Raw genomic sequence first — 72,089 nt, forward strand, 5'->3', positions numbered from 1 at the left:
ATGTGTCTTGGTTCTTTTTTTGTTTGTTTGTTTCTATACAATGTTTTCCTTATAAAAATCTCCAGGTTCTCTAACCCCACTTCTCTCAAATGGCATCTAGGCATTTACCTTGAGGATTGATAAATGTAGTTTTAGGGGTCTGTAGTTACCCTGAAAAGGAAAATAACATTCAGCTCTTAGTCTGTGCCATTCATTAAATTATCAAAGATATTCACAATTGGAAAAGGCTAAGATCTGCCAGAAACAAAGAAGATACACTTTTTAGAAGAAAAAAGGAAAGTCTCTGAACCTGGGAAAACTTGTATAATGGCCAGAAGGTATAATAAATACTAACTTAATGGAAATAGACAACAGAAATGAAAGAGAACACCACTCAAGGAGCCCAGGGAGAAACAGGGCTGAAATATATTTTCCATAATTGTCTCTTCTTCCTCCCTTCATGTGTCCAAATCTAATGACAGCAGCCATTAACTCATGCCATGCTAAGGGAAGACACCAATGGAATCACAATTTCACCTCCTATTTAAATATTTGAGGAAGATATCTCTTCCTATATTCTTATTCACTGAAAACAATGGAATTGAGAAATGGCCTATACCAAATAGCAATAAATGTTCATAGGAACCTGATTTATCAGCTATAATTTTAGATTAAATGATATGAAAAATTTTGTGTGACTACATGTCATGAAATTCAAAAACTTGTTGAACTAGCGATTGGTGGGCAAGGTAAGCCACTGAGATGCTGGCCTGAAGCATTTGACTGTTGCTGCCATACGTTCATCTGGTTTTTTGGATTGTATGTTTTTCAGGGGCTCTGCCCATCAGTATCACCAGCCTTCCAAGAAGAGAATGGTGGTGTAACCAGATGGCAAATATTCCAGGTAAGAATACTTTGATTTTTTTTTTCTTTTTATGGCCATACCTGTGGCATACGGAATTTCCCAGGCCAGGGATCTGCAGCTGAGGGCTATACCACAGCCACGGCAACATCAGATCCCAACCGCATCTGTGACCTATAATGCAGCTTATGGCTCCTTAACCCATTGAGGGAGGCCATGGATCGAACCCACAACCTCAGAGATAATGTTGGGTCCTTAACTCACTGAGCTATAATAGGAAGTCCTGTTATGGTATGTTTTAAAAGAAACTCTCACCAATGTTGATTGACTTAAAGATACTCTTAAAAAAAAATGGTTCCTTATAAACCTCTTCAATATCAAGAGGCAGGATATAACGATTTGTATATTTTATTTTGACTTTACATGCTGTGTTAAAAACCCAAAGTACATATTATTTACACATCCACAATACAAGTTTACAAGATATCTATACATGTTAAAGTACTCTATAAAACAGTATAGAGCCACTTCACTTTAGGGTTACTTTTTATGCCGTACCATTAAAAAAGATACAATCTGTGTTTACCTTTGCACAAATGGATAAAGCATTTAAAAATTAAATTAACAGGATAGAGACTAGATTTTATGTTAGAAATTTCAACATAAATACTGATAGAACTCACATTACAAACTACAAGGCAGCACAATGTTACAAAATGTTATCCGGGTTCACATAGAGTTACTGTTCCATTTTCCGCACGCCGGGATTAATATTGGTAAGGTGAATTCAAACACGTTTGTCGGCAGTGGGACTGGGTAGTGTTTATCACTGGTTGGTTTAATTTATTATTAATCTGTCATGTTTTAGTTTCAGAGCTGAAGTGTTTCAAGAACAGGAGTCTGAGCTTTTGAGCTTCCAGAGACCTCAGGGAATCACGTTCTTTATAAGACAATATTCTCAAAGGAAAAGAATAACTGCATCAGTATTCTACCTTCTGTGTGAAAATGCTCTGGTCTTCTGCAACCCATCCTCCCCCAGGTAATAGATATCATCAGCGTTATCACAGGAAATCAGTTGAACTTATTTGTCTGACTAAGTCAGGAGCATTCCTCTGCCTTGATACTTTCTAGATGAGGTTCAATAAACCGTGGTGTGCAGCATATTAACTGAAACAGTCATCAGGGTTCCACATCATCAACTGTAAGTGATTTCTGCAAAACTACAAATAGAGGACTCTATACGGTTTCCACAGGTGTCACATTACCTGGGAAACCTCATCTGACTTCACATTATCACTGTTTCATCCTTAGGAAAGCGGGAGTGGAATGTTTATCATGGCAAAAGGATGTAATGCAGCTATCTGGGTGGATTTGTTTTACAATGAATGGTTCTAGGTTGTTTTTACGGTTTTTGAAAAGTCTTTTCAGGTGCTGGTTGAAAAACATTTACAACTGGCACTCAGGAAATGATGTGCTATACCGAAAACACTTGACATATTTGAGTACTTCGATCATTCTCATGAATAAGGCACAAAATGCACAGATTCAGGTAAACTCACATGTAATATTTACAGTATACTGTCATAACCTGCATGACTTAGGAGGAAATCCTCACATCACACAACACAGACAACATGATTGCACCACTGTTCCGTTTCCATAGACTGTTTCTGTTAAGCCAATTACAATCCTCTCACAGTTCCCTTCTTTTGTCTTCTGTCTTTTGTGTGTGTGTATGTTTTTTTGTTTTTTGTTTTTGTTTTTTTTGTTTTTTGTTTTTTTTATCTTGGGGGTAGGAGGAGTAAAGGAAGAGGAATTTTACTACACGGGAGAAACCAAACAGTCAAAATAAAACCTTGTTCATGTGTCCAAGGTTAAATAGAGTGATTCAGGCTTGGATTCACAGTGGACAGGTAGATTTTACTACTGAATACTGGTGGATAAATCAAGGATACCTCTTAACATCTCTATCTTCTTAAGCTGGCAAGACTGTAATAAAAGTTTGAATGAATAGCAGCACAATGGTACTTAGAACGCTTACATTCTGGCATTGGGTAACACGTAAGTCAAGTTAATCATTTTGACAGTCAAATCAGCCTCGATTTTCTTTCCTTCTCAAAGCTGGACCCAACAAACTGCTGTGGGAAGAAGTTACTGTCTCTTGTTCAGTCATGCTCAATGTAAACAATTCCACAGCACAAAAAAAGATGCAATGGGCACCTAAACAAATCCTAATGGGGACAGAACACACGCATACATGCACGCACACGTGCGCGCGCACACACACACACACGTACACACGCAACACAGATCATTGGTGGCATGAAAAAAATGCCACACATGAAAAAAATGCTACAGTTTGGGTCAAAGACTAAAATTTTTAGCAAATCGTTTGGTAATCTACAAGTTCATTTCTTTGAGACATTACCTTTTTTTTTTTGACATTTGTGCAAGAGGCAAGGTGAATGCATACATATTAAAATGTTCACATTTAATGGGAAGACCACGCAGAATGGCAGTCTAAGTTGAACCCATTTTCAAGTATTTGCTCACAGATTCTTCTGAGCACTGTATCAGCTCTTTAAACTGGTGACAGGTGGCCCCTGGGAGCCACACATCTCTTTAGCTTCAAACAAAAGAAATGGAATGACCAGCACCTTCCTTTGTTTTCAAGCAAGTACACAGAAGCCTTGCTGCAGTAGCTACATATGGCAAGTTCTGATGTTGCCAAAGTTAGGTAGAGTTTCTTTGGCCACTTGGTTCTCTTACTATATGAGTGAGTCTCTTGTTTTAAGGTACCCTTACAATGTCATCCTCTCAACAACATGGACAGGATAAAAGCCACTCGAGGAAGGGCACATTTGAGACCTAGTACGTGTATTTGTTCAGTGGTCTGACAGATGTGGTCTGAGGAACAAATGAAGGCTTTGGTGGCACATCAGGTTTTAAGGACGGTGTCCTCTTTAGTCCCGTCCTGGGAAGGGTGCCATTACTGGTGTAGCTGCTCTGTCTGGAGAGGGAAGGCTGCAGATGAACACTCACCGGTGTTCCCTGAACATAGTCCACCTTTGCCCCCGTGGGGGTGGCCATGTACCCCCCACGGTTCACACTAGGCTGTCTAGATAACAAAACCCCATTTGGTGAGCTTAAGTTTTTAGGCATAGCAGATATAGAGTGCCTCTGGGAGGAGTTTTTATGATAACCCCTTTGTCTTTCCAGAGAAGTCATCGGGACTCCTGGAGTGGTGGGGACGTCCACTCGCTTAGTTGGGCTATTCCTGGGGAGCGTTGAGGGAGGAGAGTAGAGCGAAGCCTCACGGTTAGGGACTTTGGGTGGGACCTCGGACATAGGTCCCACAGGATCCAGCATTAGGGTCTGGTGGGCCATTTGGATGTCTCCCATGATGGCTTTGGGGTTACTGTTTGGGTCATTTAGATGCTTCAGGAGATCATTAAGGGTATTTCTGGAATCCACAGAACGCCGGTGATCTCTTTTACTGGATGACTTTGTAAGAGGGTGGTCAATGTTTTGAAGCTTCTTTTCAGCTTTGTGAGCATTGGAGTTTGAGAAAGATGTGTTGTAGTCATGGGTAGCATTAGGGAGAACAATGGCGCTGGGGATGTGCCCATGACTTAGTGGGGAGTGGGGGGGAGGACTAGAAGGAAAAAACTGGGAAGTTTCTTTCCTCGAAGCCCCATGGCCATGGGCCTTGTCTGAGTGGCTCTTCATGGCCTGCAGGGTCTTCTGGTGAAGCACAGGTGTAGACTCAGGTGTAGGGAGAGCAGCCAACTCAGGAGGTTGGCCTCGATGGTCCACGACCATGGATTTTGTTTCTCCATTGGGTGGCAGCTCTTTCCGACTGGTCAGCAGGTTACTGTACAATTTGGGAGAATCAATATTCTGTTGATATTCCTTGACTGGGCTGTCAAAGAGACCATTCAGCTTGGCAAAGCTTCCACTGGAGTCTGTGCACGACTGGGCAGATTCTGCATCTTTATGGATCTTTCTGTTCTTCCGAACAAACATGTCCCGATAGCAGTATACTGCCACACCTGCAATGAATGCACCCAAAACAAAAGCCGCAAAGACACAGGTGATGAGGACATTCATGTGGACCATCTGGTTGGAGTCTCCAGATTGGACTTCCCATCGTACACCTGCAACAGACACACAGGAAAAGAGTCTGAGTGGTGTGCTTCTTTAAAGCAATGTTAGCCAGCAAATGGCTTCCACTGAGCCATTACTACTTTCACATGGTCCATATGCTTAGCTTGGAGGGTGAGGTGGACTCCAAAATTCTGTATTTTTTTCTTTAATCACAAAGGGATCCCCAGAGACATTTATGATTGCTGCAAAAGCCAGGAAAACTCTAATCTTCCACTGATCTGTATTTGTCTTCTCCAATCTCTCTTAAATAATTGTTAGATAACATTCAAAATTTTATGTGTTTTTAACCTAAAAATTAGTGTTAGAAAATGTATATTTTCTAAGTGGCCCGTTTTCAACACATAAAAATTTTTTCTCATTATTTTCTCTTAATTAATAAATCAGGATTAAAGGACAGCTGCTGGGATTAGGGAGATATATGAATTGGCATAAATGTATATTTTTCTAAAATAATTATGCTAATACAATTATGCTATCTTAATTAGAATGAAAACACAAAATTTGTTCTCAAATGGAAAGCATCGGCTTGGTCACTGTTAGCTACAAATATAGACTTTCATGTTTGCTTTGATTTTCTTTTCATTCCATCTTGGAGTGAAGCACTCTTGAATTGCCTGCTATGAAAGAAATTCCAGACAGTCTAAGGAAATGTATTATATACTAGAGTTAAGTAATATGTCCAATTGTCAAGATATTTAAGCAATATTTAAATTAGACTAGAAGAAGAAGAGTGAATTAGTTTGTAATTATTGGGATTTTTAATGCAACCACAGACATCTAGAAATGTTAGTTTAAGAGGTATCCAAGTCTGTTACATGCTATAAACACAGCTATCCCAGAATAAGGTAAGTCAGAGCAACCTGAAGATTCCATTGCTTTAGGTTAGTACTAAGGCCTTCGAACATTAGTTGTTTTTAATCAATGTTGAGGGCTATGGAATTCCATGACATGGTGAAAGACAGGGAAAGAGGAGTAGAGAGAAATGAAATTGCTAAAGAAAATAAAAGAGAAAGAATGATTATAATATTGTTTACAATGAAAAACATATAAAACCAAAATCAACAGATGTAAATCATAAATGACAATGCACTGCTATAAAAACTGATTGGAAACCTGATACCACAGTTTAGTAAGAACTGAAGAATGGATTTTTTTTTTCCAGAGTAATATATCTAATAAGCCAGCTCAACAGGCAGCTATTTGATAACTGCTTCTATTATGGGCCGAAAATGATAGGTACGGACAAGTACTCTGTTATGCTTTATAGTTGGTGGCATTCAAACAACTTAGCGCCTCATATACACTTTTCAGATTGTGTTGTAAATTGCAGCTAAACAAAAGGCTGGGAAAGGCTCCCAGACAAAACATCCAATATCAAGATATTTGCAATTAGTTTTTTTGGGGGGGATGTTGCTGGAGTGACCCTCAAAATTCTCTGACCCAGCAGAGTCCAGCTTCTTCAGACAGAAGTCAACACAGATTAGACTGTCTGAGTGGCTGTTTCACCAACCCTCTCTTTAATAGCTTTCTGCCTCTCTGGTAAGGAATGCACTCCAGGTAACCACAGCACAGTGTTGTTAACACAGTGGAGCCAGAGTTAACACCAGAGGCAGCTCAGTCTGGCTTCACTGCTGGAGAACCCTAAGCCCATACTCTCCTCAGAGGGAGTAGGAATCAGGTTTCCACTCAGTGAGAGATGAGTTCCCTGGTGAGGCCTTACCCTTTGGGATACCTGATAAAGGATCAGTAAAATCAGAAGTGTTTGGGTCATCTTGAACTACAAATTTCCGGGAGCTGGTCAGTTTAGGTCTCCAGGTATCAATCACTTTAGGTGTAATTTCTGGGATACTTGCCATTGTGGTAACAGAAGATGAAGATACCTCCATGTCTGTGGTGGCAAACAGATTTTTATTAACGTGGGTCATGTCAGCAAGTTGTTTCTGACTGGTCTGCTGTATTTTCAAGTAAAGTTTAAGCAAATTTTATGAGAAAGTCTGTTCTAGGATTTCATAAAAAACACATACGGAGAGATTACAACAAATCCCTCTCTAGCAAGGGAAAAACTAAAAACTAAAAATTAACAATAAAGACATATTAAGTGGATTTCACTTAGAGACACTCAAAACACTCCTCTACAAAGCCTCTGTGGTGGTACCTGACACACGGACAACGCAATATCAATCTCAAAGGCTAATGGCTATTTTTTCATCCTTTTGTGAGACAAACATCATTTCGTTTCTTTTGGTGCATGTTTTTAAAAGCATTTTCATAGATGCAAACCATATATCCTTCACTGGGGAACCTACTGTGTAACTTCATCAGGAAAACCTGGTTAAGTCTGAGTAGACACTTGATTTTGGACCTGTCAAAGGGGCTGTCCTGCTTTACCATGGACCATCGCACCCCCACCCCCCCGCCCATCCATTTGTAGATAACTGACTGCACTGAGGGCTCACCATCCATGGTAAAGCACTGGAACAGGGCTGAACCTTGTCCGTGCCTCCCAAAATGCTCTGGGGAGTTTCTTCCAAAGAATTAGCAGCAACTCATGCAAAAGAAATGGCATTTACAAGCTGAGTAAGGATGTTTCTGAGACACAAGATGTGCCATGCTTTTCTCCCCTCTGAGGCGTGAAACTGCTGGTGAGTTTTAGAACCAGTGATAGGATTGGGAGTAACTTAACCTCATAGCGTGTCTATTACTGATTTCCAAGAGTCAATTTTCCCTCAAAATGTAAGCATATGATTTTAGGTTAAAACTTCGGAGACCCCAATTCAGACGGGTGCAACAGTCACAGATGAAAACTCCAAAACAGATGTAGACAAGAGGGACACAGAAAGCCCAGTGAACATCTTCATACATCAGAAACCAGCTACATTTGACAGGAACCTTTTTCACACCACTGAGACCACAACCAACATTCACAGGTTCCCGGAATTACTGCAAACCATTCAAAAAGATCTCTAAAAGTTATAAATACACATTTTGGGGAAATGTGTATTTGTTGACTAGGTCTTAGGAAAGGTGGGGGGAGAAGGGGAAAATAATGAAATTCTGCCATCCATTAAGTACAGATGGCTAGAGGGAACATTCACAATGCACAGGGGTGAGAGAGAAGAAAGCTCAGGGGATGGGCGTGCAGCTGGAATGCAGCCTATGTTAATCCATTTGATTTTTCTTAAAGGATGTGCCTTGGTCAATGATAAACTGTTTACATGCTACACAGGAGTGAAGTGCTGAGTAAGAAAAAGTCTCTGGGACTGTCAGTGGGATCATGAGTCAAAGCAGAAAAATGAAGGGCTGCCAAACTGCGCAAAAGGAGGGGAGAAGGGGCTGAAAATGCTGAACTGAAGGAAAGAAAAGGTTGTTAATTCAAAAAAATGAAAAAAAACTAACCAGATGTTGGACCGCCAAATATTTTGTAATCTGGTGTAGTTGAAGTAGGCAAAATTTCTAAAAGAATTAAAGGAACAAGGAATCAGTAAAAAAGTAACCAAAAGAAAGCAAAAAAATTTACGAATTCCAATTAACTCAAAAAGTCAAAAGAAAGGACTGTAAATAAAAAGACTAACCTACTGGTTAGATGACCTGTCTCTAGAGTCCTACAAAATTGTAACAGGTGAAGGGAAAAAAAAAAAAAAAAAAAAAAAAGGCCAGATTCTTTTCTAACGTATCCCCATGACCAAATAGCTCAGCTTTTGCAAAGTTTAATTAAATGCTAGGTGGTATGTGTCCTGAGTCATTATAAAAGGCTGATTGTAAAATAATGTTCCCGTGCAATTGGGGTCAAAAAGCAGGGGCAGGAGGGGAAGGAAGGTCCCCGTCTTACCGTGGCAGTCCCCTAGATGGGCCGTGTTGCCGAATTCTGTGTCCTGCTCAAATCCTCCAGCGCTGTGGTTATGGAAAGCAAAGAAGTCTTCGGTTAACAGCCTTCATAGGAACACAAGTGACAACCAGAGCAGAACCAAGAACACAGACGGATTAGTAAGGATGAGCAGACAGAGGAAAAATGGACATTACAACAAAGCTCGCGGAAACGGGTACTTCTCTTAAATTTAGTAATCAGAATATCTAAGAGAGCAGAAGAGAATTTATTTATTTTTTCCTCTCTCTATCCATTTCCCTTAGGAATTACACTGTCTACAATCCCCTTTCCCTCTCACAGCTCCAGATTTTCTTTCTCCCCCACTCCACCCATACCAAAAAACAACAAAGAAAGAGATAAAGCAAGCAAAGCAAAGCAGTGTCATTGAAAGTTTTCTAAAATGTCTAGCTTTGGAGCCCCCAGAGATGATCTCAACTAAGGTGACAAAATGTACTTACAGCATCCCCGGCATCACTCGACCACAGGCCCCCTGGCTTAACCAGCCACAGTATGGGTCTCGAGATGCAATACAAGACCTGTATAAAACCAAACAGAATGTAACTTGGATTTTCCCATCATCAGAGGTCAAGATGCTGTGAGACCCAGGGTAAGGGAAGAGACATCAGCTTACTTTTTACAGGATCCATACCGCTCGCAGCGACTGAGGGGGATGCGGATGACACAGCTAGAGAAGGCCACGTACAGAGCATGATGATCTTTATCCAACTGTAAGGACAGGACCTTTCGGTCCTCCTCATTCTCAGCACTGCATCTGTATTGAGGGAGACATGTGGAAGATATATGTTTAGTAAGTCAAAAGCTATAGGAACTAGGTGAGGCAATGAGGTTTGGTGTTTGCAATTACCGAGAGCTGAGGAGGTGTTAAGGAATAGTTTCTGTTAGCAAACTGGCAAGTAAGTAGTGTAGGAAGTCATAATTATGTGATTCATTTGATTCATCTTTTACTGCTCTGCATGGCTGGTTAAATCTCAGGCTGGACACAAGGGTTTTTAAAAATTGGTTTGCCATCCTGATGATCTAAGGGAATTGCATTCGTGAAGAGCATTTACACTATAAGGAACAAAAAGGATAATGTTTTAATGCATTTAAATCTTTCGTGCTAGATATTTCTGGATCTCTCCTTAGTCTCCTTTGCTCCATTTCTCTCATCTATTTCTTGTTTGTTTTAATGGTCCAAATAATTTTTTATATCAGAGGCTGATGAATTACGTGTGTGTGTGCATGCACGCGCATGCTTGTAACCAACTGTCTGCTGCATGTAGCAGCCTGAAATATATCTGCAAAGTAAGAAGGCTGGTGGGAACATATTCTCATTTTCCTTATGTGACAAATAAGGGATGGATTATTTTTAAACTCATCACTGTTCACCCTCTTAAACCCTGCCGGACCCAGGAAAACAATAAACCCAGGTTTTATTTCAGTGAAAAAAACAAAACAAAAAACCCCAAAGTACTACTATGCCAGACCACCGCTAATTTAGGGGGACCGAAGGGAAATGACTAGAAACACACACTGGAAGTACCGAGAAATGTTCTTATAAAAATGCACCTACTTTGCATGGTTGTATGCCTCAATCTCTTCCAGTAACACGCTGTCATTCAAAGAGAATGGACTGGTCTTTGCCAAAACTTTAAGTACCACGCCAGCTTCTGAGCCAACAAAGATGACTGTGTAGTTCTGGTGGGGTCCGGCAGAATGGTCCACGGCAATGGCCGTCAGTCTGTACCTGCCAGAGGAGGAAAGCCAGGTCAGGGGGCCCCAACAGGAAGGGAAGGTACAGGAGGGGAGAGGGCCCTTGTTTCCTCAGTCTTACCTGATCCGAGTCTTTGTGAACCAGGGTTCATCTGCAATGGGTGGGACAGCAGAGTCCATTAGGGGGTGGGATTTGATGAACGACAGGGTTTCATCCGGGAAATCGATGGAGGTTTTATAAGCTTCAGCAAGACCATGCTTTGCACAACAGCCAGGCCTGAAAGGAAAATAATGTGTTTTTCCCCTTCCCACAAGCTGTACCTAAGGAGAAAGTGCTTATTCTGGAAGAAGAGGTCATGAACGAAAGAAGAGTGAGCCAAACCAGAGGAGCAAGGCTATTCCCTTAACCTAGTGGGCTCTCCACATACAGGTTCTCAGGGTTATGTTCACTGACTTTTGTCTGCCCTGCTGCACAGAGACCCCTTCCTGGTGGGGAGGTTGGCGAGGCTGCTCCCTGGGGATGGATGCCTCCAGTGACAGAGAGTTTGGTTAAAGACAAAAATCCTTCTTGTCTTTTTCCTACCTTGGCTTTGGTACTTTGTCTTCAGGGACTGCTGTCCAAACAGAATCCGGAGTTTTCTGCTCTTTAAACCGTCCTTTGAATACCTTTTCTATGTCATCCATGCTAAATGCACACACTGCCGAACCAGGGATGCTGAAAAAGAGAACCAGCATCAGGCAACCATGGGCCTGCTCCTGGTTCCCCCAAGCAGGGCACAGGATGTCTTCTGAAGTGCTAGGGATCTGTTCTCACCTGTTGAGTTGTGTAGTAAACACCCCGACCACAGTGGGGATGCCATTGATTTGTATTATGTCTGTAATAGACTGCAGAACATCAAAGTAGAAAAATGAATCTCCGGGGACAGAACAGTTAAGTCGAGCCTTCAGAAATGAAGTCCAGTGTTTCTCCAGGACCCGCTGGGAGCCACCCATGTCGTTTTTACATATGCGGGCCACACGGGAATACACAGCCTGCCCACGGGACAAAAGCAAAGAAACAGGGTTATGAGCATGGGGGAGGAATGGGAACAACAAGCTCCCGCTGGTTCAGGGAGGGACAAAAGCCACTAAAGATGCACGGGGCTCAAAAGACTCACAGAGCCTTCTCTCTGGGGATTTGATGGTAGGACTGTAAACCAGATTCACCTGTGAGAAAAAAGGGCCATTTTCCTGTTCTGCCAAACAAGCTCCCTAAGAAGAAAGCTATTGAACTGCATGGCTGAACAGAAACCATTTCCATTCTGTGTCTCCTACTTTGCCTTTTATACTCAAGAAAATACACCATCATCAAACATGGCATCAAAGGGGCTGCAATATTTTAGAATCATATGTGCTTTTACGGAAATACTCAACATTGAACAAGGGGCCCTACCCTCCCCATCCTGCCTTTTGACACTGAGAAAGAATAAGCTATCAATAGATTTCTAAAGAGTTAAAGAAGCATCCATAACTCAAGGGTACCTGCAGAACATTCTCTGTAGTAATAGGGGAAAAAAAGAAACCTTCTCAGGGCCCAAGGCCGCTCTTTCCACTCTGGCCATTGTTCAGGTATTCTCCAGCAACTTTTCTCATGACAAGCAACTCACCTCTCTGCACTTGGCCCTAAATGCATTGAGTGCTGGAAAACATGCAAAGACTCTACCAAAGTGGGCTCGATTCTATGCAGTACATGTACACAAGTCAAGCCTGTATACTTGCCTTGCCTAAATTATTATGTTCCACAGCGATTTCTCGAAAGAAGAAATACACGTAGTTTCCATATTCTATGGCATGAAGAAAGTGTGGCTCTGAAAGACAAATTGAAGACAAACTGGTTCCTAAAGGATCACTCAATTCATATCAGACCCCAACTGCTAGGCATGACTGATAGATGTCACATAGCTACACTCACGCCAAGGAGAACTCCCATTTGCCAAGGAATCTGAAGAGTTGTGGTATGGGTGTGAAGCTTCAGGGAACCCAGAGTCTTTAATGTTAGCTAATGGGCTGGAAAACGCCTACAGGGAACTGCACTACAGCAAAGGTCTTTGTTTCAACAGAGTTATTTATTAACCTATTTAACTAGGGAAGAAAATCTCTTATGCCTAATATAAAAAATCTTGATTTCTAGTTGCCCAAGAACAAAATGACTCTGCAGATATGAACTCATGCTTCCCAGGGTTAACTTTCTAAGGTAGGGGGATGGGAGTGGACAACAAGTATTACATGCCTTTACAGTTAAGCAGACTGGCAGAAAGAGTTGAGATCATTGTTTTTGAGGTCACCTATGATAAAAGCCTGGATAGATGTACTTTTCTGACAGGGCCACTGGTCTCCTTATCTGCCGTTTGTGACCCCAGTCACGACCAAGGCAGCTGGTACTTGGCTCTCAATAAACAATATCAAGTCAGGCACTGAACATCCTGATGCCCAGGGCTCCTGTTTCCACTTGGCCATCTCATGACCCTTGGTGATCCCACAGCACTGCTCTTTGAAGGTACCTTTGATCCATTTGGAATCATATTTTATTGTACGAAGGGCAGATCCATCACCCATGCTTCGATAAATAACAGCATCGCTGGCCAGGAAGTCAGCCACTGTGGCAGAATACAGCTTCCCATCTGAAACCAAAGTTATAATTCAGGTAAAATAACCACGATTATCCTAAGTATGTCATCCTAGGTAGTGTGTCATACCCTCTGGAGTGATCTCACCCATGTTATCACTATATATACAAATACATCTAAACTCGATGTACATAATCAGCCTGTGACAGGTCAGCCTGTGAAATTACCTAATTTTACAGATGAGGGATTGAAGCATCAAAAAGTTAAGCAACTTATTTAGGGTCACTGGCCTACTTAACAACAGAGCTGAGTATCAGAAGACTTATGATAGGCTTACTTTTTAAGTCCTCTTTTTTGAAAATTTGTTCACAGCTCTCAGTCTCTGAAATACCCATATTAATGTAGCTATCCTAGTTATGAGCTCTTTTCTCCTTTAAATTCCTTTTGCACCTTCAATGTCATTAATCATTTATATTCATTACACTATAGAATCTTACCAGCAAAAAGGGCAACATTGGTTTGTCTGGCATCAAATGGGCATCTTGCCAAGCCACTAATTTCTTCCCCATCATACTCTAAGGTATTCAACTACAAAAGAAAAATAAATAGCTCATGTCACATCTGTTCAATGTACCTGTTTGAAAGCAATACTGCTTTATTTGTACTGAAATTCTATGGGAAGAATTCTGTCTTTCTTCTTCCATAGCATTTGAGATAAAATAAATGACTGGGCTTATAGCAGGAAGGATTCAATGCTAACAGCATACCAGTAAAGGAAGAAATTTGATTTAAAACAACAACAAAAAAAAGCTCATTATATAAAATATACTTACCCTATAGTATCTACACATGGGATTAAATGCATTGGTGCCACAAACAAAAACCATCTCATCGTTTCTTGGAACAAATACTTTAATAAAATTGTGGCATTCATCCTAAAGAGAGGAACAATTACATTAACATTAGACGTTCCATTCACTTACATTGCGGGCTTAAGCCCCCATAAAGACTCAGTCTGGCAGGCACATGTTCATGCACTTACTTTATGCTTGCCTTTCATAGCGCAGTTTTCTCGATCCTGTTGCCTTGACCGCCATGTCAGTTTCTGTATCAATCAAGCAAAACCCAAGTTCAATATTTTAAATATCGAGGGGAGAGGGACATAACACAAGTTCTGAGGGATGGCAAATAAATTTGCCAACTGCACTTGCTCACCTTGTTTGGTACGACTTCTGTTTTGGGGATTTCATTTAAGTTTACTGTATAAACTTGATCCCTGGTGGAAACAAGGCAGGGAGTCATATCATGTGAATCCATAAAAATGTGAAGCTGCTGCTTATTTTATTTTTACAGATCTGCTTTTATTGTGTTTTGGAGATCATTTTGGCTTTTCTCTGTCTCCAACAAAGTCAACAAAGAGTACTTTTTCATTAGTGAGACGCTTTTATATATCACTGTGGTAAGGGAGCAAAAAAAAGCTCTTCTCTTCAGGAATGGGTCAAACTGCTACTGGGTATTAGCATAGACATACTTCTAATATTTGCTTGAATAATTCCAAGTTAAAAAAGAATAAAAGATTTTTTTTTCTCCTGCTGCTTTAGAATGGTGTGTGATTTCTTGATGGCAGTAATAAAATAGGACCGCTGAAGGCTTTTGCTGTATTTTGTTCCTGGTACACAACACTGGCTCTACTGGGTGAATGTTTTTGGCTACTTGCAATTTTTGATCACAATCACATATTAGTTTTTCATGAACTAGACACATTAATGCAAGCGCCACAAGAGAAAAGAATTTTAATCTAATAAACCAACGAGAGGAAAATTACCTGCCAGCAATATAAAGTGTGTCTCGAATTTTCAACATCAGCTGAAAGTCCAGCCTGTGCTGTGATTCATTGCCTGAAGGGCGTCCTCTAAAAACCGGATATTGCCTTGAATCTGCAAGTAAAAATGGGCTAAACCATCAGTCAGGATTACGAAGCTGAAGAATCGATATACAGCATTGATTAGCTGTATATACTAGTTGTAGAAGGGTTTTAACTAAATTCCCCTCTTAAGGTCTTGAATATGAATGAATAAAAGACAGTGAATGTCAGCAAATGGTCTTTTTCTTTTAATTGAAAACATATAGCTTATACATGGGTTGCTTTAGAAAAGCACCTAACTAAACTGTCTCATTTTCTCCAAACATGGGGAAACCATCATGGATAAATTAGTATGCAAAACATTTTAAAGAGTACAATTCTCTTTCTTTCTAAAAATGAATATGCTTAGAAAACCAAGACCAAAACAGCTTCCTTCTTTAAAAAGGAGAATGTTCTTTAGATTACTTACAGTGATAGTCAACAGTATTAAGGGGTTCATCATCTTCAGGAAAGCTGACTGCCCTCAACTGAGGGATCATCAGCAGGAGCATGTAGGCACAAAGCAGGAAGAACCTCATCGTGGATGGTGGGCCAAGATGAAGTCAGAGCAGGCCCTCCTCAGAAATCCCACTTAGCTACCTGGAAAACACAAACAGTTTGAGAAGATCTCTATGCTGTGATGAAACCATTTGGTCATTTAACAAAATTTTTTTTTTCAGACACACCCATAGCACATGGAAGTTCCCAGGCTAGGGGTTGAATAGAAGCTGCAGCTTCCTGCCTACACCACAGCCACAGCAACTCTAGATCTGAGCTGCATCTGCAACCTACACCGCAGGTTTGGTAACACCATATCCTTAACCCACTGAGCGAGGCCAGGGATCAAACCCGCATCCTCACAGATGCCATATCAGGTTCTTAACCTTCTGAACCACAACAGGAACTCCCTGTCTTGTCATTTGTGATCAGTTTAGTTTTTACCACCAGCCTTCGCCAAAGCCCGCCTCCCACCTGGAAGATGGCGATGGTGGTGAGAAAGGCGATGTCTCTGGAAACACAGGCAAAAGATGGCACAGTGCCAGGTCTGATGACAGCATCTGGTCAGCATCCTGAGAGTTTCAGGCCCATTCACAAGCATGTTTGAGGTAACTATGTATGTCATCACAGCAAACTCACCAGAACCAAAAACAGAAATGCCGGCTGCTGACTTGGCAAGAAATGAGCAAAGTTGGGATTAGAATTTTAATTGAACTCCATTCTGCTACCTTTCCCCTATCTCTGAAATACATCCAGTACAGCCTGACTCTACTCCCCCACCTCTTCCCTCTGATAAAATGCCCACACTGCCTTTTGAATATCCAGGGAGCTGATGGTCCTGTTGCCTTCACTGCCCCTGAAGGCACTACCAAATTTCATTCATTACTCAAGTCCTCGCCCTAAATTCTTCAGTAAAACAGTTCCCTAAGCTTAGAAAGAACAACATGGAAGTAAGGCATGAATGACCTTGAATCAAGGTGAAAGAGATTTAAAAGAAATGATGGGAGTTCCCGTGGTGGCGCAGTGGTTAACGAATCCGACTAGGATCCGTGAGGTTGCGGGTTCAATCCCTGCCCTTGCTCAGTGGGTTAAGGATCTGGCGTTGCCGTGAGCTGTGGTGTAGGTCGCAGACGCTGCTCGGATCCCGTGTTGCTGTGGCTCTGGCGTAGGCTGGTGGCTACAGCTCCGATTAGACCCCTAGCCTGGGAACCTCCATATGCCTCAGGAGCAGCCCAAGAAATGGCAAAAAGACAAAAAAAAAAAAAAGACAAAAAAAAGAAATGATTTCACAATCAATCAATCAAGTAAAGCAGGGCAGGGATGAAGAGGCAAAGCTGATTAGAGACCACTGGGGAAGTTTATATTTTTTACATAAAACTTTCTGGACACAAACCAATACCCTAAGTATGCCTGTCCTCTTAGTTTTATTAAGCTTTAGAGCCACATGGGACCTTAGGGACCATCTAGTCCAACCCCCTCATTTTCCAGATGAGAAAACTAAGGGCTGGAAAAATTAAGGGACTCACTGAATTGCATGGAGCTATTCAGGGCAAGAGCAGAGTCCAGACTCACATCACCTGAGTCCCCATCCAGGCCTTTTTCATCAAATTAGATAATGAAATTAAATGACTGTTTTTTTTTTTTTTTCCTTAGAAAATAGAGCATTACAAAAAATCTTTGTGGGGTAATGAATATACTCATTAACTTTACTGAAGTGATGTTTCACAGGTGTAGGCATATGTTAAATTTTACCAATTTCTATAATGACATATGAGCAACATTTATATGTCAATATTATATGTCAATATATCAACCAAGCTAATAGCATTAACTATACACTATCCGTTGAGAATTTTTTTTGTAAAATCTTTAAATGTTATTTATTTTTTTAAAAAATTAATTACGGCCTTGCTGGGTCAATGGGTATTTTTGTGAAACTATAAAAGCTCTACTTTGCAAGAGTATCCACCCCTTCCTCAACCAAAACTATCCCTTATAGCTACTGTACAGAACAGTTAAACATTTAACTTTAGCCTCAGTCTCATATATCTAAGAACTTTAGGGGCGATCACGAGAATCATTTCAAATTCTGGGGGAGTCCAACCATTCAACCAAGTACTTACTATGCCTCTTAAGGTCAAAGACACAGATGCACACACGTGGATTATATGCAACACTCTCAGCAGTAGAAGCCAAGTACATATATGTGAAATTTAGAATCCTAGTTTTTCAAAAAGAAAAATATTGCAATACAATTTTCCTCAAGGGACAATCTAGCAGTAAGTTAACACACTTAAAATGTTCTGCAAAAAAGCCTGTGGGACAGGGACTTGTGGTAGCATCATTTTGTATTCTAGTTGGAAGAGTGGGGACTTTGGCAGCAATGAGACTTGAATGGAACCCCCCCCCCAATTTCTAGCTAATTGACCTAGGAAAGCTTCTGCAATCTCTCTTAGCATTCATTTCTTTATGTATAATATGTGGATAATACCACCTTTTCCACAGGGTGAGAAAGAACTAAATGCCTGGCACCCACAACTTCTGAGTAAAGCTAATCCTTCTTTCCCATTTCCTCCTGGACACCATGCATATGACCAAAAGAATATGACCAAAGTATTGGGAAAAGATGTCCTAAAGTATTAAAGCTATTTGGCCAGTTTTTTTCCCCCACAAGTGGATAGGTAGTTTAAAATACCAAATAACTGTTTTTAGAATAAAAGTTATAACTTGGGCCTGTCAAATCTGGAAAAGAAAGCAAAAAACAATAACCAACAATCCTACCATCCTAACCCAACCACTATGAGGATTTGGTTCTCATCTTCTTGACACATGCACATATTTTCAGTCATGACAAGATGACCTCTTTCAATCTACCACTTCTCCTGAAGCAGTATCTCCTGTCTTGCTTTTCCACAGTGTGTTGCCATTTATAAAGACCCTAGAACATTGAAGCAGTATAAACACATGATATGTTGCCCTAAGGATTTGATTCTGCTATGACATCAATCCCAAACTGGATGTTTCCACTGGATATCAGGGGAGAAAAATAAGAAACACCAATTAATCCTAAAGAAACACTGAAATATCTGCATGAAAACAAAAAGACAGCTCTGAGAATCTCTCTCCGCTGGGACAGGTAACTGAATGGTTCAGATAGTATGGCAGAGCCTACAGGCCCCAGACAGCAAGGCAGGGAGGGGCCCTCCCCAGGAGGAGTGTCTTTTACAGCTGTAATTCCAGCCTTGAGACTGAGGATGGAGTCACTGCTGACTCACTGGCAAACACCAAGCTGCTGGCTGAGCCATCATTTCCTATAACTCATTCATCTGACACTGCAGAAAGTAATTTCTCCCTACACCCCACCCCCACCAATCTCATCTGCCAAAAATAAAACCCCACTGCTAATTACTTCCTGTCCTTGCATAAATCGTTATTTTAAAAAAGTACTTTCAGATTTGCCATTGAAAATATAAATGGAAGTGTTTAATGTAAAATATCTATCAAAGTAAAGCTAAGTGGGGGAGGGAAGAATCTGGACATACCGGGGAAAAATGTATCAGGAAGGAGATTTACTTGCATGTAAACCTCTCGGGTTACTTTATTCTCACCTTATTTAAGGAAGTATCTCAGGATTCCAGGCTGAGTTAAATCATCAAACCAGTTATGTGGAATGAAGGCAAGAGGCAGGACACAATATTGGAAAAGACCCAGACTCTGAGTTTAGAAAGATCTGAGTTCACACTTGTGCCATTTACTTTTGCCTCTGGGACCTTGTTTAGAGTGACTTAACCTCTTTAAGCCTCAGTTTCCTCATGTGTAAATCAGAAACAATTACCTTTACTATCTGATAGGTTCTTCTGGGGATTAAATGAGATAATCTATATAAAACGGCTAACACAGAACCTGACCCATAGTAAATCTCTAGTAAATTTTAGGGAATATTATCATGACTATTACTGTTATATCTCACTGGGCAAAAGGGCAAAAAATATGTTTACTCTTTCATTTGGTAAAACTATTTATGCACAGCTATTTATGTACATCATCACAATCATAGAGGTTCTTAGAAGATGAGGTACAGTTCCATAGACATAGATGCCCATGGAGAAGGAAGGAACCACCTTCCTACTGTGTAAGCTTATACCTATATGAAATAAGGTATTTCAATAAAAGAGCAGGGGTAACCGAATAAATACATTTTTGAACTTTTTTTGTATGGGATTCTCCCATACATTCCTGATTTTAAGCCTAAATACAATGAGGAAAGCTCTTAAAAGGATTTCATAGCTGCCAAGATAGTCAGGGTTTGAGTGATAAGATTTAGGAAGAAAGGGAGGCACAAGGAAATGAGCTTCATGCTCAGCACTTGATTTCCCTTTATGGGGCCTGATAGTTTTTCTTATATTCTTGATTTCCCATTATGGGATTTGCTGTATAAAGATGAGAATGTAGCTAGATAGAAAAGCCAAATTTTGGGCAGTCTCAACTGAGGACCCACCAACTAGGAGGGTCCTAGTGAGTATCCAAAGCCTCTCATCTGGACTTTAAGGTATAGGTCCTTAGAGGTCTATCTAACCTTATAAAAACTCCAACTTGATCTCCAATTAATTAAATCTAGACTGAATGGATGTAGTTTACTCCTATTCTTCTTAGCTACTTATAGAAAAGATAAAGTGAATCCTCTCTAGAGAAAAATAGCCATCTAGGAACTATAATTTTTATACAAAATGCTCAACATTCAAATAATAATTACTAGACATTCTAAGAACTAAGAGAGAAAAAAGACAACGGAAATAAGCCCGTGGGTACCCAGATGTTCTCAGATACAGGTTTAACAACAACAACAAAAAAAACCCTATATTGATTTTGTCCAAGAAAAAAAAAAAAAGATGACAAGATGGAGGACTTCACCACAGACCCAGAATTTATAAAAAAAAGAATTAAATGGAAATTTTACATCTAAAAATCAGAAAAGTAAGGCTTTTTAACAGAGGTAGTTAGCCAACATATTTCTTATACCTGAAGAAAAGAGTACTGAACTAAAAGATGAGTTAATAGAAAATTTCAGGCAGAAATATGCATAGCAAAAAGGTTGGGAAAAAACAGACAAAAGAGTAAGAGACACATAGGATCTTGTGAAAAGATATAATATATGGAAATCCCTGAAAATGAAGAGAGAGAAAAACACAGAAGCAATATTTCACAAAATAATGCCTACACTCTCTTTCAAAACTGATGAAAGACCATAAGACACCATTAAAGGAACTCTAATAACTTCGAAATACAAAGGAAAAACACACTTAAATACATCATAGCAAAGATGCTAAAAATAAAAAAAAAATTAAATGATAAGAGTTAAGATATTTAACCTTCAAAGAAGCAAGAATACTGACAGCTGACTTACCAATAGAAACAATGGAATCCAGTAGACCACAGAATTACATTTTTAAAGTATTGAAGGAAAATACATTTCTAGCCCAGAATTCTACAACCAGTGAAAATATTCTCCAAAAAATGAAGAAAAATAAGATGTTTTAGAAAAACAAAAACTGATTTATTGTTAATAGACCCACACTAAAAAAAAATTTAAAGGAGGTCTTTAAGCTAGAGTGTACAGGGTTGGTTAATACAAATTCTCTTTATGGTCGAATTTGAAATTAATAAATCCCAGATACAGATATTGATATTGGTATATAGTCTGTCTCCTTGAAAGCTATATTAGTTCAAAGTAAATGAGAATTCAGAGATGGAGTAGGCCTTAATTTTATCCCCAGTTCAAAGAACCCAGAAAGAACTATGCTGATTTAATTAATTAATTAATTAATCAATCATAGGACCGCACATGTAGCATATGGAAATTCCTGAGCTAGGGGTCGAATCAGAGATGTAGCTGCTGGCCTATGCACAGGCACAGCAATGCTTGATATGAGCTGCATCTGTGACCTACACCACAGCTCACAGCAATGCCCGATCCTTTAACCCAATGATCAAGGCAATGGATCAAACCTGAATCCTCATGGATACTAGTTGGGTTCTTAACCCACTGAGCCATGATGGGAACTCTGAACCATGCTTATTTTAGATAACTGTCTGTTTCCTGGAAATGCTACTTCTCAAAGAGCAGTTGTTTAGACTCTCATACTCCATTTACCACAGGATCTGAAAGTGGAGGTGCTTCTTTCAAGTTTATCAGTGACTTTTCGGGACCTTGGGCCTTCATGAGCTTACAAAAAAAAAAAAAATCTTGTTTTTACTTGAGGTTCTGTCCCTCCTCCTCTCTTTTAGCCAATAACTTACCAGTTACTTTCTCTAAGAAAGATGTTTTTAAAACTTTAGCAGACTTGGACTGAAGTCCACTGCTGAACTTGTTATCAGCTATAGTTTCTTCACCTCAAAAATCATAAGGTCAATCACTTCATGTTTTGATTCCAAACATCTGTCCTTTGAGCTTGCTTGTTTAACTGTTCTCACCATGACTACTCTTCCTTCTCATGAGGGCCTTTAGTCTCCTAACTGCTCTTTTTTCCCCTTCCTTCCTTTCTTTCTTCCCTCCTTCTCTCCCTCCCTCCCTCTTTCTTTTCTTTCTTTCTTTTTCTTTTTTTTTTTTTTTTTTATAATGGCCACATCTGTGGCATATGGAGTTCCTGGGCCAGGGACTGAATCTGAGCTGCAACCTATACTGCAGCTGAGGCAATATTGATACTTTTAACCTACTGCATATAGCTGGAGATTGAACCCACACCTCCATAGAGACTCCAGCCATTGTAGTTGAATTCTTAACCCTCAGCATCACTGCAGGAACTCCTCTTCTTCTTTCTTCTAATCCATTATCCATCCTTAGTCTTGACATACTACTTTATCCATCTTAGATATAATAATCAGTTGTCAATCATTTCAATAATACTTTTATCTGTACTCTAGACTCCTTCATCCTTTTTTTCTGTGTCAGACTTTCCTGCAAAACTTCTGCCTTAGTTGATCTCAACTTCTGCACCTGCCCCAGAGCAGCTGAGCACTGGTGAAGACAACATGGTCCGGGGTAGTATGGTGCTAATCTTGATCACCAACCACAACTCCCACTACAAAACAGTGGGGATCCTCTATGAGATCTGCCCACTCCTCAGAGCAGTAAGTTTAAACTTTCCCCATTCTCCTCAAGGTCCTCACCTCTTCTCCCTCCTCATTCTACTAAGTTCTTCCCTCCTACATGGCTACTTTACAAAGAAAATAAAGTCATAAGATAGGCACTTCCTCAATCCCTCCCCCTTCCCATTACCAATAACAACAACCAATGTGCATCTTTTTCCCCCCTCTCTCCAGATTTAAGACGATTTCACTCCACAACTCCTCTCCTTGTGCTTTAAACACAACCCTTTTCTGTTTTTCCTGGAACAGAAAACCAACCAACCAACCCATGGATTGTATTTTTCTCTTCTGGCATAGTCTAGAAATTTTTATCGCTTAATTAATATCCATTAGCACTTAAATTTGTCCAAACCACTCTCATTTCAAAAAAAAGAGAGAGAGAAAGCTCCTGTGATTCCATGTCCTCCTCCTGCAATCACCGAGCTCTTTCCTTCCACTCACAGACACTGAAAAAAAAGTTTTTTGTTCTCACTGCTGTCATTTCTTCACCTCCCACTCATTCTTCTACTTCCTCTGTTCTGGTTCCTCTCTCAATAGCATCTTTCAGTAAAAATGCTAATGACCTCCAGGTAGTTCAATGTAATGGCTACTTTCCAGTTCTGTTTCATGTGATCACTCAGTAGCTTTAGACACAGTTGACTGTTCACACATCTTAAAAGCACTGTGATTCCTTGCCTTCACTCCTACCACTTTCTTCTGGTCTTTGACCTACCTTTCTGTCTGCCTCTTGTTTGTCTCCCATTCATTTTCTAGATGAAGCAAGAATGAACTTTTCAGAATATAAACCCCATCATAGAACCTCAAAATCCTTCAGAAACTTGCTATTACTTTTAGGGGAAAGCCCAGGTCTTTGCAATGAGGCTTTAAAACTCTCCCTGTTCTGAGTCCTGCTTATCTTGAGCCCCTTTCCCTCTTTACGTGTGCTTCTGCCACCCTGGCTCTGGCTCTGGCCCTGCAATATGTCAAGGTACATACTTCTACCACCAAGCCTTTGCCCCTCCTTTCCCTCTGGATGGCCTTCTTGCCTCTCATCTTTGGCCTAGTTAAGTCCTCCTAATTTTTCAGAGCCTGAAGAAGATTCTTCTCAGTCCCTTGGGACAAGCATGTCTCACAATTGTCAATACTTGACACAACTATGAAAAATTATAAATGAAGGAAGAAACAAAAGAACTAATCATGGGCCATGACTCACCACAAGCTCTGCTAAATCTCTCAGGGCAAGATTAGCATTTTGGATTCCTGTCTGCTTTAGATTTAATACTGTTAATGAAAACAATAACAGAGGGCAGCAGACCCAAGGAGGGTGGGCAGCCTTGGTTCTGCTCCCAAATAGCATTCATTCTTTTAGTGGAGAGTGCTGTGAACTACAGGAGAGAATGGGGATGGGTCTGGAGCTGCAGCACAAGGGGCACCATCATTCACTCTATGGTCTATGAAATTCCAGGGGGCCCTATTCACACTGCGATGAGAAAGATGGCCCATGGAGTTACACGGGCCTGAGAGCCCCATGTGACAAAACGGAAAAGGAACAATGGGTGCAAGTAGATTGAAAAAGAGCAAAGAGAAGAAAGTTAATTGCTATTCCTTGGAGCCTACCAACACACAGAGGGTTGTAATTGAAGGTCAATTACGAAAGTGAAGTTTATGTTTATGTAGCATTTATGTATCTAGATTCTGGGCAGTGCATTTTGCGCTCAACATCAGTATTTCATCAGAAGGGTATGACAACCAGGCTGATGGCATAAACTTTATAATAGAAGAAGGTAAGAAGAAGATGAATCACCATGAGATACATACAGATTCGAGAAGACCTCTAAATAGAGTTGGGGCAGGGTGTGGTGGGCCCTTCTGAGAAGTGTGGGTAGCTGCTTACATGCAGGCTCACCAAGTGACTCGTGACTGATGGATTTTCTTTGTGAGCATCAGCTCTCTCTCACCTAAGGAGTCTCTACAGCTGATGCCCCTGTCCCCCACCCAATCCTCTCCAGTGCCCAGGCTTGGGGACCAGGGACCATATATGAACAATCAATCATATCCTCCCTGACTCTCGGTCAGGAAGAGGTGTCTGAAAGGCCCTTGACTTCAAGACCCTTGCTTCCTCTGGGAACCTGGGTGCCCAGGTAAGAGGAAGAGGCTTCTAGCATTTTTCTGTTAATGGCACTTTATAATTAACCACTTAATACACTACCCTGTGGCAGGCTGAGGAAGTGACAAAGCAGCTCTCTGACTCACCCCCACATAGCAGAAGTGCTGCTGGTGCATTAGAACCTGGAAGGATATGCATTCTGATGGAGCAAGGAAGGGCCAGACCAGAAGACTGGGAGCTGGGAACCACAAGGGACACAGGGATCCTTCTTCTCTCACTGACACTGTCAGAGAAGAGGAAAGGGACCAAGCACCAGTAGTTAAGGGGTAATGGACTCGCGGTGTGACCATAAACAGGTTACTTCACTTTGGGTTAAAAGGGAGGTAACTGAAAGTGTAGGAGCACATGTCTCAGAGTCTCTGAACTCCCTGAAGGCTGGAGGGCAGATTCCGACTTCCCTCCTGGTCGGGTAGCACCCACTGCTCCATACATTCTTCCCTCCATGTACCAACATCTTGGCTCCCACCACAACCAGTATTTCCCCTCATCCTGAGGCTGCCTGTTACCTCCCTGTCTCTCACCCCCTTCTCATCCAAACTTCTTCGAAAAGAAGTCCAAGCTCACTTCTTATTACATTTTTTTTTTTTTAAGGCTGCACCCACGGCATAAGGAAATTCCCAGGCTAGGGTTCTAATCAGAGCTGCAGCTGCCAGTCTACACCACAGCCACAGCAATGCCAGATCCCAGCCGCATCTACAACCTACACCACAGCCCACAACAATGCCAGATCCTTTAACCCACTGAGTGAGGGCAGGGATCGAAACTGCTTCCTCATGGATACTAGTCAGGTTCATTACTGCTGAGCCACGATGGGAACCCCCCAACTCAATCCTCATTTTAAATCTCCTTTCAGGAGTTCCTGATGTGGCTCAATGGGTTAAGAACCTGACTGGTATCCATGAGGATGTGGGTTGTATCCCAGGCCTCCCTCAGGTGGTTAAGGGTCCAGTGTTGTCACAAACCTGAATTTCAGATACTTTGCCTTGACTTGTATTCCTGCTAAGTTCCCTACTGGGGGTAGGCTCTGAGCTCCAAGTGCCTGGGTTCAAATTTACATGCTATCACTTGGCAGCCATGGGGCCCTCGTAGGCTACTTCACCTCTCAAAGTCTAGGTTTTCATGTCTAAAATGAAGATAATTTAATCATGAAGATTAATTACAATGATTCAATGAAATAATTTATGTAAAGCATGCAGTCAAACCTTTTGCACCTAGTAAGGCTCCAACAATTACAACTATTATTGTTATTGATATATTTGTTTATTTTTTATTTATTTATTGGCCTCAAGGCATGTTAAAAGGGATTGAACCCAAGCCATGGCATAAACCCAAGCTGCGGCAGTGACAATGCCAGAGCCTTAACCTACGGAGCCATCAGGGAACTCTCAATATTTTTAATATCCTACTCAGTCACTCAAGCCTTAAACCTGGGAGCCACACTGGATCTCTCCCTCTCCATCATCCTGTTTCCAACCTGTCAGTACATTCTGATCATTCTCTCTTTTCATTGTTCTCAAATTCACTCTAAACTAGTTTCTGCCCTCCTAGACTTCTAGTCTATTCTCCACAAATCCACCAGAATAATCTTTTCAAAGCACAAATAGCGTCATGTTACTTCTTTGTCCGAGAACAATTTTATGGCTCCCAAAGGTCTATATGATAAAGTCCTGATTCATTTCCAAGGTTTACAAGGTCCTCCACAATCTAATTCCCACCAGCTTCTCTGTTTTAGCTACTGATACTCCCCGACCTTGATCCCAAAGCAGTGTCTTCTACACACACTATTCTCTCTCAAATGGCCTTCCTGGAAACCATCTACTTACCACGCAGTGACTTTGTTCTCTGCCCCTTTCCCATTCTTCCCACTGCTCCAAATCCCTCTCCCCTGGCCACTCTGTTCCCCTAGGATGACTAATCTCACTATGACACTATGTAAATACTTCCCCAGAACTGACCACTTCATCATAATGATGCTTTTTTTCACATTTCCCTATTAAACTGTTCTGCCTGAGAAAAAGTGCACTGTACTCATCTTCTTTATCCTTTGTGTCAGACACAAGGCCTGGCATGCAGGAGGTCCTCAGTCAGGATGTAATGAATAGAGGAAGAAATAAATAGATGGAGGTTGTACATGTGACTGACTCAGCCATGGCACAGGTACCACATCTTGAACACCTCCCCACCTCCCCAACATTGCCCCAAACCCTTAGAATCTCAGGTCTACCATTTTCCTCTGACAGCATTTGTACACAACTCTCATCTGCCCCATGAGTTTCCAGGTGCTCCAAAACCAAGAGGTTCTTACAAATGACAACAGATGCCTCTTTTCACTCCTTCCCCATCACTAACAAACTGCTCTTTGATCCAGGAGCGACAAGGGTAACATAGGCCAAAAGAGTTAAGTGATTTCTGTCACCCCCGCTGAAATGCCTCCTCATTTTGCATCTTTCCCAGAACAAGGAAAGGAAAGCAGAGCTGTTCCTGAGATTAAAGAGCAGGGTGTATGGAACTGGCAGAGAAGGAAGTCTATTTGACTCCCTACCTCCCAACATACAAAATTAAAATAAAAATCAGCCTGCCTAATGGCTGACTGATGATGGAGATTCTGCAATGGGAAATTCTTTTCTTTGGCTGATGACCTTTTTTTTTTTTTTTTTTCCAGTTATAAAGTACGTAGTACTAGAGCGTAACAGAAACCAGAAATCAGTATGAACACATTTATAAGACTTTTCCTTGGGGCTAGATTCTGATGCAAGAGAAAAGAAAGAAAGGTGGCAGCAGATACCATGGAAGGTAGAAAAGGGCACACTGCAGGGTATGGGAAGCCTGTTGTGTTCTTTATTAAAGCCTTGCTTTAATAATCACTGTCTTCCTAAAAGTTGGGTCAGTTTTGTTTAATTATATTTTCCATGTATGAAGAAAGCTGGCTATTTTAAAGAAGTTTTCTGAAAAATGAAAGCAGCGCTTATGCAAGGTTTTTCCTTTAAGTGTGGATTTTCTTAAAGCCAAGCATACCAATATCTCCATCAGTAATGCTTCTGGTCAAATATTAATAATTCAAAAAGGAGTGGCACTTAAAAGGAATTGAACAGGAAGGGACGGAAAACAGGATCTAACCTGTCTCTGCCAAATTCTAAGCAAATCTGAGCAGGAATCCCAGAATTTGACCTCTGATCAGAACCAGGGCTCTGGGTAGCGTAATTCTAGTGACAACCTGCCTACGAGATTTTGCCTGTCTGTCCTAACTCAAATCAGATAATACTTTAATGCTAAATTGTTCTAGAAACAATCTTCACTTCAAGTGAGAATAACACAAGAAACTAATGAGAGGATGCGCCCCTTGTCTAAACAGAGAGAACCTGCTACCCAGGCGGATGACAAAACACAGTAACTGCTGAAAAGATTGAGAGGATGACGAGCTTTGTGAAAATATAAAACAGAGGAACTGTCCACAATTGAAAAAGGAAAGGGAGAGAGAAAGCAGAAGGTTGCTGGGGCAGAAATGAACACAATGGTGTGTCTTTTTTTCTGGGAGGACCACAGGGCTTTCAAGGCTAACTACTGACAAGAGACAGTAAAAGCTTTTCCTTTGTTATCTTCTCCACATGCATGGTCCCAGCCAGGCCCAGCTGCTCCCCTTCGGCCTCCAGGAAAGGAACCAATCTAGACAAAGGAAGGGCTCAGGGTTCCCAGGGATGGCAAAGATGCCAAAGGACTCAGCCTGTCTTTGGAACATTGGCTTTTTCTACCAGATGACCTGCTGGGGCTGCCATATGGCCTGTGCCTGACATTCTGTTTGGAATAATGGGGCCTGGGTCCATGCCTGGTTCTGCCCTCTGGGCTGGGATAACAGAAGAAGAGCAGGTTTGTTCTGATTCTACTGATCTGTCTGATGCTGCCACTATGGAGCCATAGATTTCAGTCTCCTCCATGGTACCTGTTTTATATTTTCAAAGAACATGAACACTACCCAGGCAAGGAGAGGATGGAGGATGGGTTGCTGCTACTATTCCTAGGAGAGAAGGAGGGGATAAATTCAGGGACTTAAGGTCCAGGAGTGGTGAAGCTGATATGGAACGCAGATGTCATGAGAGCCTAGTGATCTATGTGTTTCATCACTGCCCAGGACAGGAATTGGCTACAAACGAAGAAGCTCATGTCTTCAATGTTTCATCTTCCGCAAACCACCTCACCAGAGGTTGCCAGGCGATGTCACGACTGGAAATAGTTGTTGAAGGTTTACAGAAAGGTTAAGCTTAACAACCCAGAGAATGAAAAGTGGACTTCAAAAAAATTGCAAAGCCAAAAATTCCTGTCCAAGCACTAAGGTTTCCAGCTGCCAAAAATACGGCCTTTGCTTTTGCCCTCTGTATTTGAAAACAGAGTAACAGCTGCTTGTCTATAATGGCAAATGGGGAGAATGATTACTAACTGTTAAGAAGGATCTAAAATAAAGCACTACCATTATCTCATTCCATTAGAAAATTCAGCTCTGACTTGTTTTAACATACCCACTTCCTGGGTGAAGAATACACAGCACTCTGCTATTGTTGCAACTTCCGTTAGTTTATAATTATTTCAAAAAATGTTATTTTGTTCTACTGATGGAAATGAGGTCCCTGGGGAAGTTTCAGCCAACATCCTAGATTAATAAATGGCCCAAGTTAATTTTATGGCCAGAAAAAGCTCTGCGAGGGCCCAGCCTGTACCTGAATAAGTTCACTTGCAGGCCTTTGTCTGGGCTCCATATCTGCCACATCTATGAGCTTTGGAAACCTCTGGGTGCACGGAGGCAAAAGGGGAGTCTAGGTAAATGCATGCCAATTGCTGATTTTTACCAAATCGACTCAATACCTAGCGTTTATGAGAAAAGTTGGACCCTTCCTCCCCTGGGGGCAGAGGCTGAGTGGGGTGCTGAGAAGTGAAGCATGGGGGTTGGGTTGCTGACTAGACTAGGCAACTTAGGAGATCCAGCTTTGCCACTTAACTAGCCTCAGGCAAGCTGCTTAACGGCTCAGCTCTGTACTTCAGTTTCCCTGGGCAGTGGGGATAAGTAGGACTCACTCACTAGGACTGAGTGAATTACCCAAGGAGCACCCCCAAGCTCCTGCAATCGTCCTGCAATCCAGGTGAGTACCAGGAAGCTCATGCAAGGCTCACAGCACGACCTTGAGGAAGGGCTGTGTCACTCAGGCTATGGTTGTATATAATTATGCCTCTAACAGTCTATGACCCTTATCTACACTGATTCTCACCTCCCCATATAAATCACCTCAGGGGAGGTTAATCTCACCCCAGATCTGAAACACATCAAACACACCTGGAGATAACAGGGGATTGAGAAATCCAGATTCTACTCTTGACTCAGCCTCTAGGAGCCCAGAGGCTGCACCTCCTCTGGCTTCAGTTTCTCATCTATAAATGAGGGGCTGGGCTAGAACACCAACGATCTCTAAGGCCCGTCCAAGTGATTAGATTTTATTGATTCTGAGTTTGGTGCCTGGGCCGAAAAAGGCTCTGCACCAAAAGTAACATAATGCCCAATTCACACTTCTAAATTTTTCCGACAGCTTTGGCGTTGCCTAGGATACAAAGTGCATGTGCTCCCTCTGCACCCTGAGATTGGAGAGCCGTGATCACTGCCTCTGGTCTGGAACGCCAAACCACAAATGGGCTTTGTAGTGCAAACCGGTTGATGCGTTCAACACAGAATACGTTTCCATGGGCACTTACGAACATGGACTTGGCGCTCTGACCCTACCCTGGAGGGAATGGCAGAGGGTGACTTTTCCCTCTCCACAATCATGTGGCCTTGGAAATACTGCCCTTAGGTGACAACTCTAACTTCTCTGGACCCAGGGGTAAAGGGGTACAGGCCCTCCCACTGGTCAGCAGATCACTTCCAGTTTCTTTTTTAAATTGTGTGCTATGTTTATGGGAAGATCAGGTTCTCAGCCAGAACCTCCAGGTTTCTCGGCCCCACCCTGTGTCCCCAGATGTACTTTGTCACTGATCTGAGGGAGATTATTTCACTAACTTCTTCTGTGTGTGACAAAATCAGGAACTCCCAGCTCTCACTGATATTCATTCTAGACCGAGGTTGGCAGTAAGCTCTTCACATTTAGAGTGTCTTACTTTTTTTTTTTTGTCTTTTTGCTATTTCTAGGGCCACTCCCACTGCATATGGAGGTTCCCAGGCTAGGGGTCTAATTGGGGCTGTAGCCACCGGCCTACACCAGAGCCACAGCAACGCAGGATCCAAGCCGCGCGTCTGCAACCTACACCACAGCTCATGGCAACACCGGATCCTTAACCCACTGAGCAAGGCCAGGGATCGAACCTGCAACCTCATGGTTCCTAGTTGGATTTGTTAACCTCTGCACCACGACGGGAACTCCAAGAGTGTCTTACACTTTTTAAAGCAAGTATACCTTATCAATATTTTGGTCCTTAAAGTTTAAAACAAAAATTATTATTTCCACTGAACTTCATGACAGCTTCACCAGGACAGAAGTTAGGTATGTTCTGTTCTGTTCTCTGTTTTGTCTTTATAACCCACCATGGTATCTGGTACATGGTATGTAATAAGAGGATGTTTACTGAGTTAGTGGATGAATCTCCACCATATAGACGAAGAGTTCAAAAACTGCTCAGGGTTAGGCTATTAAGAAAAGGCTTCTGGATCATCTATCGCTAGCTAGGTCCACTGCTCATTCTATCACCTCAGGGGCTAATCTCGGAGAGGCTCAAAAGGGATTTGCCTAGAAAAACTAGGTTCCATGGTGACATTCAGCAGTGATCTTACAAACCTGAGGCCCAACGGGGACAGAGGTTAGCATTTGGATGCCTCTTTTCTTATATGACACTTCTGTCAGCACCCCATATTCCAGATGTATGACTTCTCTGAATACTAAACACAAACGTGCTTCTCCTGCATCTTGGCCTTTGCATGTGCTGCACTCATCACCTGGAGTGCCCTTCTTGTCCCTTCTGCTCCCTTTATGTGGCCAAGAAATCACTTCCCACCAGGCTTTTTCCTCCATTCCTCCTTCTGCCACCAAAATCTGGGCTCCCGTTCATCGGAGCACACAGCACACAATATTACATGTCCTTATTTTCTCCACTTCCTGTCCCCTCCCCCATCCCATGCCATGAGTTCCTCCAGTATAAGGACTGTGTCCTTTACAGCCACACATACATTCCTTAAAAAGAGGTGGGTACATAGCTTTTTAAATAGTCATTGGTTGAATGAATTGATACATGCGACTCTCTTTTGAAGAAAACAATTTTTTTTTTTTTAAATCTCTGAAGAGCACTTCTCCCACTCATGGTGACTTGCTAGCAACAGGTCACCCCTGGTCACCAGTGACAAATACCGGGGCACACCAACATGGAATTACATTGCCATATGTGGGGAAGGTGTGCTCTCTTAGAGCTGCTGACTTGACCCCAGTGAGATGTGGGCTTCCACTGATTTTGCTCTCGCTGGATGGATATACAGGACATACAGTAATGCTCCAATGATCTTCTCTGGCCCATTTCCTACAATGACCAGTGCCTTGGACCTGTGCCCCCAAATTCTATCCCAGTCACAGGCAGCATCCTGAGGAGGCAGAGTGTTGTTTGGCACAGGCAACAGGCTGAACATTACTGACATCAGCCTGATTATGTTTGGAGGGAAAAGAATGGCTGGCTTTCCTTTTCATCACGTACCCTTATTACAGACTTGCAGCTCCTTGAAAAAAAGGAAAGATCATAAAGCCAGGGGAGATTGAGAGTTTGAGGTCTTTTGTGTAAAGGATCCAGAGACCAACTGAGGTGACAACAAGATTCAGTGGAGAACTCTTACCAGTACTTGGAGAAGAAAGACAGGAGGGACCACTGGGTTTCCTCCCAAGTGGTTCTATCTCTCCAAGCTGGGGAGAGAGGGAGAGCCCCCTCTTTCAAGTTGTACATGCTAATGTCCCAAAGAGCCTTTGGAGTAGTGGGACCTCAAGTAGAGGCAGCTGCTAACAGGCACAATCCTCAGCCCAATGGGAGTGGGGGCACTCCTTTCAGAGGTGCTCCAATCAAAAGTACCCAGGCCCTAAGCTCTATCTCCAGTGGAGCTCTATCTCCATTATACCATCTCTGCCTACTGTGCCCTCCTGTAGCATCCACCTGCCCATGGGAGAAGCAGCAATGGAGACCACCATGAGGGAGCAGAGGGATCCCTCAGCAAGGGTACCACCTGCACGTGTGAGATTCTGTGCTGCCCATGCACCCAGGCCAGCCCTGTCACCTCTTTGGAGGTGAGACAAGGGAGCATCGCTGCTGACTAACTCACCAAGGTTTTTTAAAGGGACAAGTGTGAAAATGTGAGTAAAAATACTTTGTAAATTGTAAAGGTGCTATGCAAGCGTGAAGAAGTAGTATTATTACCAGTGCTTTATTTAGTCACAGTTTGCAACAGCTTGGTGACTGACATGGCTTCTGGTTCTGCTCAGATACATATTAACATTCCTATTTCCCTGGACACAGCCACTCTGCCAGTTAAGGGCTCTGCTGGGCTTCCTGCTCTAGTCTCCTGCTGTTCTTGAGACCGAGAACACCCTCCATGGCTTCTGTGACTGGGAAGTTCCTACTCATCCCTTAAGACCCTTCGCTGGTTTGAGTCCTTTTCCATCTCTCTCCTTTCATGACACTCCATCCATTTCAACTATGGGTTTACATGGTGGGCAGCACTGGCCATCTACCTGCTTGTCTCTCTGATTTGACTGTGAGCACCTGGAAGGCAGGATCTATGACTTCTTAGTGGAAACAAGTTCATGGGCTAGTACATGAAATATTCCCCATGCCTGCTCTGCTAAGAGAGCAGAGTTTGCCTGGTAACAGACTCCTTTTGTCTTCATGGAATTATATGTGCTCTGTACATACTGGCAATTGGGAAAGTAGAGATGAGAAGGATCACAACAAGCGAGGGCTGAATGCGGAGGAAGCACCATGGCTTGTGCTAAGCACCCCCCTGGGAGGCTGGTACAATTCTAAATTTGCAGATAAAGAAATAAAGAGGTAATCTGCCTTCAATCATGAAACTAAATATCAGGGCTTAAGTCACCTGACTCCAATGTCCATGGAGTCATCAGAAAAACATAACGCAGAAGAAATGGAAAGGAGAGGGGAAAGAGGCCCTCGTAATTTATAAAGAAAAGCCTACCGGCATATGTTTGGCTTGGTTTGATTATTGTTAGGATATGAGCAGCACTCATGTCTTCTTCTAGTCTAGTGACCTAGCATGTACCTGTAGCAGACAAATAAATAAATAAATAAAAGATTCTATGAGACAGTAAAGTAATAAGAAAGGAATTTCATGTAGGAAGCAAGCGAAGATCCTGTCTCCCTAAGTCTTGGGAGCTGGTTTCCACCTCTTCTTCCTCCCTCCACCTTTGAAATAGTCCAACCCCTCTTTCCTACCATCCCAGACCCAACATCAAAGACTTTAAGTGGTTTCTGGGGGCGACATGGCAGGGGTGCTGGGGGCACCTGGCCCCAATCAGGGACCCTTCATCTTCATGTTCAGGTACCCCTGCATGGACACAAATTGAGGGTGTCCAGGCCCATCTGCTCCTTAGTCCCCCAGACTTAAAGAAAGCCTCCCTTGGGAATCTCCCTTATCAATGTCCAGCAGGCCAGACAGTAGACATGAGGGGGAGCAGGTAATGAGGAAAGTCCCTACCTCTGAAGGCTTGTCTACTTCTATTACTTTCTATCTTCAATGACCAGTAAGAGAAAACTCTTATCCCCACCCACCTCAACCCCAAGACATGGCTGAAAAAGGGGACGGGGGTTGAGATGGAAAACCACAAAAGGAACCAGCAGAGGATGGCCCACCTTCTTCACCACACTGGAGAATAAACACCCTCGGCCCATCCAATGAGGAAATAGGCTTGAAGAATATTCTGGTTCTGCCACCCACTTTCTGTGTGGCCTTGAAAAAACTACCTCACCTCACATCTGTAAAAATTAGAAAATAATTGGACTATCCGAAAGGATTGCTTTAAAGGTTACAGACTTAATATTCAGAAAACCTTTAAAACCATGCCAGGCAAATAAGTGCAGCAACTATCAGCTATTGTTATGGTTATTGCTGTTAGTATTGTTATTAGCATAACTCTATTCCTATGTCCTCTGCCCTGCGATAGTCTGAGCTTCCCTGAAGACTACCTCTGGTAATTCTGTGTCATCTTCTATGCTCCAAATTCTCTCTTGGAATATTCTTTGGAAGAGTGGACACAAAAACTGCCTTCAAGTTAACTTCCCTTTTCCTGGCACTAGTAATAGAAACACCTAAATAAACCACTCAACATTCAGGTGAGATGCTGTGGCTGTTGGCACATTAGATGATGAGCATTTTGCTGGTATAAATGTACCAACTGTACTTAACGTCACTATTCCTGAGACACATAACATCCTCAGGCCCACTTTTGTTATATATCTTAAAAGAAAAGAGCTGGAGTTCTTGTTGTGTCTCAGCAGGTTAAGGATCTGACATTGTCTCCATGAGGATGCTGGTTCAATCCCTGACCTTGCTCAGGGGGTTAAAGATCTGGTATTGCTGTGGCTGTACAGAGCCTGCAGCTGCAGCTCCGATTCAGCTCCTGGCCTGGGAACTTCTATATGCCGCTGCTGTGGCAATCAATCAATCAATCAATAGAAAAAGAAAAAGAAAAAGAAAAAAAAGAGCCATGACATGATTAAAAGCCCTGAGACCTGGCTTCCTAGAGAAGGCTGGGGAGTGGAAGGAACACTCCCGATTCCCAACAGTGGAAACATCAGTCAGGAGACTCTGGACTGAATTACTGAATGACTGAATTCCTTGTGGTGGGAAAGGTGAATGAGGTAAATGGAGAACTCACTCCTGGAGTATTCTGGAAAGCAGGGGTAGATGTTAGTGCTATGATATACCTCCCAGTCCATAGTGTTTCAAGTATCTAGTTTCTTAGCCTCTCAAGGAGCTAGAATGCTATACGGCAGTTTAAAACTGTGGTCCCCAAATATTTTTAGAAAGTTCCCATTTAGAAGAGGGTGTATATATCCTTCCTTTGAATCTGGGATGTGACTGCATGAATAACAGAATAAGGCAGGAATGATGTCGTGTCAGTTTCTGGGCTCAGAACTTACTAAATGGGCAACTTCCACATTCTGTTTTCTTCAGACACTCATTTAGCCTGCCCGCCATTGTCTGAGGAAGCCCAAATTGCATGTGAAGTCTTCATGAAGAAGCCCACATGGAGAGGGATGAAGATTGTGACTCTTAGCCCTAGCTGAGCTCTGTGTTGAAAGGCAACGCCTCTGGGCTTCCCACATGTGTGGGTCAACTCAGAATTGGATCCTCTAGGCCTCAGCTGAGCTACCCTGGCTGCTACAAAGTGGAGTAGAAATGAGTGTCCCTGCTGAGCTCTGCCCAAATTGTGGATGCATGAGTAGAATGAATGTCTGCTGTTATTTTAAACACTCAGTTTGGGGATAGTTTCTAATGGAGCTAGATAATTGATAGACTCCATGTTTTGGGAAGAATCCTTTCCTGGATCCTTTTAGATACTCTCTCTAGCCTGAAATATTGCCTTTTTTTTTTTTTTTTTTTGCTTTATCCTCCTAGTCCAGCTGAAGACTAGAATTAGCTGTCAGAGCTGGATATACTGCAGAGACACAGGAGGCTGTTGGTCAGAATGTAGATGCTTTGACAACTCCCAGTCTTCAGATTGTCCTCCTCTGTGTCAAGTAAGACTAAACCTGTCCCTAAAATGTCTTGTCTCAGTCTCTTAAAAAAGTCAAGCTTCTTGTTATTAATCAGAGATGCAAATTATACCATGATACAATTTTACAAAGGGCAATTTTTTTTTTTTTTAGAATGGATAAAATTTAATGCTGGTAAAGTTGGGATGAAATCAATATATTGCACATGGCAGGGTAAATCAGTACAACCATTTAGAAAACAGTTTGGCAATGTGTACACACATGTTCCCATCCATGCTCTGAGTCCGTAATTTTACTTCTAATACTTTATTCTAAGCAAATGATCTCAAGTGAGAAGGAAAAAAAGAACCTTACTAGAGGAAGGTGCTTATTTATGATGTTGAAAAAACTGGAAACAGGTTAACTTTCTAAAAATGCAGCAGTTAAAATAATATAGGAATATTATACAACTATTAAGATGATCATAATGAAGATGAGTAATTCTCAGCTTATGATGTAATACCAAGTGGGAAAAATAAGAATTTAAAATTGTATGTCCACTGATCACAACTCTACAAAAACAGGTACATATAGGCAAATACTAAAAGAGAATACAGACAAAATAAGTTATTTTAGATCCTTCACCCTTTAAAAACAGTACTTTGTATTTTTTCACATTTAAAAAGGAGAGATGGAAAGATGATCTGTTTAAACTATAAACTCACCCTCCAACTCAAATAAGCTGAACATTTTCTTGATGAAGAGAGCTATCTCCTTTTTAACAAAACCAAGAACTAACACTTGGATCCTATGGAACATGTCTCTTAAAATATAGAACTTATTTTAGATGGTAACTTCCTAGAGAATAAGTCCTCTATAATTTTAAGTATAATTTTTATACTCTGGGTGTTCAGTAAGAGACAATGGAGGTGATTCAGAGATTTCAGTTAAATTAGCATATTATAATTTTGGCTTTGCTCTTCTCCTCTTCTAACTTCCTTCTTTTTCCTTCCTAGGCTTCCAAAATATAAAGTGCTAAAAAAAACCCAGCAACAACCGTTTCTATTTTTAAAGTGAACTTTAATCTGATTTTCACAAATATCCATGCCAATTCAAAATCATTGTTGTACTCTTGGTGCTAATAATATGGCAATTGTCATTTGCATTAAAAATTAAGAATTCTAGTCACACAGGAGAAAGAAAACCTGGCATGGACTTCTCAGTGGTCAACTGCATGCCAGCAAAAAGCAAAAGGAGAACTGATTGCAATTGTGTCCTTGGATATTTTAAGCCAAAACCATTTTTACCCCAGGTGTTTAAATCCTGGCATTTAGGTCTCCTTTCTCTATTCTAAAAACATGCACAGGAAAATAGAAAAGGAAGACCTGGCTCACTCAAATTGCAAACTTCCTCTTAAAGCTCAGTAAGCAGAGGACATGAAGGATGCTTTCTTTGCCAGCCTTCTTGCTGGAATCATCACCCTAATTCACCACAAGCCACGTTAAGTGACAGTCTAAGCATTAAGCATACTTTTATTTGTATGTGTAGGAAAACAGTAGCTACATGTTTTCCTAAACTAATTTCCAAGCAGAACTGTTCACATTTTACCTTAAAGATACACAGCTGCTGGAACACTGAACCCATTTCAGAATTTTGTCACATTAAGCCATTTTTCTTAGTCATAAAATAAATACCGATAGTAGATAAGGAAAATTCTGTAATTGTGCCACAGAGTGTTAGAGAAACAAGAATCAGACTTCAGCTCTTTCTGTGGCTCTTTTCGAATCAGCCCACTCAATGCTATTGCAAGTGCAAACACATCAGTCAGCCATTAGGGACTGATGAAATATCTTCCGAGGTAAACTTTAAACTCCCATTTGGTTCTGAGGCTCCGAAGCTAAGCATTTGACTACACACGATACAACAGGCAGAAGTCAAGATATTCTCTACCAAGATTAAAGAGATTAAATTAAATTAGAATAAGTGAATAAATAAACAGCTCCCAAACTGGGTAACTTTTGGAGGCCCAAACACAGGATACTTTCTGCTCTTGAAAGTAGGAAAAATTACCATTCTCTCTCTTTCTTACACCCCCCCCCCCACTGAGTTGTTTAAAAGAATCTACATTAACACCTCTTGATCAGTGTCAAAGTAATAATTGCTTAATATTTAAGCATTAAATCCATAGCACTAAGCATCGGGGCTTTGATCTTAATTGGCTCCTGGGATTGTGACTTAGACTGGAGTTGTTTGTGGGCTTTTAATGTTAGAAAAACATTAGAGAACAGCTTCCCATCTCTTTGCTCAAATGGGCCAGCAGCATGCTTGTAAAGTGGAGAAGGTCCACTTAATGATGCAAATGTTTAGGTGGGTGATTGGAGATACTTTGAGCATCAAATTTTCTTGTGATTTAAATTTTCCTCAAGGGGAAGATGGCTTCAGGCAGAACTGGAGGTCTATCTAAAAATGATAACTGATGAATCTCAGTTAATTTAAAGTTTTTTTTTTCTTTGATATGTTACGTCTTTATTTATATCAATTTGCTGGTGACTTCAATTTGATTAAAAAAACACGAATGTATCTGGAGTCTATGCTTGCCATTGAATAGCTACAAGTTTTTGTTTTTTTGGTTTTTTGTTTGTTTCTTTCTTTCTTTCTGGCCCACACCTGTGGCATATGGAAGTTCCCAGGCTAGGGGTTGAATTGGAGCTGTAGCTGCTGGCCCATGCAACATCTGTGACCTAACCCATGGTTTGCAGCAATGCCAGATCCTTAACCCATTGAGCAAGGCCAGGGATTGGACCCACATCCTCATGGATACTAGTCAGGCTCTTAACCTGCTGAGCCACAATGGGAACTCCAATAGCTATAAGTTTTAAAACAGACTTTGCAAAATGGCTCTGAAGTGTCATAATGTCTGAACCAGAAAAGATCTTGGTTCTCACACAGGGTAAATGCAGATTTATTGGTGGTACCTCTTTCTTGCACCCTGGAGAGACAGGGTCTCCATAGAACTAGATATTAGACTACCACGCAAATGGTGGCACCTTTTCCAAAAGATAACACTGAAGTTTAAGACTACATGGAATATGCCCAGAGCTGTTTTAAACTGGGGTTTGTTTTGAACTGGTTAGTTGCCCATGCCAGCTGGCTGGCTAAATAGTTTGATGATCACCTTGCAATACACAAAAGGAGGATTATAAATTAGAGAGCTCTCAAGGATGCCAATATTTGTATATTAGTGATTTAAAGTCTTGGATATAGATTTTTTTCCAAGTGTATGTAGCAAAAGCACTGGAGTGAATTAAGTCTCCTCTGGGATATTAGCATGAAATCTATAGAGAGGAAAGGACAGATCCAAATGAAATGAGTAGAATAATTCCAGTGCTCAATCAATTTGATTTTATGTTGTAAGACCACCAAACAGCATGGAGGCCTAGTCTAGAGGTCAAAAGTTTCAGCTACTCAGCTCAACTCAAGAAGAGTCCAACTCTTCAAGTTGAAAGGCTTCAACTTTTCTTTTGAGTTCTGTAATCCCCGTGTGCTAATTTTGAGTTTTCAGAGTGTGGTCACCACAGTTATAATGCAAACCCGGGACTGACATCATTTGACACTCATATTTTACTCTCCTAAAGTATGCAGATTACCAGCAGTGACCCTAGAGACCATGTCTATTCTGCCTCGGTTTACAACTGAGAGAACCAGTTTCCAGGGAAATTAGGTGGCTTGCCTGAGTATGCAAAACAGTGGGAAGTCAGACCCACAAAATGTGCCTCTTTCCAACTCATTTGTATCTACTCACATCAATACAGAATAAATGGCACTGGTGAAAAGGAGCAATCAGGTCAGGCTACATGATTCGCTGGGGCCAGTGCAAAATGAAAATGTGGAGCTCCTTACTCAAAAATTATTAAGAATTTCAAGATGGATAAAGCAGTTCATTCCAGGCCTTGGGTCAAGTGTGAGTGGGCAGCTAACAAACCCACGACACTGACCCTGGATGTAGTTATTTCATTATTTACTAAATTTTGACTCTTTGGAGGTCAAGGGGAAGAAAGGTTCTTTGAACAATGAATATGCTCAAAAATTACTTGTTGCATGGATAAGAGAATGACTGCCTAAGTGAACGAGTGAAGGAATGCACCTAGAAAATTACAACTCAGCCACAGTGTCAGCTTGATACAATAAGTTAATAAGTCACCATGAGTACTTGGCCTATTTAAGTGTCACAATCCATAATCTGAAAATACTTCATAGCATAATAAATTTTCCCAGGCCCAGCATAAGTTGCCAGAACCATGTTCAAAATGTGAGCAGCAAGGTGTTCATGTGGTAGCATTACTATGCTTTTATATGCTCAAGAAATACCAACTTCTTAGCAGAACTGGTCTTGTGCTCTTTTCTGTCTCTTCATGCATTTAGAAGTAGCCATCCAGATGTATTTTATGGATCCTATCCATGTGCAAAAATCTTCAAGCCCTTCAGATAAGATAAGTGCTTTGCATATATTTCCTCCTGAAGAAAGACCTCATAAAATCTCTATGAAGTAGGTAAATTATCCTGACTTTCCAATGAGGAAAGCAAGGTTCCAAGAGGTTGAGTGGCAGAATCAGAATTTGTCCTTAGGACCATTCAGTGACTAGTAGTTCTTTGGAAGGAAAATAGTACAGGTTCTATATACAGAGACTAGCAGAGCAGGGGCTAATGCCTGGCTTTAAGGAATGAGATTTTTATCTGGTAAGGCCTAAGTTTCACTTTGGTGAACAAAAGTGCAACTATAAAATACTGAAAGTAGAAATTTCCAATATTGAAAATCTAGGTGCTTAATTTTATAGTTTACTGTGAAGTTGTACAAAGGCAAGTATAGGAAGAGCCTCCTCACCCATATTTTACGGAGTCTTAGGATCTGTTTTACCGTATCACTGCACCAGGAAGAGACTGAACAGCACAGAGTGAAGGAAGACTCAGCCAGGCTAAGATTTCCACTCCAGCAGTCTGCAGTATATTTCATTAAGGGACAGGAAAGACAAAAACATGGGTAACTTTCAAGATTATAAATGTGAATTTATAATCATGAAATGTCTCAGAGTTAAAGAGAAGAGAGTTTTAAGTGTTTCTGTCCCTACTTCTCAAAAGATAAAAGTGGCTTCATAATTACGGCTTGTATTTATTATGGTGTTCAAAGTGTTAATCTTGGAGTTCCCGTCGTGGCGCAGTGGTTAACGAATCCGACTAGGAATCCTGAGGTTGCGGGTTTGGTCCCTGCCCTTGCTCAGTGGGTTAACGATCCAGCGTTGCCATGAGCTGTGGTGTAGGTCGCAGACGCGGCTCGGATCCTGCGTTGCTGTGGCTCTGGCGTAGGCTGGTGGCTACAGCTCCGATTAGACCCCTAGCCTGGGAACCTCCATATGCTGCGGGAGCGGCCCAAGAAATAGCAAAAGAAAAAAAAAAAAGACAAAGTGTTAATCTTGCAGAGGTATCTTATGTCACATTAAAACAAGCCACAGGAGGAAAAACAGAAAAAAAAAAAAATACTGGAGCAAAGTGAAATATTCTGTCCACTTTTTTGTAGCATTGCCCTCCAATGTCATATCTTTTATATTTTCTAACTGCCTAATTAAATTAAAATGCTCTTCTAGGGATGCAGAAGTTTCAAATAATGGCAGAAAAATATTTCAGGCCAAATACCAAAGTTTTATAGCTTGAAAGCACTCAGGAACATGTTTATGTAATGTACCCTGTATTATATAATATGTCTATATAACAATGTGTAAATACAAGTAGTTTGTAACAAAATGCTGAATTTGTTCACGAACCCATTGGTAAGCCAGTCTCTTCCTCGAAAGCTAATTGTGATGGTCCCACCCAGCTGCCCAGGGCTGCTTTAGGTTTCAGGTGTCAGCAGGGTTAGAACAGAGTGGGGGTCTGTACTAGGAAATGTTTCTTAGGGAGACAGTCCTAACCTATAGGATTCTCACCTGGAATGTGCCGGTTTTAATGGGAACATGAAGAAAGCTAGCCAAGGCAAGGCTGACAGGCTGAGAATGGCAGAGAAAACAGACAGCACCTGAGTCTTTGATGAGATTGTTGAGCCAAAGAATTAATAAACCCTAGAGCTACTCCATCTCAGGAGTTCTTATTATTGACTTAATATTACATGTCCTCATTGTCCCAGCAACTTTGAGTTGAGTTTTTTGTTACTTGTGGCCAAAACCAACATGACTGAATACTTATTGCTTTCCAGGATCTATGCTGGCCAATTTCCATGTGTTACCATGTAATTGATTTCACATCTCTTTAAGATAAGGGGCATTTTCTCTATTTTACAGAAAAGTCAACTAAGACTTGGAGAAGCTAGTAATATACCCAATTTCTCACATCTACTTAGCAGAAAAGGCGGGATTCCAACCTATGTTTGAAACCTCTGTGTTTGTGTATATGTGTGATGTGTTCTGTTTTTACACCTAGGGTGTCCATGTTTATACACCTAGGGTGAAGGTGTTATCTGTAGTAACACAATCATTCATCGCAGTTTTGAGTCTTTGGTAAAATATTTTAAAATACTTTAAAATGTTAAAAATATTCCTTCACAATGGAGGGCATAGCCACAAAATAAACAAATGGTAAGAACTGGCAAAACTAATCATTTCCAAGTTTCCCAATCCATTGGGAGTGACTTATTTTTCTTCTCATTATGGGCCTGATAATTTAAGCTCTGTTCTGAGACATTGCACCAGATGACACTTGCATTAAATACTCATCAACTGGTATAGAGACCACTGAGAAGTACCAGTGTTTTAAGGGAGATATGTCTTTAAGGAAAATCCTTAATCAAAGATGGCAAATTTGCCATCTCGAGGCTACCATGCACTCTCCCTTTTTCAAAGAAGATTTTGCAAATCAATCAAGGTATCTGTTTTCTCCCTGACCTTGGATATAGCTCCACAGATTTCTACAACACAAGATGCAGCAGCTATTACCAATCAGGTTTGGCTCTCTACTTTGAAACTCATTTGCCCTGTCTGTCCTACGCACTCCATGGGGAATGGCTCTTCAGGGATGTGACTGAAAATTACAGGGAAATTGTGCAATGGTAGCGTATCAACCTCTGAGAGCAGAATGAAGTACAGTTTCGGCTAACTGAAAATATTATCTATGCATTTCTGAAAATTGAGTCTAAAAACTATATTAGCCGCAATGAAGTGTAAGTGATCCCGAAAGAAAAGGGCAAAGTGTTGTAAAATGTAAATGGCAATAATAAATTTGAGAAGTTGGACTATTTGTGTGTCTGTCTCTTTGTACAGATAAGCCACATTTAGGAAGTAGATTCCTGTTTTTTAAAATCACCATTAGATTTGATCCTACTACTAGGCAATTAAAATATGACAATAAATCTAACATTCTTTCTACTACTAGAAAGAATCCTGGACATCTCTGCTGCCCACTCCCACCTCACTTTGTTCTAACGAGGGCACTAAAGCCAGCAAGGTCAAGGCCTTGTCCAGAGATACCTGGTTGGCTTACAGTGGAGCTAGGCCAGGTTTCCAGGCTCCCACCTCTGTCCTCTTATTCCTTTTTTAAACTGCTCTAACATCCTTTTAAGTGATGGGTGCACATTCTGAATTTCAAAATTATATTAAAGCCTCAGAGATGAGCCAAGTGTGTGGTGGGAAGAGAGAGAGAGAGGAGAAGTAAGATTTAGGGAGTGAACGCTGAAAATTTCCTACAATTCTTAGCAAAACACAAACTCCCAATTTCCTGATTGACCTCTGAGGACATCGAAACTCATGAGCTGGAGATGGTCTTGACTATCAGTGGATGGGGTGGAGTAGTGCCACCTGGGGAACCACATTCACTCTGCCAAGAAACAGACCAGCAAAGGATGGTCTGGCCGTCCCCATCAGCCTTTTTGTCAACCATCCTTTGCTGAACCAGTAGCTCCATTAAAACATGTTGATAGAGTCCTCCAAAAAATGGTCCCCTGGTCTCCAAAATGCTCCTTCTTTATTTTGTCACCCCTTGAAAGACAACTGGATTCAGGGACCCTGTCCATTCAGTTAATTGGGTAAATAATACCCAACTTACAAGAAAAAAAAAATTAAATGACTATATATGGTATGTTTAGTACAAAGTAGGGCATGAAGACCAGTAGGATTAATTTTTGTGTTGTTACTACCGTAATGATTGTATTTAAAAGCCCCCAATCGATTTTCTAAAAGTAACAGGGTCCTCCTCACTACTTGTGTTCTATGATTTTATTGTTTCTTTCACTGATTGAATTGAGGAGGTTTATAGTAAGTGGTTGAGATCATAGGCTTTGAAGTCAGAAAGGCTGAGGCATGAATTCTGACTCTGCCACTGTGTGTTCCTAGGAAGGCACTTCACTTACTATCTCTAATCATTCCCCAAAATGTCCACGCCCTATTCCTTGGAACCTAGGAATATGCTACTATATAGAAAGAGGAACTTTGCAGGTGTGATTAAATAAGGGACCTTAACATAGGATTTCCTTTTTTTTTTTTTTAAATTATTTAGGTGGACCCAATGTAATCACAAAGGTCCTTAAAAGATAGAAGAGAAAGGCAGAAGAGTCCAGAGAGATGTGACTATGGAAACAGAAGTTGGAGCTACAGGATGGCTTTGAAGATGGAGAAAGGGGCCACGGCAAAGAAACACAGATGGCCTCCAGAAGCTGGAAAAGGCAAGGAAACAGGTTCCTCCCTTGAGCCTCCAGAAGGAACACAGCCCTGCTGATACCCTGAACCCAGTGAAACCTAGCTGGGACGTCAAGCCTCCAGAACAGCCAGGTAACAAATCTGTGCTGCTTAGACATTAGAGTGTGTAGTAAGACTTCCTGTCATGGCACAGCGAAAACGAATCCGACTAGGAACGATGAGGTTGCAGGTTCGATCCCTGCCCTTGCTCAGTGGGTTGGGGATTCAGCGTTGCCGTGAGCTGTGGTGTAGGTCGCAGATGTGGCTTGGATCTGGCGTTGCTTTGGCTCTGGTGTAAGCCGGCAGCAACAGCTTCGATTGGACCCCTAGCCTGGGAGCCTTCATGTACCGTGGGTGCAGCCCTAAAAAGACAAAAAAAAAAATAAAAATAAAACATAAAAAAAATAAAGTGTGTAGTAATTGGAGAGGAAACTAACTGATGCTCCTTGAGCATCCATGTCCTCATCTATAAAATGGGAATTAAAAAAAGCAGGTGCCCCAAAGGGCTAACATGAGGGTTAAGTAAGGGAACATAAACAAAACTCTTCAGTGCTTGGCAGAGATTAAGAACTCAATAAATGTTCTCTGTCATTAAGCATGATATCATTATAGAGCAAGGAGATTTAGATATTGTGATCATAATACATGATGATTCCATGAAGTGTACTTCATTATTCATAGCCCCTTATACTGAGCAGCACTTATCTGATTTTTACGAAGCCCTTTTATTGATATCATCTTATGGGTGCTCATTCTAACTGTGAGTCCACAGATGAAGAGACAGAGCCTCTGAGGGGCCAGTGCTTTCCTTAGGTCACTCAGAGAGCCCACTGTTGGCCAAAGCTGGAGTCTAGGTCATTTGATTCCACACAGAGTAGCCTCCCAATTTCATCTTGTGGTTTATAGAAATATACACACAGGGTGTGTAGAATCTTAATATGAAACAAAAATGATAAAGCCAAATGATGATGGGGTTGTTCATCCCGCGCGAGGCCATTTCCCACGTGATCTCCTCCAGGGGCTTTTTCCATCAGGACCTCCAGCCCCCGCTCCTGCAAGCGCAGCCTGAGTACTCTCTCTAATGCATCTAGTCAATTGTGCAAAGCACAAGGGAAAAGATGCCATCCTGACCGCAGCAGGCAATCACCTGACGCCCTGAAGCATGAAGTCTGATTACCCTTATCTCAGTTTATCATTAAATCAAAAACTGTTGCTATGAATACTGGCCTAGGACTCCATTTAGGAAATAATATAGGCCAGTCAGCAGAAATAAGTGAGTGCCCTTTTTCTTCCTTAATTCCTGCTCACTGTGAAGATCTTTGCAAACCAAGGGGAAAAAAAGGCTCCTTTATCTTTGAGCAGATTTTATTACTTTCTTCACTCTTGAACAGGTCGGGATGCCTGTGGCTCTTAACCAATCTCCCTGTGCTAGAGGCAAGAGGGTTGAGATCTTCTACACAGTGGGGGCTGCCAACACTAGCCTCGAAGTCTAGCCCCTCGCTTGGGTGGGAATCTGAATTTTAGCAAGACACCAGGCCATTTGCAGGCACACTGATGTTGAGAGACTACCTATGCCAGGGCATCATTTCTCAAATTGTGGTCAAGGGACCAGAAGGTGTGAGTCACTTGAGGAGCTGGTTGAAAATGCTGACTCCGGGGATCCATCCCAGACCGAGCAACACAAACCCACTGGGGCTGGGGCCCTGGGAATCTGAATTTTGGCCCTATGTGATTCTGATCAATTTTAAAGTTTGAGGACCTCTGGTAGACATCAAAGATGTGGGTGATGACAGGAAGGGTTAGGAGGGTGCCTGAATTTCCATGGTGTTATTCAGGTTTTAATCAGCCTAGAAGGCAACCAGCACAGAATGCATCCCAATCAGCTACATTTGTCCTTCAACCCAACCAACAGTGGAAGGCAGATTTCTAACATTATTGGCTCTGAACTAGCTGACATCTGTGTCAGGGCTAGGTAACTAGGCGTCAAGGTCTGGTTTTAATCTCTAGGCCACTGGAGCTCTCCGGCCCAATTCCCCTGTCCAGTCTGGCTGAGTCTGTGGCGAGTACAGTGGGTGGGGTGGCAGAGAGCTGGTTGTAAAACTGGCTTCAAGATCTATATATATCAGTGAGAGATACGACAAAATCACATGTGAAAAAACTGTATAGTATAAGGGCTGAAAGCATGGACCTTGGAGCCAGACTGCACTTACTTTTCCTTAACAGACACTGAGATAAATATAGCCGTCACGACAGGCAAAGCATTATTCTAAGTCCCCGTTCAAATATTAATTCATTTATGTCTCACAACACCCTTCCAGGTGGGTACATCTACCTTTTATGTCCTGACACAGAGGCTCAGAGGGACTAAGTAATTTGCTCAAGATAACACAGCTTATCCATCACACACCCAAGACTTGCACCCCAATAGGCAGGCTCCGAGTTCATGTTCTTAACCACCCTCCTAAGTTGCCTTTCATGGACCCAAATCTTCTGGTTCCGCTACTCATTAGCTGTTGACCCTGGGAAAATTACTTGATCTCCCATCGCTCAGTTTCCCTTGTGTAAAATGAGGATAGTATTAATCACAGTACCCACGACAAAGAATTGTGGTCAGATGATTTAATACAGTCACTTAAAAGAGTATCAGGCACATAACACTTAATAAATGCTAACTCTTAGTTAGCTATTTAGTCCTACACTCTCAGGGGTAGCGTGAGGATTAAATTAGATAACATATTTCAAGTACTAGGCACAGTGCCACAGCACCCGGTAAGCGCACCGTGAGAGCTAGCTGTTATTATTAGTCAAGTTGAGCCAGGCCGGTTTATTTTAGGTTCTGTCTGGAAGGCAACTGTGCTCCATGCAGGGGGAGGCAGCACGCCCTTCACTTCAAAAAGTAATTGAGTAGGAGCCAGACTAGTGGGATCTAACAGGTTCTCTGCTGTATGTCACTGGAATATTCCTGAAAAGTCCCCAATATTGAATCTGTGGATGCTTAATCCTTTTTCCCCAATGACCTATTTTATAATTTCTGATTGATCTTTCATTGGCAGTACCTTCTTCAGACTTACAGGTCTTCTCTTAGACAGCCTGTCATATAACTATTAACTTGTAAAAGACAAATAGATGGAGGAAAACTGAACCACTGGAGCAATTTTTGGCAAAGCAATTGGCTTAATCATTCCCTCATGGAATTATTTTCATTTTATTTTCCCTTTCTTTTAAGTTCACCTATTCATACCACAGAGAACTTCTGGTCTTTCCTCCCAGAAGGCTTGTTACCTCCACTAAGAAACTGAACCATGGATAGATTACAATTTTTGTTAACTCAAGGGGTTAATGATGGCTTAGACATACTCATACCCAAACAGCCTAGCCTGCAGTAGGGAGGTGAGGGAGCTGGAAAGGTAGGGTCATGGGGAGCCTTGGAATGGGGGGCAGGCAGGTCTATCCTGGAAGCTGAGACCCAAAAAGGGATGCTGGATCCTCAGGGTCTCTTAAGGATGGAGTTTTCCAAAAGGAAGTACTAGTAACCCCAAGTTGTTTACAGCTACTTCTTTGCTTACTCCATTAGGAAAAGGCTGCCACAGCTCCAACCCCATTGCCTGCACAGTCTATCAGGCATAATAGGCTATTACTGCAATTGAACAGAAGTTATATGCAACTAACACATTTACCACAATATCTGCTACATGTCTGCTATGTGCCACTCACTCTGCTAAGGCACAGGGGTGACCAAGTAGTCTAGCCTCATGGACCTGCAGTCTAAGGGGCATTTAGAGTCCAACTCCTACCATTCTCAAAGATTTCAATAAGCTTCTACCCTCTTCCACTTCCTATCTCCATCTCCCCTTCTATCCATTCCCCAAACCTCTACATATGTGTCCAACTTATTCATGATGACAGAGTCTATGTCTAAAGTCTTTTCAAGTTAAAAGAAAATGATGAAGCCCACAAAGCAGCAACCTTCTGGTTTGGTTCTGCCAAATCCCTCTGTGGGGAGTACCATCATGCTGGGTAATTCGAGGCAGATCATGTGACCCCCTTGCAAAGTTCCTGTGCAGCCCTGAACCAGCTGGCAGTTGATATGGGGGTTTTAGTTCTGATCACGGAGCAAACTACTGAATCGTCACAAGATTGATCCCACTCATTCTGATGGCTTAAGCCACAGGGCCATCTGCTGATCAGCTAACTAGTGTAGACCAGGCACTCAATAAATATTTGTGGATTGCAATGGCAAACTGATTCTTCACACCTGCAAGGCAAGGCTGTCTAGGTTAGGACTTGAACCTTGCCAAGTAATCTAGACCCCCACCCCCACTCCCACCCCAAGGCCTTTGCCTAAGCTGTTCTCTATGCCTGGAATGCCCTCCCTCTCACCACCTCCTCTACTGCCCCTCACTGGCCACCTGTCCAAATCCTACCTAGTTCAAGGACCAGCTCAAATATCAGCGGCTCCACAAAGCTGTCCCTGACCACCCTAGCCAGAAATAACTTCTCACTCCTCTCAATTTCCATAGGTCTGTGTTTTCTGACACTTAAGACACACACGATTTTATCTTGGCTATGTGTTTGCCTCGTCTATTCTATACCACTCAGAGAGAGCCTCCTTGAGCTGTGGAACTTGTGTCAGTTCCTCTTTGAACCATTTCCCCTCCCTGGCACCTCCTTGTGCAGAGCAGACATTTGGTAAAAGTTAGTTGAACGAACAAATGGTTACCCCAGCAATGACGAAAACAGAAGCAACTGCAACATTCTTTATTCCTCCTTCTTCTGCCTCTCCTCCTTCTTCTTCTGTAGTTTTTAAAAATATATTTGTTTGATCTACCCATTACTCAGGGGAGGTTTGGGGACTTTCTGATCAATGTAAACCCCAAAGTTTCCAGAGAACCTTTTAAGGACAAGGGAAGCCTAGACCAAGGCAGACACTGGGTGAGTCTTGAGTCCCTGGTCTGTTGACAACCAGCTCCAGGGAATGGGAGTGTTATTTTCTCAAAGAACTTCATCTGCTCTGGTTCACATGTGCCAGTTCCTCGCCTGAGTAGAAACTCCTCACTTTATTTTTAAATACAGACTCCAATAATAGCCTAAGTAATTGCAGATCTTCCTGAGGCCTTATTATACATGCACCAACATATTGGACTTTTTAAAACCCATATTTCCTTCCCACAAATATCTGCCAAAAACCTTAAATTTCAGCATTATATGTGGCAGTAATGTGTATTTGCTTTTTCCCTCCCATAGGAATCCTGAATAAAAGAGAATAACAAAAAAATGCTGATGCATGGGTGACAATTTCTCAACAATATATCTGATTACAAACCAAGGTAAAAGGATTCTCCCTTGACTATAACTAAGAAAATTGTATATTACAGTATAACATGCAGTCAAACTCCAGTAACACACTTTCCATCCTGGTGCCACTAATGCATGAACAGCTGCAGCTCTCACTGTCTTTGCTGATGGGGCCCATAAATACTCCGGGGAAATGGGACAAAGATACATAATGGATCTTCACCTGCCAAGATCAGGGAAATGTATGTCAATTGCATCCTGATGTGGAAGCTCTTTTTGGTGGAGAGTGATGAATACTGCCATTTGTCCTATGCCAGGCAACCGTGGACAGGAAAGCCTAACATGGAGAAAAATGGTGGGAAAAGATGCTGTTCTGGGACCCTTTAAAAGAAGAGCATGCCATAAGTGTTTGGCCAACAGGAAGAGATGAAAGAAGAATACGCCAATATGATTTAGTTGGGAGAAGGGTTGAAATGTAAGAGCATACCTATTCTGTACGTATCATTTCATTCAATATGAAAATTGCCCTCAAAATAACTCTTTTATTGGAAGACAATGCCAGAAACATCAGTGAATTGGAAACCTGCAAGGTGTTCTGTGTTCCAGAAAATTACTGAGTGCAGTGATGACAAGGTGGGCCGAAAGGTCAGGGAGACCTGAGTTCAAATCCTGATTCCACGACTTCCTTCTCTATGAACTCCAACAAATGACCTGTCTTCTCAGGTCATTTTCTTTTTCTTTTTTTTTGTCTTTTTGGGGTGCACCTGAGGCATATGGAAGTTCCCAGTCCAGGGGCTGAATCAGAGCTGCAGATGCTGGCCTACACCACAGCCATAGCAATGCTGGATCTGAGCCACATCTGTGACGTACACTGAAGCTTGTGGCAATGCCAGATCCTCAACCCACTGAATGGGGCCAGGGATCAAACCTGAATCCTCATGGATACTAATAGGGTTCTTAACCCTCTGAGCCACAATGGGAACTCTTCTTTTCTAATAAAGCAATGATAATAACGGAACCCACCTCACCCAGTTATTTGAGTGTTATAGGATATAATTTAGATCAAGCTCTTAATGTGGTGCCTGGAAATTAGTAAGCAGGCTAACAATAAGTGATAGTTGCTATGGCTGCTGCTTTCGCCTCTTTCTCCTCCTGCGTCATCACCACCATCATCATCACCATCAACATCACCCTGTCATCCCAGCTGTTTTGTGGCTGATTTTCTCAGTAAATATTAGGGAAAGAAGCAAGAAGACTATCTCCCACCAAAACCTGAGGCAGTCTCTCCTTCCCGTATTAAACTCCCAAAGCAGTACTTCTATTTATAAAAGTATTAAAAAACATAGCTTGGAAACATAACCTAACAAATGTATCTACCTAGTTCATACCATTCTTGCTTTAAAGAGCAATGACTACTGTAACAGTTATCTTAAATGAGGAAAGAAAGAAAAAAAGAAAACAAACCAAAAGAATGATAGAAAGCATTGGATTCCATCAGACCTGGGTCCCAGACTTAGGTACATCCGATGTTCTTTGTAAAGAGATGAAGCAATGAAATGCTCATTTCTCCCAAGAACCAGACAGGGTCTTTTTCTGCTTTCAGTCATTTGGGAATCACAGGGCAAAGGCTACTTCATTCTTTTCTCCCCCTTTTCAATAGACTGAATTGTGAAGGTCTAGGATGAGTGGTGTCTGAATGACTCCCTCTAATTCTGTTAATTCCGGTGGTTTAATTGTATCAAGTCTAAAGAGGCTTTCCAACAGGTCATGTAAGGTTGGGGCAGGTCCCCCTGTAAGTGGAACATGCTACTGCAAACCAGCAGGTACCTTCTGCAGATATGCCCCCCACCCCCACCCCGAAGTAGGTGAAGAGCCCAGCACAGATTGCCAAACAATGGAAACTTCCTGTTCTGGGTGTTAACTTTAGTTACCACAGCCAGACAATGCTACCAGTGGTGTGGAAGAAAAAATTGCTGTAGCCAGCTGTGTTGTTCACAGTCGGATGGATTCCGTGTAGCTCCAAATGGTGATGGAGCCAGCAGCCTGTTGTAGCCAAGGACAGAATGATGGATGATCTACATACTGTGTCCAAGTAGAGAGAATGGCAGAAGTTCACTTCAGGGTTGTTAAAATGCTAATCTGGGTGAGTTAACAAAAGCTTAATAGAAAAGGAAAGTTTGAGAAATAAGTATACCTCATGTGGTATCTGTGTGGACCACTGATTTGATCGCCCTTGGTTACATGAACAGTTGCTTTTCAAAGTAAGAATATTTCCTAGTTTTCCTGTTGGGATGAATGGAAACAGCTTCAATTATCAGCTGCACTGTCACTGTTGTCAGGGTCTGAGGAAGAAAAGTCAGTCTGACAATAGCCCCCTTAACTGAAAAGGGTTATGATGTACTTAATACAGTTACATGATTTTCATTCTCTCCACGTGCCATGGGAATAAATCAAAACACACTTTATTTCCCCCTCAACTGGAGGTTGGCAGCTATTCACAAAATAAGTGGCAACCTAAGGCAACGGCTTTGGTAGATTTCAACACTAAGTCTCCATTCACAGGAGCCACTGAAAGTGAGATCTCCTGCTCCAATGGCAGTTTCAACATGTGAATTACACTAATAGTACGTTGCATTATTTGTGTTAAAGGCAGGAAGATTGGCCCACTGTAAATACTGGGTATAGTTAATCTTGCCTTAAAATCTTTAGTATGAAATAACATGCTTCAAAAAAGATGCAGATTTAGATTTCTTGCCAAATGATCCAGTTTTGCAATTCTTCTTCTTTTTTTGGGGGGGATTCTTAAGCTGAACACAGAGAAACAGGTCTGCCTCACCTGATACTGGTTTGCTAGCCATAGCTCCTTGCAAAGGACGGGGACTCAATAAATACTGACCAGCTGGCATGCCCCGAGTGCCTCTTGCTTCCTCTAGAAATGAATCTAGAATGGGCGGGCTTGAAGTCCATTAACTGAAGTAAAAGGCAACATTTTATCTTGCAATATGCTAAGGAAGGAGTTCACCTCCTATGGTTACACCAATAATAGCTAGGCATTCAGCCAGCCTCTTAACTCTGCATAAAATGCATCAGAAGGGTGAAAAATGACCCTATTTCAGATGCATTTTTCATTCTTTGTATCTTGGTGAAACTCAAATGTAAGAACAATGACTAAGCTAATTACCAAGGTTTATTATGATGGAGCAACAAGAGTGAAGAATTTCTCCAGTTTCCATAAGTCCTTAACAATCATGGGCATCTTTGTAAATCAAAGTTCTGATTCCTGCTTACTTGTCTGTGTGCCTTTCAAGCAACAGAAACCACCACACAGGATTCAGAGGCCTACTTACCCAGACCACGGTTACTGGACAGATCCTTCTTGTACAGTAGCAAGCAGCAAGTGAACTAAAGCCCACTGGGATTTCTAAGTAAGTTGCCCTCACTCTAAGGACTAATAGGTTTACATCACAACCATCTCTCAAATCCATCCAACTAGGGGTGACAACACCAGATGGTGTATTGGAGGAAATAAATAAATAAATAAATAAATAAATAAATAAATAAGGAAGAGGGCAGAATGCCCACAAGTCTAAATCAAACTCAAGTTAACCAGCTGTTTGGTGACAGAGAAGCCACCATATTGTTGGCACACTGTCCTGCATCACAGAGGTGTTCCTCAAAAAGCAGGTACTTATGTAGCATTCCTAAAAGAAATGAGGACATGTAACAACATTCTGTAGAACACAACAAAAAAAACTAACTGGATGTTAATCTAACCAAATATACCAGTGGAAGGAAACGGTCTGCTAAACAACATACATTGGAAATCTTAGGGTTATTTATTTAACTGTCTTTCTGAAAGCACAGTTCTAGGAACCTAATTCAAAGCATAGGTATTAACTATAAAAAACAAAATTCAGCTATGGCTGGGATATAGTTTATTTACCTAAAGATGTTTAAGTTCATGATCATATAGGCCCAAATCTCACAGCTTATTTGGCAGTTTCTACCAGGGTAAATTTGTCAGCCGGACAGAATATGCCTGTCATTCACTACATTAAATATGACTACACACAACTTAAATTTTCTGAGTTAGCTACCTAAGAGAGCAAGGTTTTGTTTTGTTTTGTTTTTAAATCCTGTGAATAAACCAGCATCAAAACCTACTGTTAAACCACCAAAAGATTAGTAAAAATCCTCACCTTGAGCTGTCTGGGATAACATTTCTCAATTCTACAAAGAAGAAACCTTGAAAAAAATTTCTCCAAATAAGTATTTCCCCAATTCTTGTTTGGAGGAACAGAGACCAAACCAGATTAAAAAACTGTTAAGCCCTTCTCTAGGACTTCAGGCTTGAAATAAAAGAATCTACTTTACTGTCCCAAATATCAAGTAGAAGGAAGGGCAATCCTTAAAAAGGAACTAAATATTTTTCTGCAGACTTAAAATTCCCAGTAGCCTAAAGTTCTTGGGAAAATTGCCCTAGACGTTTCTTCTCCCAAGTAACTGGACAATACCTTTATTTTAAAGGGAAAGCAGTCGCCCACAGTGATGGACATAAGGTCCAGTTACTGTTTACAAAGTCTGTATATCTATAATAATGATCTACTGTTCCTTCTGTGTGAATCTCCCAGTTGAACGCGGTGAGGGGTTGGGATGCTAGAACTTGGTTACTGACTGGTCACCTCGGAACAGGGAGGCACTAGTCCGAGTTCCTCTAATGTAATTAATACCGCTACTTCATTCCCCCCAGATCCATGACATTTAGCTCTTTACAAGTTCTAAAGAATCTCACCTAATGGCAGTGGTCCCCAGAGGCGATTTGGCAAAAATTTTTCAAACCTAGTTCTCATCCACACCTCCAAGTCCTTTATGACCTTTTATTTCAATCCAAGAGTTATGCACGATAGAGGAAGCTTTAAGCCCTTCCAAATTACCCAAGACGGCTGCTGTCTCAGTTTCTGCAGACCGGGAGCAAATATGATCGCTGTCAAGACGGGAAATAAAAGTTTCCCTACCTTCCTCCTCACCATCCCCCTGCCAGCGGCTGCCAAAGAGAGCGGCGGCTCCCTCGAGGCTGCAGGACGTCTCTCGCCCGCCTGAGAAGGGGCTCATGCAAAATTGACTCTTCCTTATTTGTTTCCATCCATAATTGATGGGTAGATGAGAATGTAACACATCTCAGTGCTGGGCTCTTGCTGCCTGGCGGAGACCCTGTCCAAGACGCTTCCATAAATCATTTCCAGCCGGAGAACAAAGCACGGAAAGTTGCGGGGGAGAGTGGCCGGGAGAAGAAACCCGGGCACGGGGTGGGAGGCTGGGGTGGGCGGTGGGCAGCTCCGGCCCCGGAGCCCGCCCGCGGCGCGCTCGGCCAGCAGGGGGAGAGGGAGGGTGGGAGGTGACCGCCCTCCGGGCAGGAGCGGATAGTAGAGCCTGGGGGGCTGGGCGAGGGCCGAGTCCCCGGAGCCCCCGCCCCTGGCCACCAGGCGCTACCCGAGGACCACCCGATCCGGGGGTGCACTGACAGGTAGCTGGAGTCCGCGCCTGAGTTGCTCTGGGATCTACGGCTGCGCTGCGCCCCTTCTCCTGGCGCCGGCGAGTGCTCGCCCATCCACTGCTAGCTGGCCCGGCGGTCCCAGGGTCGGCTCCGGAGCGGGCGGGCGGGTAGGAGGGGGTGGTGGAGCCCGCAGGCTGCACCTTCGGCCTCTTGGCTCAGCTGTCGCGCGGAATGGAGACTGAGTGGTCGGCACCGAAGCTGCCCGGGTTCCCCCTGATGAGGTGCGGGTGAGCGCGGAGCTGGCACTGCCTGGCAAGAAACTTTTGCTGGCTCCCTCCTTCCGCTTTTTTTTCCCGAGGGGCCTGCACAGTGTGGGGGGCCCCTCCCTCCAAACCACCAAGCAATGCCAGTTTTGACGCGTCTGCCAAACCTCTCCAGCCCTTTGCGCTTCCCTTGCACGGCAGGCAGAGAGAGCCGCTTGGAAAAGAAATCAACTCTCCAGTGCCAACACACACGCACACGCACACACACACCAGAAGCAAGTCAGGCTCTGGGGATCTGGGTCCAATCCCCACCAGGCGCCTAAAGCATTAGCAAAATTTTATAGGACCGTCTTACCTCATGGGGGGAGGCTGGTTTAAAAAAAAATTTAAAAGCTTGCCACGCTCAGAAAAAAAGAAAATTAAAAAAAATGGAAAAAATATATATCCCTCTGTCGCTTTAGGTTTTGGTTTCTTCGATGTAATCCTGAAACTCGCCACCGCCAGTCCTTGCAGCCGCTGCAGCGACAGCAGCAGCGGTACAGAGCGGGAGCAAAACAAATCGAGGCACGGCAAATGGTGTAATTCGATCCATCTTCAAGTCAATCCATCAGGCGAGCCAGAGCCTCGTTCCCTCCCCGCACTCGGCAGCTCGCAGCGCGGGGCCCACCCCCGGGCACGGACAGTAGGAGGCGCGGGCGGCTCCGAGCGCTCACCCTCTCCCGAGCGCCGCGGCCAGCGCCGCCTGGAGGCCCCCAGCCCGGCGCCGCGGCCTCGCTGACCCTTCCGTGGCCTCCGCGTCCCTCCTCCTCGGTGCTCTGCTGCGCGCCCTCTCTCTCGCCACCTCTAAAGAACTGCTCTTTCCAGCAACTCCCAGCGCCTCAGTCACCCAGCTCGCGGTGGCTGCAGCAGCCTGTGAAGCAGCCTTTTCGCTTGCCTCCCTCTTTCCCTCTTTTACTAGCTCCCTCACTTTTTTTTTTAAAAAAGAGCTTTCCTCCAGACGTCTAGAGGACAAATCATTGCAGCCAGAGGAGCTGCGGGCACAGTTTCTCTGTAAAGTTCTGCCTTAGTTTCCTAATCTAATGTTTATTATTTAAGCATATCCTGACAAATCCGCCCCCATATTACCTCTGTCGCCCCCCTCCTCAAATTTCTCCTTATAAACACTAAGCAAAACAGCTGGGAAGAAGCAATCAAACATTGTTTTATCTTTATAAAATACAGAATTGCCTACTAAAAATCCCATTTCTACTCTGAATGAAAGCCATTCAGTACAGTATAATTTTGCAGGCTAATGAGCCGGTTTTACAGGCAAGCGTTTCGTGTAGTATGTTGTGGGAGAAATGAAAATGTCCTTGAAGTGACATCATTTAAAATTGTCACAAATGAAAGGAAAAAAAAAGTTATGTATTTAAAAACAAGAGGATTTTAATTCCAACTTCACATCCAAGAACGGGCTGTATTTTATTAAAATTTCCAGTTGAATTATGAATCACGGAGGGCTCTAAATGGTTGGAATAAACCATGATGCCCTTATTTAAAGAAAAAGAAAGAGGAGAGCCTTTCCGCCAAACTTTTAATTTTCATTTGAGTATGGTTAATTACCGTGAAAGAGAGGAGAGGGGGCAGACTTTCCTTACCCCAATCGTTCCTGCTTCCTTCCCAGCACAGTTCCATGTTTACATTTAGAAAAAAATACCCTGTTCTGAGTTATTTCTGAAACTTCCACTGACAGCCTTGAAAAGGAACTCAAAAAAGACACCCCAAGGAAGGGCTGCGGAACTCATCCGGAGAACTGTTTCCTCACTAGTTAACACTTTGTTACCAAAAGGAAGGGGAGGGGGGCGAGTCTTTTAAAATATAAACTCTCTTCCTGCTGTTCTTCCTATTCGAAGAAAGGAGTAGGGGGTGGAAAGCACAGCTTTGGCAACACAGCTTTGTGATTTTTTTTTTTTTTCTGTTGTTGTTAAGGCTTTTGTTGGCTGGCTGGCTGGTGTTTTTGGGTTGTGTGGGACTCTGACATCACTGCAAGTTACTTGGCAGTCAGGGCCCTTCCCCAGCCAACTTCTGACCCAGAAAGCTGAGACGGTTTTACTGGTATCCAGTCATTCCCCATTTTCTCCCTGAAGGGAGCAAAGCCCCATCGCAAGCAGAGGGCTCTGTGCATTGAATAAAGATGCAAGGGGATGGCCAGTGGCTCCACAGGGAATCATATCACCATCCACCTGGAGGCAGAAAGCTTATGAATTGTCCTCTGTCTGCAGTAGCAGCAAAGAAGAAAAAAAAAGTTCAATTCTCCAGATTCTTGAATTCTTTGCTGAAATTCTTTGATGGCCAACTTTACAGAGTGCCGCCACAGAATGTACAGTTTATTTTAGACGAGTTCTTCAATCCAGGAATTAAAACTTTCTAGATTGCAGAATAAGCTGATAGGTCATTTCAAGCAAGGATTAGACAGGTTTTCAGTCTATTTATAAGTCTAGACCTCAGAGCTAGTCCCCATGTTGGGTTCAACAGGGTAAGGAGGTTGGGAAGTGGACAATCTACTTACATGAAAAGAATGATCCCGTATATCTTTTGGTTGGATCAAAATATTACTCTTAAGGATTCATCATTTTCCTGGTTTCCAGAATCTGGAAGGTCAAGAAAATGACACTCTTTTTACTTGGATTTTAGCGGAGAGAAGTCTAAGGAAACTGCTCATTCTGCAGGGTTTTTTTTTAGCATTTGATCCATTCAGTTGATTTTGCACACTTTTAACCTTTTAGCCCTGTTTACTTCTTCAGCTGGACTCCCTGCACCTGCCCCCCAACCTATGGTATGCTTGAGGCTTTAGCATTACCTCTAAAGTCAGTGCAGGTCCACAACCCACCCCCTCCCTCCACCCCCACCTGTTTTGTCACACTGTTCCATATCTCCAGACTTTCACTTGTAGTGTCTCTGCTTTCTCCACCATTACATTTACTTTAATTTCTGCTTTTATTGACTTTTACTTAAAAATTCCTTTAGGTGTCAGAATTTTCCTTATCCCACTAGCCACCCAGGATGAGTTTAAGCACCTCTCTTCTGAGCTCTCCTAGCAAACTCACTGATGTAACTTCCTCGATGGAAGGGAAAATAACTGTTTAGGATAACTTCCCTACTGAGAGCTTTTTAAATGCAGGGCTCTTATGTATTATCTGGACTGCCTCAGTGCCTAGAACAGTGCCTGGCCTTTAATGGGCACTTGACAAATACTTGTTAAACAGATATGGCAATGGAACCGACAACTTTCTCATACTCTTCTACGTGCTAAACCAGTGAGTATAGTCATCTCTGGATTATATGCTCCTCCTAACTGTGTCCCCAGGGCAAGCACAGTATATGTGTAAGGATGTTCGTTGAATGAGTGAAGAATGAATGAATGAATAAGGAAAGAAAGAGGGAAGGAAGACATTTGGCCCTTTTCACATCCAGAAAGAATACTTAAAGTGGTCGGTACTACATATAGTTAGTTATTATGCTTTTGCGTCATCAGCATACACTGCCCATCAATGGTAAGCAGTAACTTTATTTACAATCTCTTTTTTGTTTGTTTACTTTAGGAAAAGTTCAGAATTTTATTTCTGTGTTTCGTTTCCAGTCTAGTTTTAACAATAAAATCTATGTGAAAATTATAAAAAAAATCTGTGTGTCATAGTTAATAAAACTTTACCCATCATCAGAGTACTAGACCTTAACTATTACAGTTACTAAACAAAGCATTATGCTTACTATGTACCAACTTCTTTTAAACATTTTATAAATATTAATGCTTACAAAAATTCTATGAGTTAGGTACAATCATTATCTTCATTTTGTAATAACAGAAACCAACGCTTAGATAGTTTATGTGATTTGCCTACTCCACTCAGGTAGTAACTACATAGGATCTGAACCTTAATCTCTTACTTAGTTGTGATAGTAGTTAATAGCGAGGTCACAGTTAATAGCAGTAGTAAGTAGTGAAGGCTTTGGAGACAACCTGGATTTAAATCCAGACCCCTCCTCCCATGGGAGAATTTATTTAACTACATGGTGCATCAGTCTTCTCATCTGTGAAACAGGAATCATAACAATACTTCAAATGGATTTTATGAAGACTGAATGTAATAATGCAGGTAAAATGTTTAGCATCTTACCTGGAACACAGCAAGCACTGAATAAATATTTGCCAATGTTATTATACATGCCCTCTAGGCAGTGCAGTCCTAGAATCCTGCAGAATTAGATTAGAAACTTAATCCAACCTCACATTAACTGTGAGACTTAGGGTAAAAAGACATGATACACAAGAGGTTGGCATTACGTTTTTGTTCCATTCTAGCTCTTCATTCCCTCATCTATGTGTATATGTCTATTCATTCAGATACACACACTGTTGATATGAAATAACATTTTGTCTGAATCTTAATCAATCATACAGTTTAGAAATGTAGAGTTTCATGTTTCAAAGTAAAAAGATAGAGGTACTGGAATTTCAAAGATAGCTACAGCTTCTGTGATTACTTTTTTTATTTTTGGTCTTTTTTTTTTTTGTCTCTCTTTTTAGGACCACACCCATGGCATATGGAGGTTCTAAGGCTAGGGGTCTAATCGGAGCTACAGCTGCCAGCCTATGCCATAGCCACAGCAATGCCAGATCTGAGCCCCGTCTGTGACCTACACCACAGCTCACGGCAACACCAGATCCTTAATTGGGTGAGTAAGGCCAGGGATTGAACCCACAACCTCATGGTTCCTAGTCAGACTCGTTTCCGCTGAGCCATGATGGGAACGCCTGTGATTAATGTGGAATGTACATATAGTATTCCATGCATTTGCACATTATAGAAAGTGCTTTTGTGGCAAGGGATTGCTTTCAAAACTAATCTAAGTTCTCCATGACATGATAAATCATTAATAATATAGACCCAAATCTCAGCATCTGCATAGGCACAGCTGGTCTCCTTGTGTCAACAGTCTGCATATGAAAGTGACTCTGCCAAGATATTTCACTTTAATGAAAAATATTTATCATGGTAAATCTTAAACCTCAAGATTTTACTGACATAATTCATTTCTATTATTATGTACCAGGATAGCACACCACCACAGCTATGCTTATGTTTGGAATGATAAAAATGTGTTTTTTCAGTCATTGTGATTACTCTATCTTAGCATGAATAATTTTGCTGTGCACTCTGAGTAAGCGGAATGCACCAGTGCATTTCTGGAAATAATAAATCAGTGACTTATCCACTTTTGTTAATGACTCCTTAGGTGCCACTGTATGGAAGGACATGAATGCTCAAGCCAAACCAAAAGAATCAGGCTTTTTTTCCCTTTTTTTTTTCCATCAGAAAGGGGGACAGCAAACAGCCTTTAATAATGCTAGCTCTTTTGAAAACAGACAAGAGAGACAGGAATGCTATCAAGATTTTATCAAAGATCTTTTGAATGAACAGAAGCAAAATAAACTTTTTTGGGGGGGGGTCAAATAAAAAGGAACTTCTCTAGGTGGAAAAGAAAAGGCCACAACTAGAAACAAAAACATTATAAATGACAAGGCTGAGCAGTTAAGGCATACATATAGTAAAGGTAGGAAATCATCCACAGACAAATATGCTCCCCAAACCAGAAATCACGAGAAGAGGAGGGTATAAATGCAGGATACTGGAGATTCACTTTCAATTAAGAGACTAGCAACTTAAAACAACTATATATATATATATATATAGTTAAAACAACTATATATATATATATATAGTTAAAACAACTATATATATATATAGTTAAAACAACTATATATATATATATATAGTTAAAACAACTATATATATATATACACACACTCCTATATTAAAACTTTATGGTAACCGCAAACCAAAAATCTACAATAAATATACATGCAAATAAGAAAAAGCAATCCAAACACAAGACTAAGATAGTTATCAAACCATAAGAGAAGAGAACTAGAAAGGAAAAAAAAAAGACCAACAAAAACAAACTCAAAACAGTTAAGAAAGTGGCAATAAGAACATATCAATAATTACCTTAAATGTGAATGGATTAAATGCCCCAATCAAAAGACACAGACTGGCTGAATGGATACAAAAACAAGACCCATATCTATGCTGTCTTCAAGAGACCCAGTTCAGTTCTAGGGACACATAAAAATTGAAAGTGAAAGGATGGAAGAAAATATCCCACACAAACAGAAATCAAAAGAAAGCTGGAGTAGCAGAACTCATATCAGAGAACACAGACTTTAAAATAAAGAATATTATAAGAGACAAAGAAGGACATTATGTAATGATCGAAAGCTCAGTCCAAGAAGATATAACAATTATAAATATATATGCACCCAACATAGGATCAGCTCAATATATAAGGCAACTGCCAACAACCTTAAAAGGAGAAATTGAAAATAACACAATAATAGCAGGGGACTTAAAGCACTTACATCCCACTTCGAGCAATGGACAGATTATCCAGACAGAAAATAAACAAGGAGATACATGCACCTGCATATTCTTTGCAGCACTATTCACAATAGTCAAGACATGGAAACAACCCACATGTCCATTGACAGATTATTGGATTAGGAAGATGTGATATATATACACAATGGAATACTACTCAGCCATAAAAAAGAATGAAATAATGCCATCTGCAGCAACATGGATGGAACTAGAGACTCTTATACTGAGTGAAGTAAGTCAGAAAGAGAAAGACAAATATCATATGATATCACTTATATCTGGAATCTAATATATGGCACAAATGAATCTTTCCACAGAAAAGAAAATCATGGACTTGGAGAATAGACTTGTGGTTGCCAAGGGGGGCTGCGGGGAGGGAGTGGGATGGATGGGTGCTTGGGGTTAGTAGATGCAGACTATTGGCTTTGGAATGGATTAGCAATGAGATCCTGCTGTGTAGCACCGGGAGCTATGTATGGTCACTTATGATGGAGCATGATAATGTGAGAAAAAAGACTGTATACATGTGTGTATAGCTGGGTCACCATGTTGTACAGTGGAAAATTGACAGAACACTGTAAACCAGCTATAATGGAAAAAAGTAAAAATTATTATATAAAAAACCAGGCCTTAAATGATGCATTAGACCAGATGAACTTAATATTTATAGAACATTCCATCCAAAAGCAGCAGAATACACATTCTTCTTAAGTGCACACTGAATGTTCTCTAGGATAGATCACATTCTGGGCCACAAATTGAGCCTCTTCAATTTAAGAATATTGAAATCATATCAAGCATTTTTTCCAACCACAATGCTATAAGACTTGGAGTCAACAATAAGAAAAAAAATTCAAAAAACACAAACATGTGGAGACTAAACAACATGCTACTAAAACAACCAATGGATCACTGAATAAATCAAAAAGGAAATTAAGAAAATGCCCAGAAGCAAATGACCACAAAGAGACAACAATCCATAACCTATGGGATGCAGCAAAAGCAGTTCTAAGAGGCAAGTTTATAGTAATAGAAATCTACCCAAGGAAACAAGAAAAAGCTCAGATAAACAACCTAACTTTATGCTCAAAGCAACTGGAGAGAGAGGAACAGACAAAACCCAAAGTTAACCAAAGGAAAGAAATCATAAAGATCAGAGCAGAAATCAATGACACAGAAATGAAGAAAACCATAAAAAAGATCAATGAAGCAAAAAGCTGGTTCCTTGAAAAGATCAACAAAATTGATATACCCTTAAAAAGACTCATCAAGAAAAAAGAGAGAGGACTCAAATCAATAAAATTAGAAAAGAAAAAGAAGTTACAACATGCATCACAGAAATACAAAGGATCATAAGAGAGTACTATAAGCAACTATATGCTAATAAAATGGACAAACTAGAAGAAATGGACAAATTCTTAGAAAAATACAGTCTTCCAAGTCTAAACCAAGATGAAATAGGAAAGATGAATGGACCAATCACAAATACTGAAAATGAAACTGTGATTTAAAAACTTACAACAAACAAAAGACCAAGACCAGGCTTCACAGGCAAATGCTATCAAAAATTTAGAGAAGAGTTAACACCCATTCTTCTGAAACTATTCCAAAATATTGCAGAGGAAGGAACACTCCCAAACTCATTCTATGAGGCCACAATCACCTTGATACCCAAATCAGACAAAGATACCCCCCCCAAAAAAGAAAATTACAGGCCAATATCACTGATGAACATAGGTGCAAAAATCCTCAACAAAATACTAGCAAACTGAATCCAGCAATACATTAAAAGGATTGTACACCATGATCAAGTGGGATGTATCAAGGAATGTAAGGATTTTTCAATACCTGCAAATCAATGAGTGTGATACACCACAGTAACAAAGTGAAGAATAAAAACCATGTGATCCTCTCAATAGATGCAGAAAAAGTGCACAAAATCCAACAATTATTTCTAATAAAACCCCTCCAGAAAGTGAGCATAGAGGGAACCTACCTCTACATTGAAATGTCCATATATAACAAACCTACAGCTAACATCATTCTCAATGGTGAAAAGCTGAAAGAATTCCCACTAAGATCAAGAACAAGATAAGGATGTCTGTTTGCCACTACTATTCAACATAGTTTTGTAAGTCCTAGTCACGGGAATCAGAGAAGGAAAATAAATAAAAGGCATCCAAATTGGAAAGGAAGAAGTAAAACTATCACTGTTTGCCGATGACATAATACTATACCTAGAAAATCCTAAAGAAAATCGTTATAGCTCATCAATGAATTTGGTAAAGTTGCAGGATACAAAATTAATACACAGATATCAACTGTGCTTCTATATACTAATAATGAAAGATCAGAAAGAGAAATTAGGGAAACAATCCCATTTACCATCACATCAAAAAGAATAAAATACCTCGGAATAAATCTACCTAAAAAGACTGTACTTTGTACCCTGAAAATTACAAGATGCTGATGAAAGAAATCAAAGATGACACAAACAGATGGAAAGATGTACCATGCTCCTGCATTGGAAGACTCAATATTATCAAAATGACTATTCCACCAAAGGAAATCTACAGATTCAATGCAATCACTATCAAATTACCAGGGACATTTTTCACAGAACTAGAACAAAATATTTTAAAGTTTGTTTGGAAGCACCAAAGCGACAGAGTAGCCAATGTCATCCTAAGAAAGAAAAACAGAGCTGGAGGAATCATGCTCCCTGTCTTCAGACTATACTACAAAGCTACAGGCATCAAAACAGTATGATACTGGTGCAAAAACAGTGGAACAGGATAGAAAGACCAGAATTAAACCCATGCACCTACAGTCAACTAATCTATGACAAAGGAGGCAAGAATATACAATGGAGAAAAGACAGTCCCTTCAATAAATGGTACTGGGAAAATTAGACAGCTACATGGAAAAGAGTGAAATGAGAACACTCCCTAACATCATACACAAAAATAAATTCAAAATAGATTAAAGACCTATATATAAGACTGAATACCATAAAACTCTTAGAGGAAAACATAGGCTGAACACTCTCTGACTTAAAGCACAGCAGTATCTTCTCAGATCCACCTCCTAGAGTAATGACAATAAAAACAAAAATAAACAAATGGGACCTAATTAAACGGAAAAGTTTTTACACAGCAGAGGAAACCCTAAGCAAACCCAAAAGGCAACCTACAGAATGGGAGAAAATATTTGCAAATGAAGCAACTTTCAAGGGATTAATCTCCAAATATACAAACACCTCCTGCAGCTCAATACCAAAAAAATAACCAACCCCATCAGAAAATGGGCAGAAGATTTAAATAGATAATTCTTCAAAGAAGACATACAGATGCCAAAAAACACATGAAAAATGTTCAACCTCACTAATTATTAGAGAAATTCAAATTAAAACTACTATGAGGTGCCACTTTACATGATCCAAAATGGCCATTATCAAAAAGCCTACAAACAATAAATGCTGGAGAGGGTGTGGATAAAACAAACCTCTTACACTGTTGGTGGGAATGTAAATTGGTGCAACCACTATGGAAAACAGTATGGAGATTCCTCAAAAACAAACAAACAAACAAAAAACTATAAATAGAATTACCATATAATCCAGCAATCCCACTCCTGGGCATCTATCCAGAGAAAACCATGACTGGAAAAGATACATGTACCCCAATGTTCATTGTGGCACTGCATACAGTAGCCAAGACATGGAAACAACCTAAATGTCCATCGACAGAGGAGTGGATAAAGAAGATGTGGTACATATATACGATGGAATATTTTCAGCCATAAAAAGGAATGAAATAATGGCATTTGCAGCAACATGGATGGACCTAGAAATTATCATCGTAAGTGAAGTTAGTCAGACCACGAGACACAATGTTATATGCTATCAGTTATATGTGGAATCTAAAAAAGGACACAATGAACTTCTTTGCAGAACACAAACTGACTCATAGACTTTGAAAGACTTATGGTTACCAAAGGAGACATGTTGGTGCGGGAGAGATGGGCTGGGGGTTTGAGATGGAAATGCTGTAAAACTGGGTTGTGATGATTGTTGTACAACTACTAATATAATAAAATTCACTGAGTTAAAAAAATAAAATAGCTTTGAATAAAAAATTATAAAATTTTCACAATTCAGTAACTATATATTTTAAATGGACACATTTGAGTTTGTATAAATTAAACCTCGATAAAACTGGAAAATTTTTGATTTAAAAAAGATAACTCAGTTTGAGTTGTTTAATTTTACTTGGTAAGGAATATTTAGGATATAGGGATGCCAACCTCCATCCCAGGATATGTAAGGAAGTCAAGACTCTGGGTAAGTTTCTGAAAGCTTTCTCAGAATTTATAGTAATCAAGCCTCCGACCTTGAAGAATTAGGGCTGAAAAATCTCTATTAAATGTTAGAATGTCTCCACCAAGGAGAATGATAATGAAAATATTCAGAAGTGGTAGAAAATGAGAACATTTGATCTGTTTTTAAAAATATAGAACTTTTTAATTTGTTTTTAAAAATAAACCTCCTTGACTAATCTTACGTTTTTTCTTAAGCCAATGCTAAAACTCAAATTAACAAAGGAAGAAGAAACTATGGTTAGCTAGGTATTGGCTAGCCACAACTGTATCACTTAATTCTTACCACTGCTCTTAGAGACAGGTGTCATTTAGGAACACAGAAACCTATGCTTCTTTAAGTTAGCCGTCTTAACGTAAGGATTTTTAGCCCTCATAGATGATGGAGACTAGAGTCTAATACAGGTCTGTTTAGCCTAATTTTATTTCCAGGACACTATGCTTTGAAAACTGAAGGAAAAAAAAACATAGATTTTTTTTTAAAAAAAATACGTCTTGAATAATAAAAGAAACAAAAATAATAAAAAATCCACAAGAAGACCCTCAAAGCTAGGTTAAAAATGCATGCTTCAATTTCTAATTGTTCGATAGTTTTTGCTTGTTATATATAACTAGTGTTAGGAAATCCACAATGGGGTTTATAGCAGAGTTTAAACCTCCCTTCATTGTATGCATTCTGTTGCTCATGTAACTCCCCTGAATTGCTTGTAAATAAAGAGATCAAAAGACTTACATAGCAGCATATGAATTTATGTTAAAATAAACCTCCCTGGTTAAGCTATAAATGTTTCAATGACTTATCAGGACTATATGATCACACCTTTTACAAAAAGAAATTCTAATCTCTGAATGCTCTAAGTACAATAACTTCTACACATTAGAGCTACAGAGCCAAGTCACTGCCAGAAACCACTGGTGCCACCTCTTGGCTAAAACAAACAAACAAACAAATAGGTATCTGGGTAATTTCTGTTCCAAATAAAGGCACACAAAGGATACTTTTTTTTTTCCCTTTCCTTCTGCATTCTCAGATGGGATGCTTACTCTTACGGACCTTTTATTACTGGTGAATATACCAGAGTCATTTTAAAATTACACTGCTCATAAGCAAGGGAGTGAGGCTAGTATGTGTACCAAGGATAGGAAGAAGTTATCCTGGGATAAAAGTCAATAGTAAACAGTGTTTGTGTTCCACTGTAATTATGGGAGCTGTCTAAAATCCCCAATGCCCTATTAAACTGTGATGAAGTGAAAAGGCTCAGCAGCATAGGGCAGATACATTTGGCTAATAAGAGTTTAAATCTGGGTCTGGAATATGGTGTCACTGAGGCAGCAATGGCACAAATGAGATGACAGGAGGTAGTGCTCTTTCCACCAGCTCCAGTTATAGGGGTTTTATTTATGCCTTAGAAGTAGGCTCAGGAGAAACCTACAGCTTGCCTAAACCCATGCATGTTCTCCTTTTCCCCCTCTGGCCTTCAAACCTAGAATCTATCATCCATGGATAGTCAGCAAGTAAAAACAATAAGGTTACTAGGGTGGCCCTAGGAACCGAGTTAGATTTAAACATTATCTAATTCACTTGACTGTGGGCCAGGAAGAGCTTTTCCAGGGCTGTTTTTTTATTTATTTATTTTTTTTTTTGAAATTTTTTGCTTTTTAGGTCCACACCGCCCAAGGCACATGGAAGTTCCCAGGCTAGGGGTCAAATCAGAGCTACAGCTGCTGCGCTACACCACAGCCACAGCAACACAGGATCTGAGCCCCATCTGCAACCTATACCACAGCTCACAGCAAGGCCCAATCCCCCACCCACTGACTAAGGCCAGGGATGGAACCTGCGTCCTCATGGATATTAGTCGGTTTCATTTCTGCTGTGCCACAGTGGAAACTCCCATGGCTGTCTTCTAAAAGGTTGAATTGTGATAAATGCTGAAAATCACTTCAAACTTATATTCTTAAGGAAGCTTTATAAAGGAACCTTGTGGAGTTGGCCATTATCTGAATTTGTATTTCAATTACAAAACTAAGAGAAGAAACTGTTGGCCAGGAGCCTCTCTGGAAAATCCAGAAAGGTCCAGAAGAACTGTTTAAAAGTTTTTAATAGTATCACACACCCATTAGAGTATTTCCATGTTACAGTTATAGTCAGCAGTTGACTTTTCAAATATTATTGCATCTGAATCCATGTGTGCATACACACTGTGATGTGTGTGTATGTATTTTTCTTCCAAGTGTTCCTGTTTAAAGGCATTGTGAGTTCTTATCCTATGTAAATATTTGGGGAATTATGCTCATAATCTATCCCAATATGTTCTGAAGTTCTGGGTCATAATTATAGAATATAAAGATTCATTTTTTATCACAAATTTTAATTAAGAATTCCAGTTATGCAATTATTTGCTAATGACTAATACCTACTCAGAACAAAAACATACCATTAAATATGTTTATTTAAAATTATGTTTCCTAAAGATAGCTTCCCTAGGTCAGTTCTCATTTTTAAGTCATTAACCTAAGGTTAAAATAAGAGGAACAGGCTTTAACTCCTATTTTACTGAGATACATGGGGATTCAGGAGAAAAGGACAGTCCATAATTGCTGGAAATAAACTAATTTAATATTAAAGTCTAATTGGTCATGATCTCAGCTCCTCATAGATTCCAATATACTGAATTCTGTGATTTACTGTTGTTTAGATTATTTGGCGAAGGTACTGTATTGTCCATTCATTGGTTAGGCTTTTGCCCAGAAAAGAGGGCAGTGGAGGCAATTGTTTGCCCCATGTTTATTTACTGTGCTTTTTGAAAAACCACCTCAGCCTGGGCTCTGTCTCCTTAAATATGCTGTTGGTTCCCATGAGATAGGGAACAATCCATTTGTTTGCTTTTGACTTATTTGCCAGCATTCATATTGATTAACAAAAAATATACATAAATGAATAGATAAGTAATCCATTTTGATATCAGGTAAGTGGGCAGCCTATTGAAAGAAGATATTTCTAGAAATTCTAGGTATTTTTAGAAAGTTAACTCTTTCAGGTTAAATCACTAGAAACATACAAAGGCTGAGATACACTATCTGCAGAAATATTTCCCCTAAGTGAGTTTGAAGGGAACAGAGGACCTTCACAATCAAATCAGGGTATTATAAACTCCAATCCAGGTGACAAGGAGCTATGCCCCAGGTAAGAATGTAAGAAAAGTGGAAGAGGGCAGGATCATTCACTCATTCATCCTTGCATACATTCATTTCACCATTGGTTATTAATAGCAGCAATCTGCTTTGTGAAAATAGTGTGCAGAGATAAATGAGGAATACCTTGCATTTAGACAGCAACTTCAAGACTGAAAAGCAGTTTTATCTGTCAGAGTCCTGGCAGGGAACAGATGGCACATTTGACTTGGGTAATTTGAGAAGCCTTTAAATAAAGAGATGATTTGTAAAGGTGTGGGTTGAGTGCAGGGAACCCACAAGAGAAAGTTCCCCTGGGGCATGACTACCCTTGGGATCTAAGGAATCAGAGGAAGGAGCAATTAGCAGAACCCGGAGACACAGAGGTGATGTGGAGAGGACCCCCTCACTTAGAGGTCAAGTTCCAGGGGCAGAGAGTAGAGAAAAAGGACAGAGAGTGAATCTGGTGGAGCAAATGGAAATTCACTATTTAATTTTATTTTGACTCTTATAGAATATTAGGTGGTAGGGATCTTAATTTTGCAAATGAGAAAACTGAAACAGGAGATTTGTTTATCATAACATCATAACTCAGACCTTGAACCTGAGTCTTCTCAATCTAAGTCTGGTGCTTATCACACTGTCTCCCTATTCTACGCTTTGGACTTCCTTATTACACTTATCTCACCATATCGCATTGTTTACATGTTTTATCACTTACTAGACTGAGCTTGTTGAGAGAGAGAAGTAGGTCTTTATATCAGTATTCTCTAGAATTATGGCTGGGACAGCAACCCTGGAAACATTTGATGGATGGAATAATGAGTGAGATAGTGCCATCTACCTGGAGAGCAAAATGTGCAAGAAGCTAACATCATACATGGCTGAAGCTATAGACACTAAATCCAGAAGTACGAAAGAGTGCTGTAGATAGAACAGGGGGGGGAGTGAATGATAGTGTGGTTGTAAAAGACTTTATGACATGGGATCACATGAGCTGAGCTGAGCACTCTGAAAGACAGGTGTCAAAGGTACAGGACTATTAGCAAGGTATTATGGGCTGTGGGGACAGCAAAGGCAGGAGAGGGTGGGAGGGCATGGGGCAGTTGGGCATTATTGCCCTTTCTGGAGGCAAGCAGTAGGAGAAGTGTCTGGAATGACAGCATAGGATCGGCATATAGAATTTCTGAATTGGCACCTGCTAGAGTGTGAATGTTTTCCTCAGGGGTTTAGAAGCCATAAATTTTTGAGGAAAAGATCATCCTAATCTAGGCTGTGCTTTAAAGAGAAAGCATTCAAGTTAGAGGGAAACACAGCTTGGAGAAATTGGAGGCTCCAGAAGTAAGAATGCAAGTGTCAGGTCAGTACAGAAGATGACTTAAGTGGTGGGGTCAAGAGAAAGGTAGGGCCATATACTAGTGACACAGCAGAGTAGGCTGATAATTGAATGCCAGAGGTAGGATTGTGGGAGATTCTTCCAAGTTTCTCTGTCTGGCTGAATTTAAGAATAGTTGAGTTAGTGTAAGAGATGAAGATGCAGGAAGTGGAACATATTTGCAGGGGGGATAATTGAGTTTGGTTTTGGCCAAGTGGAGCTTAAAATGCTGGTAACATGTCCCTGAGAGGGTGCTTAGCAGCAAATTGGAAATTGTTATTATAATTACAGTTAGTGGATGGAGGACTTTCTATCTGC

General features: G+C 41.2%; 1 protein-coding gene across 5 annotated transcripts; it reads right to left on the minus strand.

Moving 5' to 3' along the window:
• Positions 1 to 1,233: 1,233 nt before the first annotated feature.
• On the minus strand, positions 1,234 to 57,296 carry SEMA6D (semaphorin 6D). Of its 5 annotated transcripts, none has more exons than XM_047766439.1 (19): positions 55,625 to 57,295; positions 15,526 to 15,695; positions 15,018 to 15,129; positions 14,408 to 14,468; positions 14,235 to 14,297; positions 14,026 to 14,127; positions 13,690 to 13,780; positions 13,127 to 13,246; positions 12,345 to 12,433; positions 11,401 to 11,618; positions 11,170 to 11,301; positions 10,708 to 10,863; positions 10,447 to 10,620; positions 9,505 to 9,645; positions 9,332 to 9,409; positions 8,838 to 8,899; positions 8,405 to 8,461; positions 6,741 to 6,896; positions 1,234 to 4,998 (listed from the first exon to the last, which is right to left on the minus strand). In XM_047766439.1, exons 2-19 carry the CDS (start codon positions 15,632 to 15,634, stop codon positions 3,710 to 3,712), a joined length of 3,210 nt encoding a protein of 1,069 aa, XP_047622395.1. In that variant the 5' UTR covers positions 15,635 to 15,695; positions 55,625 to 57,295; the 3' UTR covers positions 1,234 to 3,709. The 5 variants fall into 5 exon arrangements, with proteins under 5 accessions (XP_047622395.1, XP_047622394.1, XP_047622396.1 ...); XM_047766438.1 differs by having other exon boundaries at positions 6,729 to 6,896; XM_047766440.1 differs by lacking the exon at positions 8,405 to 8,461 and having other exon boundaries at positions 6,729 to 6,896; positions 55,625 to 57,296.
• Positions 57,297 to 72,089: the final 14,793 nt, after the last annotated feature.

This window comes from Phacochoerus africanus, chromosome 2, assembly GCF_016906955.1.
Source record: "Phacochoerus africanus isolate WHEZ1 chromosome 2, ROS_Pafr_v1, whole genome shotgun sequence".
NCBI lineage: Eukaryota > Metazoa > Chordata > Mammalia > Artiodactyla > Suidae > Phacochoerus > Phacochoerus africanus.

What these genes read in the sequence shown, in the direction of transcription:
- SEMA6D (XM_047766438.1), bottom strand. Translation starts at nt 15,634, where the DNA reads ATGAGGTTCTTCCTGCTTTGTGCCTACATGCTCCTGCTGATGATCCCT. An exon ending in ACACTTTATATTGCTGGCAG is followed by an intron (nt 14,469 to 15,017) that starts GTAATTTTCCTC and finishes TGTTTCCACCAG; the next exon opens with GGATCAAGTTTATACAGTAA. An exon ending in CAGAAGTCGTACCAAACAAG is followed by an intron (nt 14,298 to 14,407) that starts GTGAGCAAGTGC and finishes TGATTGATACAG; the next exon opens with AAACTGACATGGCGGTCAAG.